This window comes from Heterodontus francisci, chromosome 41 (genome assembly GCF_036365525.1).
Source record: "Heterodontus francisci isolate sHetFra1 chromosome 41, sHetFra1.hap1, whole genome shotgun sequence".
NCBI classification, from domain to species: domain Eukaryota; kingdom Metazoa; phylum Chordata; class Chondrichthyes; order Heterodontiformes; family Heterodontidae; genus Heterodontus; species Heterodontus francisci.
Window position 1 is genome coordinate 37,509,924 of NC_090411.1, and position 71,028 is coordinate 37,580,951.

General features: G+C 49.9%; 1 protein-coding gene and 1 long non-coding RNA gene across 5 annotated transcripts in view; one reads left to right on the top strand and one right to left on the bottom strand.

Annotated features, from left to right (window-relative positions):
• LOC137353506 (uncharacterized) overlaps nucleotides 1-280 on the top strand; it is a 691,250-nt gene extending 690,970 nt beyond the window's left edge. Inside the window, exon 3 of the long non-coding RNA XR_010969855.1 lies at nucleotides 25-280. This is a non-coding gene — a long non-coding RNA (uncharacterized lncRNA). The remainder of the gene's footprint in view (nucleotides 1-24) is intronic.
• A 10,211-nt stretch (nucleotides 281-10,491) lies between these two features.
• On the bottom strand, nucleotides 10,492-60,132 carry LOC137353507 (sodium-dependent neutral amino acid transporter B(0)AT2-like). 4 transcript variants are annotated; one of them, XM_068019887.1, is made up of 12 exons: nucleotides 59,936-60,132; nucleotides 34,432-34,671; nucleotides 25,337-25,494; nucleotides 24,747-24,873; nucleotides 24,417-24,592; nucleotides 23,050-23,160; nucleotides 21,583-21,824; nucleotides 18,693-18,873; nucleotides 18,260-18,461; nucleotides 15,398-15,557; nucleotides 14,281-14,443; nucleotides 10,492-11,224 (listed from the first exon to the last, which is right to left on the bottom strand). In XM_068019887.1, exons 2-12 carry the CDS (start codon nucleotides 34,616-34,618, stop codon nucleotides 10,880-10,882), a joined length of 2,052 nt encoding a protein of 683 aa, XP_067875988.1. In that variant the 5' UTR covers nucleotides 34,619-34,671; nucleotides 59,936-60,132; the 3' UTR covers nucleotides 10,492-10,879. The 4 variants fall into 4 exon arrangements, with proteins under 4 accessions (XP_067875988.1, XP_067875989.1, XP_067875991.1 ...); XM_068019888.1 differs by lacking the exon at nucleotides 59,936-60,132 and adding an exon at nucleotides 39,594-39,671; XM_068019890.1 differs by lacking the exon at nucleotides 59,936-60,132 and adding an exon at nucleotides 39,540-39,603.
• Nucleotides 60,133-71,028: the final 10,896 nt, after the last annotated feature.

Below are 71,028 nucleotides of genomic sequence, written 5' to 3' on the forward strand. Positions count from 1 at the left end.
CCTTCCCATCTTTTTGTCATACAGGAAGGCCTCTCAGTTTTACAGAGGGAGATCAGCTCACATTTCCTATCTACCAGATGGCCCATCAGAGTCACCATTGTTATGGGGACCGTCACTGCATTCTTTGTGATACAATGGAAATCATGAAAGCATCAGACTTGGAATGAATGAAGCAGGCATTGAGCAGGGTATCATATACACAGGATCATGTAGGATATACACTAGCAGGTGTTGTGTATACTATAGATGGATTTGTTTATTAAAAGCTGCTCATACCTGGCCTTTCTATTTCTTGTCTTGGGATCCTGTTTGAAGTTTGCCGCAGGTTATGTTCTACAGTCACTTTCCACAGCCCAGATATCGACACAGTCCTTTCCCCTTGCTCATTAACATTCTATCTGTATAAATTTTAAAAGTGATGATCATCTTTTTGCTTCCTGCCATGTGACACCTTTCCTTCTTCACTCACTGAGCAATCACCCCTCCTCCTGAAAACTCAGCAATGAGATTCCTGTGCCAGGACAATAACTACCAGCAGTTTGAGGCAGTTAGCCAGCACTTCAAGCTTTCTACCCCAAACCAATTCAGACTAGTCCAATATTTGGATACTGTGCACGGGAAAACGGAACATCAGCTTGTCTCAGAGTCAGAAGGCTGCGAGTTCAAACCCATTCCACAACTGGAGTAGCCAATTGCTGCGCTGTCGCAGGGCCAGTACTGAGGGAGCGTCGCGCTGTCGGAGGGTCAGTACTGAGGGAGCGTCGCGCTGTCGGAGGGTCAGTACTGAGGGAGTGCCGCACTGTCGGAGGGTCAGTCCTGAGGGAGCGCCGCACTGTCGGAGGGTCAGTCCTGAGGGAGAGCCGCGCTGTCGGAGGGTCAGTCCTGAGGGAGCGCCGCGCTGTCGGAGGGTCAGTCCTGAGGGAGCGCCGCGCTGTCGGAGGGTCAGTCCTGAGGGAGCGCCGCGCTGTCGGAGGGTCAGTCCTGAGGGAGCGCCGTGTTGTCGGAGGGTCAGTACAGAGGGAGCGCCGCGCTGTCGGAGGGTCAGTACTGAGGGAGCGCCGCGTTGTCGGAGGGTCAGTACTGAGGGAGCGCCGCGCTGTCGGAGGGTCAGTACTGAGTGAGCGCCGCGTTGTCGGAGGGTCAGTACCGAGGGAGAGCCGCACTGTCGGAGGGCCAGTACTGAGGGAGAGCCGCGCTGTCGCAGGGTCAGTCCTGAGGGAGCGCCGCGCTGTCGGAGGGTCAGTACTGAGGGAGCGCCACGTTGTCGGAGGGTCAGTACTGAGGGAGCACCGCACTGTCAGAGGGTCAGTACTGAGGGAGTGCCGCACTGCCGGAGGGTCAGTACTGAGGGAGTGCCGCACTGTCGGAGGGTCAGTACTGAGGGAGTGCCGCACTGTCGGAGGGTCAGTACTGAGGGAGCGCCGCGCTGTCGGAGGGTCAGTACTGAGAGAGTGCCGCACTGTCGGAGGGTCAGTACTGAGGGAGTGCCGCACTGTCGGAGGGTCAGTACTGAGTGAGCGCCGCGTTGTCGGAGGGTCAGTACCGAGGGAGAGCCGCACTGTCGGAGGGCCAGTACTGAGGGAGAGCCGCGCTTGCGCAGGGTCAGTCCTGAGGGAGCGCCGCGCTGTCGGAGGGTCAGTACTGAGGGAGCGCCACGTTGTCGGAGGGTCAGTACTGAGGGAGCACCGCACTGTCAGAGGGTCAGTACTGAGGGAGTGCCGCACTGCCGGAGGGTCAGTACTGAGGGAGTGCCGCACTGTCGGAGGGTCAGTACTGAGGGAGTGCCGCACTGTCGGAGGGTCAGTACTGAGGGAGCGCCGCGCTGTCGGAGGGTCAGTACTGAGAGAGTGCCGCACTGTCGGAGGGTCAGTACTGAGGGAGCGCCGCGTTGTCGGAGGGTCAGTACTGAGGGAGCGCCGCGCTGTCGGAGGGTCAGTACTGAGTGAGCGCCGCGTTGTCGGAGGGTCAGTACCGAGGGAGAGCCGCACTGTCGGAGGGCCAGTACTGAGGGAGAGTCGCGCTGTCGCAGGGTCAGTCCTGAGGGAGCGCCGCGCTGTCGGAGGGTCAGTACTGAGGGAGCGCCGCGTTGTCGGAGGGTCAGTACTGAGGGAGCACCGCACTGTCAGAGGGTCAGTACTGAGGGAGTGCCGCACTGCCGGAGGGTCAGTACTGAGGGAGTGCCGCACTGCCGGAGGGTCAGTACTGAGGGAGTGCCGCACTGTCGGAGGGTCAGTACTGAGGGAGTGCCGCACTGTCGGAGGGTCAGTACTGAGGGAGTGCCGCACTGTCGGAGGGTCAGTACTGATGGAGTGCCGCACTGTCGGAGGGTCAGTACTGAGGGAGTGCCGCACTGTCGGAGGGTCAGTACTGAGAGAGTGCTGCACTGTCAGAGGGTCAGTACTGAGGGAGTGCCGCACTGTCGGAGGGTCAGTACCGAGGGAGCGCCGCGTTGTCGGAGGGTCAGTACTGAGGGAGTGCCGCACTGTCGGAGGGTCAGTACTGAGGGAGCGCCGCGTTGTCGGAGGGTCAGTACTGAGGGAGCACCGCACTGTCAGAGGGTCAGTACTGAGGGAGCGCCGCGCTGTCGGAGGGTCAGTACTGAGGGAGCGCCGCGTTGTCGGAGGGTCAGTACTGAGGGAGTGCAGCACTGTCGGAGGGTCAGTACCGAGGGAGAGCCGCACTGTCGGAGGGTCAGTACCGAGGGAGAGCCGCGTTGTCGGAGGGTCAGTACTGAGGGAGTGCCGCACCGTCGGAGGGTCAGTACCGAGGGAGAGCCGCACTGTCGGAGGGTCAGTACTGAGGGAGTGCCGCACTGTCAGAGGGTCAGTACTGAGGGAGTGCCGCACTGTCGGAGGGTCAGTACCGAGGGAGAGCCGCGTTGTCGGAGGGTCAGTACTGAGGGAGTGCCGCACTGTCGGAGGGTCAGTACTGAGGGAGCGCCGCGTTGTCGGAGGGTCAGTACTGAGGGAGCACCGCACTGTCAGAGGGTCAGTACTGAGGGAGTGCTGCACTGCCGGAGGGTCAGTACTGAGGGAGTGCCGCGCTGTCGCAGGGTCAGTACTGAGGGAGTGCCGCACTGTCGGAGGGTCAGTACTGAGGGAGCGCCGCGTTGTCGGAGGGTCAGTACTGAGGGAGTGCCGCACTGTCGGAGGGTCAGTACTGAGGGAGTGCAGCACTGTCGGAGGGTCAGTACCGAGGGAGAGCCGCGTTGTCGGAGGGTCAGTACTGAGGGAGTGCCGCACCGTCGGAGGGTCAGTACCGAGGGAGAGCCGCACTGTCGGAGGGTCAGTACTGAGGGAGTGCCGCACTGTCAGAGGGTCAGTACTGAGGGAGTGCCGCACTGTCGGAGGGTCAGTACCGAGGGAGAGCCGCGTTGTCGGAGGGTCAGTACTGAGGGAGTGCCGCACTGTCGGAGGGTCAGTACTGAGGGAGTGCCGCACTGTCGGAGGGTCAGTACCGAGGGAGAGCCGCACTGTCGGAGGGTCAGTACCGAGGGAGAGCCGCACTGTCGGAGGGTCAGTACTGAGGGAGTGCCGCACTGTCGGAGGGTCAGTACTGAGGGAGTGCCGCACTGTCGGAGGGTCAGTACCGAGGGAGAGCCGCACTGTCGGAGGGTCAGTACTGAGGGAGCGCCGCGCTGTCGGAGGGAGGTTCCTGCTCATCAAATGTAAACAGAGGTCACGCCTGCCTGTCCGGGTGGATATAACAGATTCTACGGCAAAGTCGGACGGTCAGAACCAGTAACCGGTTATTCACCAACATTTGGGTTTTCTCAGATCTTCTAGGTTGGATGTGAAGTTTTTCAGGAGGTTTCATCGCCATGAAGGTGTTATTATAAATGCAGGTTCTGTCCTTATGAGGCTAATATGGTTAATTACTAACAAATCATAACTTCTCAAATGTCTGTACATGTAATTGTTTTATTTTTCACTGCAATGCTCTTCAAAACTACTCAGCATTTTCTTATGAAATGTGCCAGTTGGCGCACAGATAACACTTCTGTCCAATGAATAGTTCATTTTAAAAGTTAACAGCTCCTTACATTAACTCTGTAAACAGCTGGATTGCCCACTCCCTTGTGGACAAGAGGTAAGAATTGCATCCATAATAGCAATAGGATAAATGTACACCTGTGTGGACACACCTACAGATATATACATGGATGTGTATACCACCATATCGGACATATACTTAAACACAATGCACACACACCCTCACATCAACACTGAAATATTGAAAATATGAGAAACTGTAACTAACCTGTCACAGAGAACAATATGAGTGAGTGGATAAATTGCTGTCAGTCTCCCGCTGAATATTTAGGTTTTCCAATTTTCAGAGGAAATTAAACCCCCACCACAGTAAAAGAGGGAAACAAGGCCAAACTATCTGTTCTTATTTGAACCATAACGGCCGGCTTTTCATCCTGCCTCATTTTATGATGCGGGGGTGGCAGTCACGGGTGAAGGGGGACATCCCCATCTGCCCCTTTGTTAAAAACCCATCTGGTTCACTTATGTCCTTTAGGGGAGGAAATCTGCCATCCTTACCCAGTCTGGCCTACATGTGACTCCAGACTCACACCAATGTGGCTGACTCCTAACTGCCCTCTGAAATGGCCGAGCAAACCTCTCTGTTGGATCAAATCACTACAGAGAAGTCACAGAAGAATAAAAGCAGACAGACCACCAGGCACCGGGAACGACAATGGCACACCCTGCCCAGTCAACCCTGCAAAGTCCTCCTCACTAACATCTGGGGACCTGGGCCAAAATTGGGAGAGCAACAGGCTTACAAAGTCATATTCACTGAATCATACCTTTCAGTCAATGTTCCAGACTCCTCCATCCCTGGGTATTTCCTAATTCAAAAGCAGGACACACCCACCAGAGGGGACAGCACAGTGGTATACAGTCATGAGGGAGTGTCCCGGGAGTCCTCAACATTGATTCCAGAGCTTAAAGTCTCCTTGCATCAGATCAAACATGGACAAAGAAAGCTCCTGCTGATTCCCACCTACCACCCTCCCTCAGCTGATGTTGAACATCACTTGGAAGAAGCACTGGCCACAGCAAGTGCACAGAATGTACTCTGGGTGAGGGACTTCAACGTGGCTCGGTAGCACCACTACTGACTGAGCTGGCCGAGTCCTGAAGGACATAACTGCCAGATTGGGTATGCTGTAGGTGGTGAGAGAACCAACAAGAGGGAAAAAAACTAGTTGACCTTGTCCTCACAAATCTACTTGTTGTAGATGCATCAGTCTAGGACAGTATTGGTCGGAATGACCACCACACAGTCCTTCTGTGGCATTACCACTGTACTCAGAACAGATCTGGCAGCTCAAAACTGGGCATCCATGAGGCGCTGTGGGCCATCACCAGCAGCAGAATTGTATTCAACCACAATTTGTAACTTCATGGCCCAGTATTTCCTCCACTCTACCATTACCATCAAGCTGGGGAACCAACCTCAATGAGGAGTGCAGGAGAGCATGCCAGAGCACCATGTGACAGACAGGGCTAAGCGATCCTAAAACCAAATCAAAGCTCTGCAGTCCTGCTGCATCAAGTTGTGAATGGAGGTGGACAATTAAACAACTAACTGGAGGAGGAGGCTCCACAAACATTCCCGTTCTCAAAGATAGAGGAGCCCAACATGTCAATGCAAAAGGCAAATCTGAAACATTTGCAGCCATCAGCAGAAGTGCCCAGTGTATGATCCATCTCAGCACCTCCTGAGGTCCCCAGCATCATTGATGCCAGTTTTTAGCCAATTCAATTCACTCCATGCGATAAAGAAACAGCGAAGGCACTGGATACAGAAAAGGCTAGGAGCCCTGACAACATCCCAGCTCCAGAGCAGCTACGCCCCTAGCCAAGCTATTCCAGTACAACTACAACACTGGCATGTACCCACAATGTGGAAAATTGCCCAGGAATGCCCTGTGCATAAAGAGCAGGACAAATCCATTCTGGCCAATTATTGACCCATCAGCCTACTCTCTGTCATCAGCAAAGTGATGGAAAGTGTCATTGACAGTGCTATCAAGCGCCACTTAACAGCAATAGCCTGTTCACTGATGCTCAGTTTGGGCTCCAGACCTCATTACAGCCTTGGTCCAAACATGGATAATTGAGCTCAATTCAAGAGGTGAGGTGAGAATGACTGCCTTTAACATCAAGGCAGCATTTGACCAAGTATGACATCAAGGAGCCCTAGCCAAATTGAAGTCAATGGGAATCTGGGGACAATTCTCCACTGGTTGGAGTTATATCTAGCACAAAGGAAGACAGTTGTGGTTGTTGCAAGCCCCAGGACATTACTGCAGGAGTTCCTGCAGGTGGTGTCCTAGGCCCAACCACCTTCAGCTGCTCCATCAATGACCTTCCCTCCTTCATAAGGTCAGAAGTGGGGATGTTTGCTGATAATTGCAGTGTTCAATACCATTTGCGACTCCTCAGATACATGTCCACATGTAGCAAGACCTGGACAACATTCAGGCTTGGGCTGATAAGTGGCAAGTAACATTTGCATCACACAAGTGCCAGGCAATGACCATCTCCAACAAGAGAGAATCTAACCATCTCCCCTTGACATTCAATGGCATTACCATCAGTGAATTCCCCCACCATCAACATCCTGGGGGTTACCACTGACCACAAACTTAAATGGACCAGCCCTATAAAAACTGTGGCTACAAGAACAGGTCAGACGCTGGGAATTCTGCGGCAACTCACCTCGTGACGCCCAAAGCCTGTCCACCATCTACAAGGACAAGTCAGGAGTGTGATGGAATACTCTCCACTTGCCTAGATGAGTGCAGCTCCAACAACACATTGGCGGCACAGTGGCGCAGTGGTTAGCACCGCAGCCTCACAGCTCCAGCGACACGGGTTCAATTCTGGGTACTGCCTGTGTGCAGTTTGCAAGTTCTCCCTGTGTCTGCGTGGGTTTCCTCCGGGTGCTCCGGTTTCCTCCCACAAGCCAAAAGACTTGCAGGTTGGTAGGTAAATTGGCCATTATAAATTGCCCCTAGTATAGGTAGGTGGTAGGGAAATATAGGGACAGGTGGGGATGTGGTAGGAATATGGGATTAGTGTAGGACTAGTATAAATGGGTGGTTGATGGTCGGCACAGACTCGGTGGGCCGAAGGGCCTGTTTCAGTGCTGTATCTCTAAACTAAAAAAAACTAACACTCAAGAGGCTCAACACCATCCAGGACAAAGCAGCAAGTTGATTGGCACCCCATCCACAAACATTCACTCCCTCCACCATACGCAGCAGTGTGTACCATCTACAAGATGCACTGCAGCAACTCACCAAAGCTCCTTCAATAGCACCTTCTAAACCCACGACCTCTACCAACTAGAAGGACTAAGGCAGCAGATGCATGGGAACACCTCCAAGCCACACACCATCTATCGCCGTTCCTTCACTGTCGCTGGGTCAAAATCCTGGAACTCCCTGTCTAACAGCATTGTGGGTGTACCTACCCCACATGGACAGTAGCAGTTCAAGAAGGCAGTTCACCACCACCTTCTCAAGGGCACTAAATACTGACCTTGTTTGCAATACTCACATCCCATGAACAAATAAAAAAAAATTAGAGGGGAGACCTCCCACCTGCCCCATTTTAGGGGGTGACATACCTCCCATGAGACACTCCCACCACCACCAACCCCCCTGCCCCCCAAACCCAGTCACAGCTGCAGGAAAGGCCATCAATATCCTAGTTATAGGGGAATGTGGCCAATTGGATTAAGAATTGGCTAACTGATAGAAGGCAGAGAGTGGTCTTAGATGGTAAATACTCAGCCTGGAGCCCAGTTACCAGTGGCGTGCCGCAGGGATCAGTTCTGGGTCCTCTCCTGTTTGTGATTTTTATTAACGACTTGGATGAGGAAGTCGAAGGGTGGGTCAGTAAATTTGCAGATGATACAAAGGTTGGTGGAGTTGTGGATACCGAGGAGGGCTATTGTCGTCTGCAAAGGGACTTGGATAGGTTGCAGTGCTGGGCTGAAAAGTGGCAGATGGAGTTTAACCCTGAAAAGTGTGAGGTCGTCCATTTTGGAAGGACAAACATGAATGCAAAATACTGGGTTAACGGTAGGGTTCTTGGGCATGTGGAGGAGCAGAGAGACCTTGGGGTCTATGTGCATAGATCATTGAAAGTTGCAACTCAAGTGGATAGGGCTGTGAAGAAGGCATATGGGGTGTTAGCGTTCATTAGCAGAGGGATTGAATTTAAGAGCCGTGAGGTGATGATGCAGCTGTACAGGACCTTGGTAAGGCCTCATTTGGAGTACTGTGTGCAGTTCTGGTCGCCTCATTTTAGGAAGGATGTGGAAGCCTTGGAGAGGGTGCAGAGGAGATTTACCAGGATGTTGCCTGGAATGGAGAATAAGTCTTACGAGGAAAGGCTGAACATTCTAGGCCTCTTCTCATTAGAAAGGAGAAGGATGAGGGGTGACATGATAGAGGTTTATAAGATGATCAGGGGAATAGATAGGGTAGACAGTCAGAAACTTTTTCCCCGGGTGGAGCAAAGCGTTACAAGGGGTCATAAATTTAAGGTGAAGGGTGGGAGATATAAGGGGGATGTCAGGGGAAGGTTCTTTACCCAGAGAGTGGTCGAGGCATGGAATGCCTTGCCCGGGGAAGTTGTTGAGTCAGAAACTTTAGGGACTTTCAAAAGGCTTTTGGATAGGTATATGGATAAAGGAGAATGATGGGGTATAGATTAAATTGTCCTTGACAGAGGACAAAGGATCGGCACAACATCGTGGGCCGAAGGGCCTGTTCTGTGCTGTATTTTTCTATGTTCTATGTTCTATGTACAACCACTACCTTCTGGAACCCCTGTCAAGTGACTCACTTGCTACCTGGAGGGGACCCTAGACAACACTCCTAGTTACTCTGCCTGGGTCCATTATTTGCAACCTTGAGATCTACGATTGTATACTTACTGCACAGTTCTAGAAGCTTGCTGCTCACTTTTACTCTCAATCTGCTATTTCTTCCTGTGGATGAGCCCCTGAACTCCTCCTGTATCCCATATGGTGGGTGAACATATGAACTAGGAGCAGGAGTAGGCCACTCGGCCCCTCGAGCCTGCTCTGCCATTCAATAAGATCATGGCTGATCTGATTGTAACCTCAACTCCACAGTTCCACCCCCTTGCTTATCAAGAATCTATCTACCTCTGCCTTAAAAATATTCAGACTCTGCTTCCACTGCCTTTTGAGGAAGAGAATTCCAAAGACTCACGACCCTCAGAGAAAAAATTTCTCCTCATCTCTGTCTTAACTGGGCGACCCCTTATTTTTAAACAGTGACCCCTAGTTCTAGATTCCCCCACAAGGGGAAACATCCTTTCCACATCCACCCTGTCAAGTCCCCTCAGGATCTTATATGTTTCAATCAAGTCGCCCCTTACTCTTCTAAACTCCAGTGGATACAAGCCTAGCCTGACCAATCTTTCCTCATAAGACAGCCCGCCCATTCCAAGTATTAGTCTAGTAAACCTTCTCTGTACTGCCTCCAACGCATTTACATCCTTCCTTATATAAAAAGGAGTCCAGTCCTGTACACAGTACTCCAGATGTGGTCTAACTAATGCCCTGTATAGCTGAAGCATAACCTCCCTACTTTTGTATTCAATTCCCTTTGCGATAAACAATAACATTCTATTAGCTTTCCTAATTACTTGCTGTATTTGCATACTAATCTTTTGCGATTCATGCACTAGGACACCCAGATCCCTCTGCATCTCAGAGCTCTGCAATCTCTCACCATTTAGATAATATGCTTCTTTTTTATTCTTCCTGCCAACTTTCCCGCCTTATACTCCATTTGCCAGGTCTTTGCCCACTCACTTAACCAAACTATATCCCTTTGTAGCCCCCTTATGTCCTCTTCACAAGTTACTTTCCTATCTATCTTTGTGTCATCAGCAAATTTAGCAACCATACCTTCGGTCCCTTCATCTAAGTCATTTATATAAATTGTAAAAAGTTGAGGCCCCAGCACAGATCCCTGTGACACACCACTCGTTACATCTTGCCAACCAGAAAATTACATTTATGCCTACTCGGTTTCCTGCCAATCTTCTATCCATGCCAATATGTTACCCCCTACACCATGAGCTTTTATTTCCTTCAATAACCTTTGATGTAGCACCTTATTAAATGCCTTCTGGAAATCTAAGTACAGTACATCCACCGGTTCCCCTTTATCCACAGCACATGCAACACCCTCAAAGAACTGAGGAAGTCGATTGTTAACTGAGCTAAACAACATTCTGCTGGAGTGTCACAATCAAATGTCACAGGTACTTGATCAGGATGGTTCTCATTTTAAAGGTGTTGGTATAACCCTCCCATCACTCCATCTGCACTCCTCACCCCTCCCCCTACTCCACACCCTTCCTCTTCTCCCCCCCCCCCCCCCTCCCCATATACCCCTCCCTCTTCTCCCCATCCCTCCCTTACTCCCCCACTGCAAATATGTCTCCCAACTGATTTGTTAATATTATTTCTTGGTTCCTGACCTCGCTCTGGTAACTTGTGAAATTGTTCACATTTTGCTGGGATTTTTTTTTGCATTGTCGGTGAATTTTCAAAAATACAAATCAATTTTGGTTTGCAGCATTTAAACTTTAGTAAAACCAGAGCCTGTTAAACAAATGAGTGTCCCGTTTGAGTAATGTTAGAAAGGTTAGTATGCTGTGAGATGGGTGAGTGTCTCATTTGAACCAGCAATGCTCATTCTCTGCTGAATTCATTGTTTAAACAATTTTTTTGCAGCATACTTTTAAATAATGTTGAAGACCCGAGGTAAATGTTTAAAATGGGCAAAGAAACTCCACAGGAGTTGCTAAACCTTGGCACTCAATTCATCTTTTTTGTTCTGTGACACGTCGTCCATTTCGAACACATCCTCCTCTTCGCCCAGCAGCTGTGCTCTTTCCAGACCCTCTTCATCCGTCTCAACCTTTAAGTAGCCATTTCTCCCAGGCGTCTCTTCCTCATTCTCATTCATGGGCAGCGAAGGCTCCTCGCCTTCATCACCCCTGATGTAGACACACTCAGAGTAGGCCGTGCGCCTGTCCAGGACCATGTGCTGCACATACATCAGGGGGATGGGCAGACTAGCAATGATGATCAGGAGGATCATCATGGCCAATGCCCAATCCGGATACTCCAGCAGCACCTCCTCTGCCTGAAAGAACAAGGGGGCAAAGATTTACACCAATCTCTCAGTAAACTTCCAGTGGAAGCAACACCAAACACATCCAATTTATATCTGGGGCCTGGGCACAAATACAGCCCCGCCTATCACCATGAGGCATCCGACTGCCAATATCCCATTTCCAGTGAGCACAATGCAAAACACCACCAACTGGCATCTTGTTCAGATAGGCCAAAGAGCCCAGGTGTGGCACACCACTGCAAGAGGCAGCACTCTTTTGGGGCAGTGTAGAGGCAGTTTTACTCTGTATCTAACCCCATTTTTTTTTTTCCCAAGGTGGCCTTTATACCCCAGGCCCCCTTTATATACACACTTATATTTTTAAAATAACTTTATTAAAAAACAGAAATAAACAAAAACTCAAATTAAAATGCCATTTTCGGCGTCAACAATGCACTCCAGTCCCTGCGGTGCCCACCGGTCGCGGAAGGTATCTAACCCCATTTTTTTTTTCTTTTTTTCTAACCCCTGTACTGTACCTGTCCTGGGAGTGTTTGATGGGGACAGTGTAGAGGGAGCTTTACTCTGTATCTAACCCCGTACTGAACCTGTCCTGGGAGTGTTTGATTGGGACAGTGTAGAGGGAGTTTTACTCTGTATCTAACCGGTGCTGTATCTGCACTGGGAGTGTTTGATGTGACAGTGTAGAGGGAGTTTTACTCTGTATCTAACCCCCTGCTGTACCTGTCCTGGGAGTGTTTGATTGGGACAGTGTAGAGGGAGTTTTACTCTGTATCTAACCAGTGCTGTATCTGCACTGGGAGTGTTTGATTGGGACAGTGCAGAGGGAGTTTTACTCTGTATCTAACCAGTGCTGTATTTGCACTGGGAGTGTTTGATGGGGACAGTGTAGAAGGAGTTTTACTCTGTATCTAACCAGTGCTGTATTTGCACTGGGAGTGTTTGGGGACAGTGTAGAAGGAGCTTTACTCTGTATCTAACCAGTGCTGTATCTGCACTGGGAGTGTTTGATGGGGACAGTGTAGAAGGAGCTTTACTCTGTATCTAACCAGTGCTGTATCTGCACTGGGAGTGTTTGATGTGACAGTGTAGAAGGAGTTTTACTCTGTATCTAACTAATGCTGTATCTGCACTGGGAGTGTTTGATGTGACAGTGTAGAAGGAGTTTTACTCTGTATCTAACCAGTGCTGTATCTGCACTGGGAGTGTTTGATGTGACAGTGTAGAGGCAGTTTTACTCTGTATCTAACCCCCTGCTGTACCTGTCCTGGGAGTGTTTGATTGGGACAGTGTAGAGGGAGTTTTACTCTGTATCTAACCAGTGCTGTATTTGCACTGGGAGTGTTTGATGGGGACAGTGTAGAAGGAGTTTTACTCTGTATCTAACCAGTGCTGTATCTGTCCTGGGAGTGTTTGATTGGGACAGTGTAGAGGGAGTTTTACTCTGTATCTAACCAGTGCTGTATCTGCACTGGGAGTGTTTGATGGGGACAGTGTAGAGGGAGTTTTACTCTGTATCTAACCAGTGCTGTATCTGTCCTGGGAGTGTTTGATTGGGACAGTATAGAGGGAGTTTTACTCTGTATCTAACCAGTGCTGTATCTGCACTGGGAGTGTTTGATGGGGACAGTGTAGAAGGAGCTTTACTCTGTATCTAACCAGTGCTGTATTTGCATTGGGAGTGTTTGGGGACAGTGTAGAGGGAGCTTTACTCTGTATCTAACCAGTGCTGTATCTGCTCTGGGAGTGTTTGATTGGGACAGTGTAGAGGGAGTTTTACTCTGTATCTAACCAGTGCTGTATCTGTCCTGGGAGTGTTTGATTGGGACAGTGTAGAGGGAGTTTTACTCTGGATCTAACCAGTGCTGTATTTGCACTGGGAGTGTTTGATGGGGACAGTGTAGAAGGAGCTTTACTCTGTATCTAACCAGTGCTGTATCTGCACTGGGAGTGTTTGATGTGACAGTGTAGAAGGAGTTTTACTCTGTATCTAACCAGTGCTGTATCTGCACTGGGAGTGTTTGATGTGACAGTGTAGAGGCAGTTTTACTCTGTATCTAACCCCCTGCTGTACCTGTCCTGGGAGTGTTTGATTGGGACAGTGTAGAAGGAGCTTTACTCTGTATCTAACCAGTGCTGTATTTGCATTGGGAGTGTTTGGGGACAGTGTAGAGGGAGCTTTACTCTGTATCTAACCAGTGCTGTATCTGCTCTGGGAGTGCTCTAGGTACCTTCAATGAGAGAAATCTTGAGATTTTTGTCAATAATATTGATATAGATTTGTATAGATTTTAATTTATGGTAATAGGCAGTGCAACATTCAATTCACCACCTTGATCCAGGGGTCAAGTATTAGATTTAACCTCATGCCTGCACACTGGGTTTCCTAGACCTGGCCTGCAAGGCCATGACATGTCTTTTGTACCTCTGGTACCTTTGTAAAGGCAGCAAGAATTTCTGCTTCTACCCAACAACCCACACCCTCCCCCCAAACCGTGGCCACATCCTTGTAAATTTTACCAGCATAGCAATTTTGCAGTTTCACCCCTACGCAATTTGGCAAACTCCATGTGCATCAGCAAAGCTGCTCTGTGAGCTGTGAAGAGTAATAGAAACCAGCTATGAAGGGATAATCCGCACTCTCAGCTCTATCTGCATTAAAGCAAATCCACTCTTGTCCAGTAATCTAGATGGTACAGTGGCGCAGTGGTTAGCACCGCAGCCTCACAGCTCCAGCGACCCAGATTTGGTTCTGGGTCCTGCCTGTGCAGAGTTTGCAAGTTCTCCCTGTGACTGTGTGGGTTTCCGCCGGGTGCTCCGGTTTCCTCCCACAGCCAAAGACTTGCAGGTTAATAGGTAAATTGGCCATTGTAAATTGCCCCTAGTGTAGGTAGGTGGTAGGAGATTTGAGGGAAGGTGGGGATGTGAGAGGGAAATGGGATTAATGTAGGATTAGTATAAATGGGTGGTTGATAGTCAGCACAGATTCCGTGGGCCGAAGGGCCTGTTTCAGTGCTGCATCTCTCTATGACTCTATTTTTAAAATAAGCTACAAGCGGTCTTACCTTCTCTCGGTTCCAAGCTCGATATTGTGGATGCTTGATGCACATGTGGATCAGACTGGCCAGGAGCAGAGCCAGCATCAGGCTGGGACAGAGAAACTTCCATAAGTACTTGTACAGAACAACAGGACGACGACCAATCATAACCTGGATATCATCCATAAACCTGCAAAAAACCAACCTCAGTTACAACTCACCCAATACGTCAATCCAGAGACTGGATAGTGGCTGCAGCAAAAAAAAAACAGCCACTATCCAGTCACAGCTCCCTGGGAGTGTTTGATGGGGACAGTGTAGAGGGAGCTTTACTCTGTACCTAACCCCGTTTTTTTTCCTTTTCTTTTTCCCTGTGCTGTACCTGTTCTGGGAGTGTTTGATTGAACAGTGTGGATGAAAATATTGAGTTTGCCACAAAAAACTAATTTTGTTCCAATCTTTCTTTGCCAGGATCTTCATTTAGGGACCTTGTCCTCATGAGCAGCCCTCCTACCCCCTCCCCCAAAAGATGGCATTAGGTTGTTGGTTGGTACCAGGAGTTGATAAGAGGCACAGTGAGCCAGACAACTCACCATGAAATGTGCACAGGCCTGATCACAGCAGCAACACACACCATGTCCCAACAGGCTGCTTCTCCCAGTAGCAACCTGATCCCATCCCATGTTCAGAACATTCCAGCTGCTGTCCCAAGTGCCAGAGTTTCCTCACCACAGACACTGACCTGTAGTGTGGTGCAAGGCCTGACTCAGGACCACTTTCACTGTGCTCACAAACTTGACCTTCTAAACGTCAAAAGGTCCAACAGAGATAAAAAGAGAAAAAGAGAGAGGAAGAGAGCTAAAATGGACAGCGGGAGTGAGACACCCAGACATGATGAGTAAACAGATTACAAAAGCAGCAGAGTGACACTGAAGAGTCAGCATGTGGATAGAGAAGAGATGGTGAAAAAGATAATGAACAATCGGGCGGATGTTTCGTGTTTAATAATTGCAGTTAACACAAAAAAAAATGAAAAGAGGAAAGGAAAATAGGGAGAAATATAAAAGAATAAAAGAGATGACAAAGATTAACAGAGTGAATGAATACTGAAAATGGAGCCTGAGCTCTAAAATTATGAGCCTACCTGTCCGCGCCATAGATCCACGCCACTGCGATCAACTCAAACAGAACCACCAAGATCAGAGGCAATGTTGCAGAGTAATCATCAAACATAGTGACAAAGTAGTTTCCAGACCGTTGTGTAAAAATCATTCCAATAACAAATGCCAGCATGCAGCAGACCACTGGAACAAGAGGACAAGTGAGGCGTTACACGGGGGTCGAGGGGACAAGTGAGGCGTTACACGGGGGTCGAGGGGACAAGTGAGGCGTTACACGGGGGTCGAGGGGACAAGTGAGGCGTTACACGGGGGTCGAGGGGACAAGTGAGGCGTTACACGGGGGTCGAGGGGACAAGTGAGGTGCTTAGCATGTTTGAGGGGTTGTTTGGCCTCCTGCTATTTATATAACAGAGGAAGGGCAAAAGCAGAGCAGAACATAGATTGTATTACATCATTTACCAAAGCTGTCAGAGAGATGAAGTTCGAGAAGAATTCAGATAGGGAGAAGCTGGATCTGAGCCCAACAACAGCCACAACAATTTATATTTATACAGTGCCTTTGAAGTAAGAAAACATCCTAAGGTACTTCACACGAGCATTATCAAACAAAAATTTGACAGTGAGTCACATAAGGAAACATAAGAGGTGACCAAAAGCTTGGTGAAAGAGGTCGGTTTTAAGAAGTGCCTTAAAGGAGGAGAGAGAGGCAAAGAGGTTTATGGAGGGAATTCCAGAGCTTGGGGCCCAGGCAGCTGAAGGCAAGACCACCAATGGTGGAGCGATTAAAATCAGGGAGGCTTAAGAGGCCAGAATTGGAGGATTCGCAGAAGGTTACAGGAATAGGGAGGGATGAAGCCATGCAGGGATTTGAAAACAAGAATGAGAATTTTTAAATTGTGGCGTTACTGGTCCAGGATCCAATTAGGTCAGTGAGCATAGGCGTGATGGGTGAATGGAACTGGGGGCACATTAGGACACAGACAGCAGAGTTTTGGATGACTCCAAGTTTATGGAGAGTAGAATGTGGGAGAGCAGCCAGGAGTGCATTAGAATAGTCAAGTCTAGAGGTAACAAAAGCATGGATGAGGGTTTCAGCGGCAGATGAGCTGAAGGGCAGAGCTGGGTGATGTTACGGAGTTGGAAATAGGTGATCTGAGTGATGGTGTAGATATATGGTTGGAAGCTCATCTCGGATCAAATGTGACACCAAGGTTGCGAACTGACTGGTTTAATCTCAGACTGTTATAGAGTCAGAGTGATAAAGCACAAACAGGTCCTTTGGCCCATCATGTCCGTGCTGGTCATCAAGCACCTAACTATTCTAATCCCATTTTTCAGCACTTGGCCCGTAGCCTTGTATGCTATGGCATTTCAAGTGCTCATCTAAATACTTCTTAAATGTTATGAGGGTTCCTGCCTCTACCACCTCTTCAGGCAGTGTGTTCCAGATTCCAACCACCCTCTGGGTGAAATTTCTTTCCCTCAAATCCCCTCTAAACCTCCTGCCCCTTACCTTAAATCTATGCCCCCTGGTTATTGACCCCTCCTGTTGCCAGGGAGAGTGATGGAGTTGGTAGCCAGGGAACGGAGTTTGTGGCAGGGACTGAAGACAATGGCTTCAGCCTTCTGAATATTTAGCTGGAGGAAATTTCTGCTCATCCAGTACTGGATGTCTGACAAGCAGTCTGACAGTTTAGAGAGAACTTAGGGGTTCAGACAAGTGGTGATGAGGTAGAGTTGAGTGTCATCAATGCACATGTGGAACCTGACATTATGTTTTCAGATGATATCATCCGGGGCTGCATATAGATGAGAAATCGGAGGAGGCCAAGGATAAATCCTTAGGGAACACGAGAGGTAACGGTGCAGGAGTGGGAAGAGAAGCCATTGCAGGCGATACTCTGGATATGATTAGATAAGAATGAACCAGGTGAGAGCAGTCCCACGCAGCTGCACAAACAGTAGAGAGGTATTGGACGAGGATGGTGTGGTCAACCATGTCAATGGTTGCAGACAGGGTGAGAAGGACAATTGAAATGGGGACAGAGGTTTGCTGCGTCCACAATTTTTAAAGCTGGTTGGTTTGAATCAAACTGTAACAGTAACTTTAATAAAAGCAAAATGCTGCAGATGCTGGAAATCTGAAATAAAATCAGGAAGTCCGAGAAATACTCAGCAGGTCTGGCAGCATCTGTGAAGAGAGAAACAGAGTTAACATTTCAGATTTGTGAACTTTTATCAGAACGGTTCTGAGTGCAGCTCCAACAACACTCAAGAAGCTCGACACCATCCAGGTTAAAGCAGCCCATCCACAAACATTCACTCCCTCCACCACCGATGCACAGTGGCAGCAGTGTGTACCATCTACAAGATGCACTGCAGCAACGCACCAAGGCTCCTTAGACAGCACCTTCCAAACCCTCGACCTCTACCACCTAGAAGGACAAGGGCAGCAAATACATGGGAACATCACCACCTGCAAGTTCCTCTCCAAGTCACACATCATCCTGACTTGGAACTATATTGCCGTTCCTTCACTGTCACTGGGTCAAAATCCTGGAACTCCCTTCCCAACAGCACTGTGGGTGTACCTACACCAGATGGACTACAGCGGTTCAAGAAGGCAGCTCACTACCACCTTCTCAAGGGCAATTAGGGATGGGTAATAAATGCTGGCCTAGCCAGTGACGCCCACATCCCATGAATGAATAAAAAAGGCAGCGACCTGAAATGTCAACTCTGTTTCTCTCTCCACAGATGCTGCCAGACCTGTTGAGTATTTCCAGCACTTTCTGCTTTTATTTGCAACGGTAGCTTTGTTTGTCAAGTACCAGTGAGAATTCAGCCACTGCCAGTCTTGATTCAATCACTCCAGTACACATTACCTGTGAAAATGGACTTCCTCCTAGACAGGCAGGGGAAGTTGTCGAGGAGAGGAGTGAGAATCCCCTGCATGTTCCCAAACATTGTGCTCAATCCCAAGTTCAGCAGCATCAGAAAAAACAGGATAGACCAAAATGGTGAGGCAGGGAAGTGTGTAATGGCTTCTGTGAAGGCGATGAAGGCGAGCCCTGTACCTTCAACACCCTGGGCAAAGAGAAAATTAACATATCACCCAAACTTCATTAAGCAAAATTTATTTTCCAAGCAAAATTAATTAGGGCTGTGATTGTCAATAAAACCCCTCCCATTCATTCCCAATGGATCAAATCCCTTCCCATTCATTTCCATTTTAAAGAATCCCAATGGATCAAACCCTTTCCCATTCATTCCCATTATATTGAATACCAGCTTGATAAACTGGCAGGAGCAAATTACCTTTTGCATTTCTTGCTCGAGATTGCATGGCTGGATATGGTGTGGGATTAGCTCCGATCTCGCAGAGTCAAACCATTCTCTGTAGTGCATGTTCGACATAATTGAAAAGTTTAGGGATTCTGGGATTAAACTTCTGTTTAAAACTCCATTATCAATCAGATGAATCACTCTGAGGCTGTTCCTGAAACAGAGCACAATCTACTAATCAATAAATACACCCAACACAAACCAGGAACCCATTCACAAACAATCAACTTCCATCAGCAAACTCAGTATTGTCCAGAGTTTGAACTGGATCATTCTTGGGTCTGTGGGTCCCAGCATTAAACCTCTCCCATAACAGGCAGTGCATTAACCCACTGACTGTACAATAACTTAAAGGCTGCATTTGCTGACAACGCAATCACTAGGTGGCACAGCACTGGCACATGCGCAAATGCAGACTGGGCCACTTAAACGTCACAGTCTGCGACGTCACGGGAGCTGCCAGGACTAAAGATGGCGCTGCTCCAATAATCACACAAAGGCAATGTAAACACATGGCAGCACACAATGGCCGGAGGGAGCGAGCAGGCCGGGGAGGGAGGACAGCGCACCCGCCACCACCAAGGTCTTCGGCCGCGCTCTCCCTGCTTCCCCCACCCCAGCTCTCTCCTTGCTCCCCCCAACCCGCACCCGCACCCTCTCCCCACTTCCCCCACCCGTGTTCTCTCGCTGCGTTACGTGATGACATCATCTGCACATGTGTCAACCAGTCCTGGCAACGCGGAATGCAGCACATGCAGAGAGCAGGAGCCCGTCTGCGCACGTGCGCAGATTGACACAGTCTGATGACATCAGCTGCCAGCTGCGTTGTCAAGAATCACTTGGTAACTTAAACAGCATTCGTACTTTTATATTCGTTCATAGAACCGATTATTTAATCCTTCGATAACCCTTTAGGAACCCAATTATACTCCCATATGTAACCTATGTAGCCCCATATTTAGCTGTTTTTTTAACAGAATAACATATTGTAAAGGAGGTGACATTGCTCGAAGTTCTCACTATTACATATGAACATACGAATTAGGAGCAGGAGTAGGCCACTCGGCCCCTCGAGCCTGCTCCGCCATTCAATAAGATCATGGCCGATCCGATTGTAACCTCAATTCCACAGTCCCACCTACCCCCAATAATCTTTCACCCCCTTGCTCATCAAGAATCTATCTATCTCTGCCTTAAAAATATTCAAAGACTCTGCTTCCACCGCCTTTTGAGGAAGAGAATTCCAAAGACTCACGACCCTCTGAGAGAAAAAATTTCTCCTCATCTCTGTCTTAAATGGGCGACCTCTTATTTTTAAACAGTGATCCCTAGTTCTAGATTCTCCCACAAGAGGAAACATCTTTTCCACATCCACCCTGTCAAGACTCCTCAGGATCTTATATCTTTCAATCAAGTCGCCTCTTACTCTTCTAAACTCCAGTGGATACAAGCCTAGCCTGCCCAACCTTTCATCATAAGACAACCCACCCATTCCAGGTATTAGTCCAGTAAACATTCTCTGAACTGCTTCCAATGAGTTTACATCCTTCCTTAAATAGGGAGACCTGTAAACCGTGGCGCGGAGTCAACTCCCCCTTGGCCCCTTTATTCCCTTCACCCACTTGATCCTGACCGTCACGTGAGACTAAGTCCTCTTAATTCAGGCTCAGGCTGGGTGTTTGGGATATCGGGGTTACAGGAGAGCCACCCTCCACCTAATCCACCGGTTACGGTTAATGGCTTAGTACAAAGAGGAGGAAACTCAGTCCTTTCTTTAACTATCAATTTACTTTATTCACGTTGTTGTACAATGTAAGAATAAGGCTTATACACTTGGTTAGACAAAAGCATGCAACTCAAACTGGGTTATACAGTTAATAACAAAGCTAACTAGAATCGATAAGCACACCCACTAGGTTCCTCTGACCTTTCCCTACCTAGTCACAGAAAACAAAGGATAATACCCGAAAAAGGGGAGAGCTGACGCTGGCCAGGCGTTCCGTTCTCTCTCTCTTTTACGTCGTCGCTGCGTTGCTCACTCAGGGTCTTCCACTTCCGCGATGGTTGGTCTCCGGAGTTTTCTCGCTGGCTCTATGCTTGAGATTCTCCATACTTATTCTCTTTCTTATCTCTTCGAACTGTGCTGTCTCTTTCCTGTTGGTTTAGGCCTGCTCACCTCGTTCGTATCTTCTCCTTATTGGCCCAGGCCCAAAGACTCCGGTATCACTCCGTGTCCAAATAAGGCTCTATTCCTGTGATTTCTCCCTTGTCTTTCACATAAATTAATTAGTTCAAACTGGTTTTTACCAGCACAGGCCAGTGTCTGAGCTCAGGTTACTTCAGTTCATAAGCTAAACACCAGTTTGTAACAGACTCTGTACTTCTTGCAGCCCCTGGCCAACAGACCAGTACTGTACACAGTACTCCAGATGTGGTCTCACCAATGCCCTGTATAGCTGAAGCATAACTTCCCTACTTTTGTATTCAATTCCCTTCGCAATAAACAATAACATTCTATTAGCTTTCCTAATTACTTGCTGTACCTGCATATTAACCTTTTGTGATTCATGCACTAGGACACCCAGATCCCTCTGCATCTCAGAGTTCTGCAATCTCTCGCCATTTAGATAATATGCTTCTTTTTTATTCTTCTTGCCAAAGTGGACAATTTCCCACTTTCCCACCTTATACTCCATTTGGCAGGTCTTTGCCCTCTCACTTAACCTATCTATATCCCTTTCTAGCCTCCTTATGTCCTCTTCACAGGTTACTTTCCTACCTATCAGCAAATTTAGCAACCATACCTTGGGTCCCTTCATCCAAGTCATTTATATTTATTACTGAAAGTAAACACGTGCCATACCTTTCCACACATTTCTGAGTGAGTACGTTTGCTCGGAATCCCAGCACTGCGAAGACAACCAACGTTGCAAACACAGATGTCAAGAAGTTGATGAAGGAGACAAGGAAAGCATCAAAATGACAATTATTGGTGCGGGTATTGTAGCTGGAATATGCAATGACACTCCCAAAGCCCAGGCCCAGGGCAAAGAACACTTGTGTGGCAGCCTGTCGCCATACTTGGGTGTTAACCAAACTCTCAAGCTGCAAAATATATGAATAGATCTTAAATCAGGATATTTCTCTCATTCTAAATATACAGCAATCATTGGAAATGGAGACAGGATTTTATCCTAATTATCCCTTCCCCTGGGAGCACATAATCACTGAATTTACCCTTTAATGTCAGTGTACCACAAGGCCACAGCACTCCCAGTACAGGTACAGCACGGGTTAGATACATAGCAAAGATGTGTGACACTGACCTCTATGAATCAATAGACTCAGGGCCAAATCAGCTGACGATGCTGACATGTTAATGTTAAAAAAAGGGGCGAGAACGACAAACTATTTTCACTTTGGAATCTTCCAGTTTCGAGACAAAAGTGAGTTTCCTCCATCGGTCTTACCAGTTGGTTCAGACTCTCACAGAAGACCCTTCCCTGATTGTATGGAGCCCTCCAGGGGCACTGTCTCAGCACCAACCTCTCTACACCATACAAACAACTGAACCTAACTTAGGTGGGATACTGACGGGTCAGTGAGAAAGTGGGCAATGATTCTGGGGTGAGATCAAATTCGATAGAGAGAATGATTGTATGTAACTCCTTAGCAGGGTGAGGCTCTGCCTGCTGTGGGACTTGGCTGCAGAGGCCAGCGGGCTCTTGGTTTTGATCCCCAGAGTGTGTGGGATAGCAGCAGGGACCTTATTACTGGCCTGAATAACCTTGGACAAGAGGGAAATATTCAGCCTGGGCTCCTGCTACACAGCACATGCAGTGACCTCTACTGGAGAGTCATGTGGGAAAGTGGAAGAGTCCCCCAGGATAGGAGTAGCAAAGTGTGGATGAGAAACAGTGACTCAAACCTTGTCACAGCCATTCCCCCGGACACTATTACTGAGCGTTACCCCTTTCCAGGGTACTATTACGTCCAAAGCCCCTCTCCCAGACAGTGTCACCAACTAAAGACCTTCCCCTAGGTCAGTGCCACTGAACGAAGCCCCACCCCTGGTCTGTGTCACTGGTCAGAAACCCTTCCCCCTCGGTCAGTGTCACCGGTCAGGGCCCCTCCCCCCCGGTCAGTGTCACTGGTCAGAAACCCTCACCCGGTCAGAGCCCCTCCCCCCTCGGTCAGTGTCAGCGGTCAGAGCCCCTCCCCCGATCAGTGTCACCAGTCAGAGCCCCTACCCCTGGTCACTGTCACTGTTAAGAGACCGCCCCCCACTTCTCCGGTCCGTGTTACACCCTCACCACCTTCCATGCCTTACCTTAGGAGTGAACATGTAGCGAATTCCATCGAAAGAACCTTCCAGAAGGAGGCCTCGAATGAGAAAGCAGAAAAGCACCAGGTAAGGGAAGATGGAACTGAAGTACATGACCTGCAGATTAAATGGTGAAGCCCATGTTATTACAACTGTCTATTCACTCGTGCAACACATGAACTTTCAGTAACCGTGTGCAAGGAAAACACCACTCCTGGAAACAATATAACAGAGCAGAGGGAACAGAAAGAGGCCATTCAGCCCATCGGCGAACTCCCCTCATTCACACCCATAGGAAACCAAATCTCCAGTGCTTTCACTCCATCCTGTCACCCTACCACTCCCCCCTCCGCCGTCCCCGATGCCCACTCCCCACTCATCTATGACCTGATCTATACGTCAAACCCCATATTCTGTCCAACACCAAGACTGCTTAGTTCCACCTCTGCAACATTGTCCACCTCTGTCCCTTGAGGCCCTCTACTACCAAAACCCTATATTGTCATCATCAGTCTCTTATTCCAGTGCTCCCTTAGCCTTTCTTCTGCACCACACTCCATAAACTTTGTGTCCAGTCTTGACCTGCTCATATCCTGACCTGCATTAAGCCTCACCCATGAAATCACTCGTCTTCTTGGGCTGCACTGTGCCCCAACACATTCAATTCTAAATCCTCCTCCTCGTCTTCAAGGCTTTGCTGCATCCTACTTCTGCAACCAGCTCCAGACTTCACATTCCCTTGTGCAGCCTTTGGTTTTCCCACTCTGACCTGTGTATTCCATCCTCCCCCATCCCACTATTGGCAGAGATGTGTCCTTCCCTAGGCTCTGCATTCTGACCCTGGTATATACCTTTCGCTCCTTCTCCTTGAAAAGCTTCTCAAATTCCATCTTTTCTCCCAAGCCTTCAAACATGTCCCTAAACCCTCCCTCCTAGCTCAGGGTTTCCATTCCTCTTGCTAAGCTCTCCCTCCCAGCTCTCCAAAAACCCCTGGGACATGTTCTAAAGTAAAGGAGCTGTTTCAGCCAGATTTTTTGTTGTTCTCATCTCCATGTAAACCCGGCAATATACTCATTCTAAAATGCCCTGCTCTTTTTTGAAGGGCTGACTCCCTGTGGGGAATCCCAGGGGCACCAGGTACAGGGATCAGCAGCTACATAATGCCAGACAGAGCTTTAGTCCAGTGATGTAGAATCCACCCCCATTCCAGTTAGCGGACAGAGCAAAGCCCGAGGATCAAATCTGGGACCCTTTGATAGTTGGGGCTTCGAGGCAGACTGGCAGTCCCCTTTCACCAGGAGGGCCGTCACTGGGAGCCCGCATGTCACTCGTTCTGAAAGCAACATATTAACGGTCTCAGGATCATCCATTACCTTCCCCGAAGACTTTATTCCTTTGATCATGGCGAGGCAAACAATGACCCAGGCAGCAAACAGGCAGCCAGTCATGGTGGGGTCCAGGCCTCCACTCTCACTGATGGAGTCAGTGATGTTCAAGGCTTCACGGTACCAGAAGTAGGTGGTGGCAGAACTCTCCATGCACTCGGTGACTGCAGCAGAGAAAGGACAAAACATCAGGACAATGGTGAAAGTGAACAGAACCAGGGAGGGTGTGTGGTAGTTGGGGGAGACAGAAAATTATGTGAAGAGATAATAATATAGGAGATTGACTGTAACTGTAGCTGAAACACAACAAACACCTACCTGCTGCTGTCTGGTTGGGCAGAGAGGGACAGGATTCCCAGGGAAGCGGATACTGGAAGGAGTGACCGAAGTAAAAGAGACTCCACCCGATGATGACATTGTAATAGAGTGAGACAAGGGAACAGACCTGCGGGAGCCGGAGACAAGGAGGGAAACAGCATGTCAATGACATTACCTTGAAAACCAAAGCTTCAGGCCTCATACACAGCAACACCAGAGAGCCCACCTACTGTCCCACCACAGTCCTGACATGCTGCTCTGTCACAGAGTCCATTAATCTATATTCCTGGAAAGATGCAGCAGTGACTCCCTCCACCAGTTATTGATCCATCCTGCTGTGTCTCAATGTCTGACACAGCCCCCCGCTCACCCCATAACACAGACCCCTGCCCGGTTGGCACAACCACCTCCCCTCCTACAACCCTGCTCCTGACCCAGCTCTTCCTGTTTAATCAGTGTTCAGCCCAATTACAGAGCTGTACCTTATTCACAAAGTAAAGAAACAGAAAGTGTCACAATTACATCCTCTCTCTCCATCTGCCATTACCCCTCGCCTTACCCCCATCTACTCTCCCCACCCCCACACTCACCAAACAGCTGGCAAATCCTATTCCAGCAAGCCGTGGGTTGATGTGTTTCCAAACTCCAATGCTGCCCTGCCGGATACTTTGGCCAGCTGCCAATTCCAGAAAAAACAGCGGGATTCCCATCACCACCAGCAGAATTAGGTAGAGAAAAAGGAAAGCTCCTGGAACAGTAAAAGAACAGAAGAATTATTAAAGGATTTGATACAGTAGATCAAGAGAAACTATTTCCTCTGCTGGGGAGTCCTGACAGAACAATAAAATTAGAGCCAGGCCATTCAGGGAGATGTCAGGAACCAATTCTTCACACAAAGGGAAGGGGGTCAGTTGGAGCTTTCAAGACTGATAAATTTTTGTTGGGTAAGAATATTAAGGAAATGGAACAAAGATGGCTAAATGAAATTAGGAGATCAGTCATGACCTAACTAAAAGATGGGACAGACGTAAGGAGACACAAACTCTACCATCTAAGAGGACGAGGGCAGCAGAGACATGGGAACACCACCTGAAAGTTTCCCTTCAAGTCACACACCATCCTGATTTGCAACTATATCACCGTTCTTTCACTGTCATTGGGTCAAAAACTCTCCCGAACAGCACTGTAGCCATACGTACACCATACGGACTGCAGCGACTCAAGGCAGCTCACCACCACCTTCTCAAGGGCAATTAAGGATGGGCAACAAATGCTGGCCTAGCCAGCGATGCTCACATCCCATGAATGAATGAAAAAAAGGTCCCCCTTGCTGCAACAAGCTCAAGGTCTGATGGTACAAATTTAGGCTTTGTACAATTGTTACCTCACAGCTAGTAACCCGGGAATGCCCCCAGCTCAGGGAGTAAATGAATCATCTTGTGGGATACACAGCACCATAACCCCATTGTGTTTTCAGTTTAGTTTCTGCTCAGTGCTGAGTTAGCTGCTCTCAGCTAAAAGGATGAACTCAGCTAGCAAGAGAAATCAGTAGGTCAGCACCTTCAGGAACTGTCCCCCAGAGGTTGATAGGTAAATTGGCCATTGTAAATTGCCCCTAGTGTAGGTAGGTGGCAGGAGAATGGTGGGGATGTGGTAGGGAATATGGGATTAATGTAGGATTAGTATAAATGGGTGGTTGTTGGTCGGCACAAACTCGGTGGTCCGAAGGGCCTGTTTCAGTGCTGTATCTCTCCATGACTCTGAGAGTCAACACCTTCAGGAACTGACCCCCAGTGAGTCAGCATCTTCAGGAGTTGTATCCCATTGAGAGTCAGCACCTTCAGGAACTGTATCCCTGTGAGAGTCAGCACCTTCAGGAACTGTACCCCAGTGAGAGTCAGCACCTTCAGGAACTGTTCCCCAGTGAGAGTCAGCACGTTCAGGAACTGTATCCCAGTGAGAGTCAGCACCTTCAGGAACTGTATCCCAGTGAGAGTCAGCACCTTCAGGAACTGTATCCCAGTGAGAGTCAGCACCTTCAGGAACTGTATCCCAGTGAGAGTCAGCACCTTCAGGAACTGTATCCCAGTGAGAATCAGCACCTTCAGGAACTGTATCTCAGTGAGAGTCAGCACCTTCAGAACTGTATCCCAGTGAGAATCAGCACCTTCAGGAACTGTATCTCAGTGAGAGTCAGCACCTTCAGGAACTGTCCCCCAGTGAGAGTCAGCACCTTCAGAACTGTATCCCAGTGAGAATCAGCACCTTCAGGAACTGTCCCCCAGTGAGAGTCAGCACCTTCAGAACTGTATCCCAGTGAGAATCAGCACCTTCAGGAACTGTATCTCAGTGAGAGTCAGCACCTTCAGGAACTGTATCTCAGTGAGAGTCAGCACCTTCAGGAACTGTATCCCAGTGAGAGTCAGCACCTTCAGGAACTGTATCCCAGTGAGAGTCAGCACCTTCAGGAACTGTACCCCAGTGAGAGTCAGCACCTTCAGGAACTGCATCCCGGTGAGAGTCAGCACCTTCAGGAACTGTATCCCTGTGAGAGTCAGCACCTTCAGGAACTGTATCCCTGTGAGAGTCAGCACCTTCAGGAACTGTATCCCAGTGAGAGTCAGCACCTTCAGTAACTGTTCCCCAGTGAGAGTCAGCACCTTCAGTAACTGTATCCCAGTGAGAGTCAGCACCTTCAGGAACTGTATCCCTGTGAGAGTCAGCACCTTCAGGAACTGTATCCCAGTGAGAGTCAGCACCTTCAGTAACTGTTCCCCAGTGAGAGTCAGCACCTTCAGTAACTGTATCCCAGTGAGAGTCAGCACCTTCAGGAACTGTATCCCAGTGAGAGTCAGCACCTTCAGGAACTGTATCCCTGTGAGAGTCAGAACCTTCAGGAACTGTATCCCTGTGAGAGTCAGCACCTTCAGGAACTGTATCCCTGTGAGAGTCAGCACCTTCAGGAACTGTATGCCAGTGAGAGTCAGCACCTTCAGGAACTGTATGCCAGTGAGAGTCAGAACCTTCAGGAACTGTATCCCTGTGAGAGTCAGAACCTTCAGGAACTGTATCCCAGTGAGAGTCAGCACCTTCAGGAACTGTATCCCTGTGAGAGTCAGCACCTTCAGGAACTGTATCCCTGTGAGAGTCAGCCCCTTCAGGAACTGTATCCCAGTGAGAGTCAGCACCTTCAGCAACTGTATCCCAGTGAGAGTCAGCCCCTTCAGGAACTGTATCCCAGTGAGAGTCAGCACCTTCAGGAACTGTATCCCTGTGAGAGTCAGAACCTTCAGGAACTGTATCCCTGTGAGAGTCAGCACCTTCAGGAACTGTATCCCTGTGAGAGTCAGCACCTTCAGGAACTGTATGCCAGTGAGAGTCAGCACCTTCAGGAACTGTATGCCAGTGAGAGTCAGAACCTTCAGGAACTGTATGCCAGTGAGAGTCAGCACCTTCAGGAACTGTATGCCAGTGAGAGTCAGAACCTTCAGGAACTGTATCCCTGTGAGAGTCAGCACCTTCAGGAACTGTATCCCTGTGAGAGTCAGCACCTTCAGGAACTGTATGCCAGTGAGAGTCAGCACCTTCAGGAACTGTATCCCTGTGAGAGTCAGCACCTTCAGGAACTGTATGCCAGTGAGAGTCAGCACCTTCAGGAACTGTATGCCAGTGAGAGTCAGAACCTTCAGGAACTGTATCCCTGTGAGAGTCAGAACCTTCAGGAACTGTATCCCTGTGAGAGTCAGCACCTTCAGGAACTGTATCTCAGTGAGAGTCAGCACCTTCAGGAACTGTATCCCAGTGAGAGTCAGCACCTTCAGGAACTGTACCCCAGTGAGAGTCAGCACCTTCAGGAACTGTATCCCGGTGAGAGTCAGCACCTTCAGGAACTGTATCCCTGTGAGAGTCAGCACCTTCAGGAACTGTATCTCAGTGAGAGTCAGCACCTTCAGGAACTGTATCTCAGTGAGAGTCAGCACCTTCAGGAACTGTATCTCAGTGAGAGTCAGCACCTTCAGGAACTGTATCTCAGTGAGAGTCAGCACCTTCAGGAACTGTATCTCAGTGAGAGTCAGCACCTTCAGGAACTGTACCCCAGTGAGAGTCAGCACCTTCAGGAACTGTATCCCGGTGAGAGTCAGCACCTTCAGGAACTGTATCCCTGTGAGAGTCAGCACCTTCAGGAACTGTATCCCTGTGAGAGTCAGCACCTTCAGGAACTGTATCCCAGTGAGAGTCAGCACCTTCAGGAACTGTATCCCAGTGAGAGTCAGCACCTTCAGGAACTGTTCCCCAGTGAGAGTCAGCACCTTCAGGAACTGTATCTCAGTGAGAGTCAGCACCTTCAGGAACTGTATCTCAGTGAGAGTCAGCACCTTCAGGAACTGTATCTCAGTGAGAGTCAGCACCTTCAGGAACTGTACCCCAGTGAGAGTCAGCACCTTCAGGAACTGTATCCCGGTGAGAGTCAGCACCTTCAGGAACTGTATCCCTGTGAGAGTCAGCACCTTCAGGAACTGTATCCCTGTGAGAGTCAGCACCTTCAGGAACTGTATCCCAGTGAGAGTCAGCACCTTCAGGAACTGTATCCCAGTGAGAGTCAGCACCTTCAGGAACTATATCCCTGTGAGAGTCAGCACCTTCAGGAACTGTATCCCTGTGAGAGTCAGCACCTTCAGGAACTGTATCCCTGTGAGAGTCAGCACCTTCAGGAACTGTATTCCAGTGAGAGTCAGCACCTTCAGGAACTGTATCCCTGTGAGAGTCAGCACCTTCAGGAACTGTATCCCAGTGAGAGTCAGAACCTTCAGGAACTGTATCCCTGTGAGAGTCAGCACCTTCAGGAACTGTATGCCAGTGAGAGTCAGAACCTTCAGGAACTGTATCCCTGTGAGAGTCAGAACCTTCAGGAACTGTATCCCTGTGAGAGTCAGCACCTTCAGGAACTGTATCCCTGTGAGAGTCAGCACCTTCAGGAACTGTATCCCGGTGAGAGTCAGCACCTTCAGGAACTGTATCCCTGTGAGAGTCAGAACCTTCAGGAACTGTATCCCTGTGAGAGTCAGCACCTTCAGGAACTGTATCCCTGTGAGAGTCAGCACCTTCAGGAACTGTATGCCAGTGAGAGTCAGCACCTTCAGGAACTGTATCCCTGTGAGAGTCAGCACCTTCAGGAACTGTATCCCAGTGAGAGTCAGCACCTTCAGGAACTGTATCGCAGTGAGAGTCAGCACCTTCAGGAACTGTTCCCCTGTGAGAGTCAGCACCTTCAGGAACTGTATCCCAGTGAGAGTCATCACCTTCAGGAACTGTATCCCAGTGAGAGTCAGCACCTTCAGGAACTGTATCCCAGTGAGAGTCAGCACCTTCAGTAACTGTTCCCCAGTGAGAGTCAGCACCTTCAGGAACTGTATCTCACTGAGAGTCAGCACCTTCAGTCACTGTTCCCCAGTGAGAGTCAGCACCTTCAGGAACTGTATCCCAGTGAGAGTCAGCACCTTCAGTAACTGTTCCCCTGTGAGAGTCAGCACCTTCAGGAACTGTAGCCCAGTGAGAGTCAGCACCTTCAGGAACTGTATCCCAGTGAGAGTCAGCACCTTCAGGAACTGTATCCCAGTGAGAGTCAGCACCTTCAGGAACTGTATCTCAGTGAGAGTCAGCACCTTCAGGAACTGTATCTCAGTGAGAGTCAGCACCTTCAGGAACTGTATCTCAGTGAGAGTCAGCACCTTCAGGAACTGTATCCCACTGAGAATCAGCACCTTCAGGAACTGTATCTCAGTGAGAGTCAGCACCTTCAGGAACTGTTCCCCTGTGAGAGTCAGCACCTTCAGGAACTGTTCCCCTGTGAGAGTCAGCACCTTCAGGAACTGTATCCCAGTGAGAGTCAGCACCTTCAGGAACTGTTCCCCTGTGAGAGTCAGCACCTTCAGAAACTGTATCCCAGTGAGAGTCAGCACCTTCAGGAACTGTATCCCAGTGAGAGTCAGCACCTTCAGGAACTGTTCCCCTGTGAGAGTCAGCACCTTCAGGAACTGTATCCCTGTGAGAGTCAGCACCTTCAGGAACTGTATCCCTGTGAGAGTCAGCACCTTCAGGAACTGTTCCCCTGTGAGAGTCAGCACCTTCAGGAACTGTATCCCTGTGAGAGTCAGCACCTTCAGGAACTGTATCCCTGTGAGAGTCAGCACCTTCAGGAACTGTATCCCTGTGAGAGTCAGCACCTTCAGGAACTGTTCCCCTGTGAGAGTCAGCACCTTCAGGAACTGTACCCCAGTGAGAGTCAGCACCTTCAGGAACTGTTCCCCAGTGAGAGTCAGCACCTTCAGGAACTGTATCCCTGTGAGAGTCAGCACCTTCAGGAACTGTATCCCTGTGAGAGTCAGCACCTTCAGGAACTGTCCCCCAGTGAGAGTCAGCACCTTCAGGAACTGTTCCCCTGTGAGAGTCAGCACCTTCAGGAACTGTCCCCCAGTGAGAGTCAGCACCTTCAGGAACTGTCCCCCAGTGAGAGTCAGCACCTTCAGGAACTGTTCCCCTGTGAGAGTCAGCACCTTCAGGAACTGTCCCCCAGTGAGAGTCAGCACCTTCAGGAACTGTATCCCAGTGAGAGTCAGCACCTTCAGGAACTGTTCCCCTGTGAGAGTCAGCACCTTCAGGAACTGTTCCCCTGTGAGAGTCAGCACCTTCAGCAACTGTATCCCAGTGAGAGTCAGCACCTTCAGGAACTGTCCCCCAGTGAGAGTCAGCACCTTCAGGAACTGTTCCCCTGTGAGAGTCAGCACCTTCAGGAACTGTCCCCCAGTGAGAGTCAGCACCTTCAGGAACTGTATCCCTGTGAGAGTCAGCACCTTCAGGAACTGTATCCCAGTGAGAGTCAGCACCTTCAGGAACTGTCCCCCAGTGAGAGTCAGCACGTTCAGGAACTGTATCCCAGTGAGAGTCAGCACGTTCAGGAACTGTATCCCAGTGAGAGTCAGCACCTTCAGGAACTGTATCCCAGTGAGAGTCAGCACGTTCAGGAACTGTATCCCAGTGAGAGTCAGCACCTTCAGGAACTGTTCCCCTGTGAGAGTCAGCACCTTCAGGAACTGTATCCCAGTGAGAGTCATCACGTTCAGGAACTGTATCCCAGTGAGAGTCAGCACCTTCAGGAACTGTATCCCTGTGAGAGTCAGCACCTTCAGGAACTGTATCCCAGTGAGAGTCAGCACCTTCAGGAACTGTTCCCCTGTGAGAGTCAGCACCTTCAGGAACTGTATCCCAGTGAGAGTCATCACGTTCAGGAACTGTATCCCAGTGAGAGTCAGCACCTTCAGGAACTGTATCCCTGTGAGAGTCAGCACCTTCAGGAACTGTATCCCAGTGAGAGTCATCACGTTCAGGAACTGTATCCCAGTGAGAGTCAGCACCTTCAGGAACTGTATCCCAGTGAGAGTCAGCACCTTCAGGAACTGTATCGCAGTGAGAGTCAGCACCTTCAGGAACTGTTCCCCTGTGAGAGTCAGCACCTTCAGGAACTGTATCCCAGTGAGAGTCAGCACCTTCAGGAACTGTATCCCAGTGAGAGTCAGCACCTTCAGGAACTGTATCCCAGTGAGAGTCAGCACCTTCAGCAACTGTATCCCAGTGAGAGTCAGCACCTTCAGGAACTGTTCCCCTGTGAGAGTCAGCACCTTCAGGAACTGTTCCCCTGTGAGAGTCAGCACGTTCAGGAACTGTATCCCAGTGAGAGTCAGCACCTTCAGGAACTGTATCGCAGTGAGAGTCAGCACCTTCAGGAACTGTTCCCCTGTGAGAGTCAGCACCTTCAGGAACTGTATCCCTGTGAGAGTCAGCACCTTCAGGAACTGTATCCCTGTGAGAGTCAGCACGTTCAGGAACTGTATCCCAGTGAGAGTCATCACGTTCAGGAACTGTATCCCAGTGAGAGTCAGCACCTTCAGGAACTGTTCCCCTGTGAGAGTCAGCACCTTCAGGAACTGTTCCCCTGTGAGAGTCAGCACCTTCAGGAACTGTATCCCTGTGAGAGTCAGCACGTTCAGGAACTGTATCCCAGTGAGAGTCATCACGTTCAGGAACTGTATCCCAGTGAGAGTCAGCACCTTCAGGAACTGTTCCCCTGTGAGAGTCAGCACCTTCAGGAACTGTTCCCCTGTGAGAGTCAGCACCTTCAGGAACTGTATCCCAGTGAGAGTCAGCACCTTCAGGAACTGTTCCCCAGTGAGAGTCAGCACCTTCAGGAACTGTTCCCCTGTGAGAGTCAGCACCTTCAGGAACTGTTCCCCTGTGAGAGTCAGCACCTTCAGGAACTGTATCCCAGTGAGAGTCAGCACCTTCAGGAACTGTACCCCAGTGAGAGTCAGCACCTTCAGGAACTGTATCCCAGTGAGAGTCAGCACCTTCAGCAACTGTATCCCAGTGACAGTCAGCACCTTCAGGAATTGTATCCCAGTGAGAGTCAGCACCTTCAGGAACTGTATCCCAGTGAGAGTCAGCACCTTCAGGAACTGTATCCCAGTGAGAGTCAGCACCTTCAGGAACTGTTCCCCTGTGAGAGTCAGCACCTTCAGGAACTGTTCCCCTGTGAGAGTCAGCACCTTCAGGAACTGTCCCCCAGTGAGAGTCAGGAGCTTCAGGAACTGTATCCCAGTGAGAGTCAGCACCTTCAGGAACTGTCCCCCAGTGAGAGTCAGGAGCTTCAGGAACTGTGTCGCAGTGAGAGTCAGCACCTTCAGGAACTGTATCCCACTGAGAGTCAGCACCTTCAGGAACTGTCCCCCAGTGAGAGTCAGCACCTTCAGGAACTGTATCCCACTGAGAGTCAGCACCTTCAGGAACTGTCCCCCAGTGAGAGTCAGCACCTTCAGGAACTGTCCCCCAGTGAGAGTCAGCACCTTCAGGAACTGTATCCCACTGAGAGTCAGCACCTTCAGGAACTGTCCCCCACTGAGAGTCAGCACCTTCAGGAACTGTTCCCCTGTGAGAGTCTGCACCAGGTGCAGCTGTCCGCATTTTCTGAGGTTCAGTCCCGACTGGTGATCGATGGATTCAATGTTCCACCCTATCTTTTCTTATCTAGCCTGTTCTTAGTTTAGCACAAGAGTCCACACAAGCACCACTACTTTATTTCTGCAGAGTGGTGAACACTTCAGGTTTTTAGTCTCTAGATTTGAGGAGTTCTATGCAGTGTCCTGGACAATATTTATCCCTCAATCATCATTAAAACAGATGATCTGATTTTTATCTCAGTTCAGTTTGTCAGAGCTTGCTGTATTGTAACCTGACTGTCACATTTCCTACATTGCAACTGTGACTGCACCTTATAAGTCCTTCATTGGCTTAAAAGTTTTGGGATACCCCGAGGTTGTGAAAGGTGCTATAGAAATGCATGTCTTTTTACTGGGTTTGTGTCTCAGGTTCGGCTGTGTGACTGCCTCTGGTTCCTGTCCTGCCTTGCTCGACCTGAGTTTAGCCAGGGTATCACTGGCCACTGAGCCTAGTACGTGTGTGCAGGCCGGGTGAGGACAGGAACAGGCTGTGCTGTGCTGCCTTCCACAGGTGAATGGCCCACACAGGTTCTCTATCATGCAGTCATTTTGATGAGGTGCTGGGGCCACCAAGCAAGCCAGCATTTTCAGGGCAGGAGTGTGGAATAAACCAGTAATATAATGTAGAACCTTACCGCCCCCATTCTGGTGACAGAGATACGGGAATCTCCAGACATTGCCAAGACCCACGGAGAATCCCACCTGGGCAAGGATATACTGTAATTTGCTTCCCCAGGCGGGTCGGGGAGACTCATCCAGTACAAGTTCCGTGCCGGACTCGGTCACGTCTACACTCTGCGAGTCCGTCTTGTTCTTTTCCATCGAAGTACAGCATGCAGGAGGTGTAGTCTAGAGCCGTGTCCTCACAGAACAAGCTGAGGAGGTAAAATTTAACATGTGATCTGGGAAACTCAACATTTAAACTGCCTGATTACAGGAGTGGAAATTTCCACAAGTACCAGTCCCTCATTCAAACAGGCTAATCATTGGAAATGTCACTGTACCAGTCAGACAGACACACCAGGAATAGTTCAGGTCATTGATAAGACATGTGATCCAAACTGATAGTTAGAGATTAAAAAGTATAATAATTTAAATTATGACTGTGGAAGCAAGGATATCAAAATCACACCAGAGTTGCAGAAAGCATTAAAACCCCCAATAAATGGCAGATATCTACACTGCAGTGTAGGATTACCAGACAAACACACACAGACTGACCAGGACATGAGGAGCCAGTAACTCAGTGTCAGCCTGAGACTGCACTGCAGTCCACAGACACCAGAGGCCACTCACAGCCAGCTCCAAACCATCCTCCTCCAACACCTCTCCTCCATAGTCCAGCTGGTGGGACTGCACTCGCCTGGTTCCATTTTTATCCATCTAATCTTGGCCAGAGAATCAATGGCTTCTCCTCCCATTGTCACACAGTTACCTCCCCCGAGGATCTATCCTTGACCCCCTCCTCTTTCTCATCTACATGCTGCCCCTTGGCGACACCATCCAAAAGCACAGCATCAGTTTCCACATGTACACTAATGACACTCACCTCCACCTCTCTCGACCCCTCCACAGTCTCTGATTTGTCACACTGCTTGACTGACATCCAGTACTGGATGAGCAGAAATTTTCCCAACTAAATTTTGGGAAGGCCAAAGCCAAAGCCGTTCCCTGAACATCAACTCCATCCCTCTACCTTGCCACTGTCTGAGACTAAACCAGTCAGTTCGCAATATTGGTGCCATACTTAGCTCTAAGATAGAAACATAGAAAATAGGAGGAGTAGGCCATTTGGCCCTTCAAGCCTGCTCCGCCATTCATTATGATCATGGTTGATCATCCAACTCAATAACCTGTTCCCGCTTTCCCCCCATATCCTTTGATCTCTTTAAACCCAAGAGCTATATCTAACTCCTTCTTGAAAACATACCATGTTTTGGCCTCAACTGCTTTCTGTGGTAGCGAATTCCACAGGCTCACCACTCTCTGGGTGAAGAAATTTCTCCTCATCTCAGTCCTGAAAGGTTTGCCCCGCATCCTCAGACTATGACCCCTGGTTCTGGACTCCCCCACCAATGGGAACATCCTTCCTGCATCTACCCTGTCAAGTCCTGTTTGAATTTTATAGGTTTGTATGAGATTCCCCCTCACTCTTCTGAACTCCAGCGAATATAAACCTAACCGACTCAATCTCTCCTCATATGTCAGTCCCGCTATCCCAGGAATCAGTCTGGTAAACCTTCGCTGCACTCCCTCTATAGCAAGAACATCCTTCCTCAGATAAGGAGACCAAAACGGCATACAATATTCCAGGTGTGGCCTCACCAAGGCCCTGTATAATTGCAGCAAGACATCCCTGCTCCTGTACTCGAATCCTCTCACTATGAAGGCCAACATACCATTTGCCTTTTTTACCGCCTGTTGCACCTGCATGCTTACCTTCAGCGACTGGTGTACGAGAACACCCAGGTCTCGTTGCATATTCCCATCTCAGTTTATAGCCGTTCAGATAATAATCTGCCTTCCTGTTTTTGCTACCAAAGTGGATAACCTCACATCTATCCACGTTATACTGCATCTGCCATGTATTAGGCCACTCACTTAACTTGTCCAAATCACCCTGAAGCCTCTCTGCATCCTCCTCACAACTCGCCCTCCCACCCAGTTTTGTCTCATCTGCAAATTTGGAGATATTACATTTAGTTCCCTCATCTAAATCATTAATATATATTGTGAATAGCTGGGGTCCTAGCACCACTCCCTGTGGTACCCCATTCGGCATTGCCTGGCATTCGGAAAAAAGACACATTTATCCCTACTCTTTGTTTCCTGTCTGCCAACCAATTTTCTATCCATCGCAATACACTACACCCCCAATCCCATGTGCTTTAATTTTACACGCTAATCTCTTATGTGGGACTTTGTCGAAAGCCTTCTGAAAGTCCAAATAAACCACATCCACTGGCTCCCCCTCATCAACTCTACTAGTTACATCCTCGAAGAATTCTAGTAGATTTGTCAAGCATGATTTCCCTTTCATAAATCCATGCTGACTCTGTCCGATTCTACCATTGTTCTCTCAGTGCTCTGCTATAAAATCTTTGATAATGGACTCTAGAATTCTTCCCACTACTGACGTCAGGCTGACTGGTCTATCATTCCCCGTTTTCTCTCGACCTCCCTTTTTAAATAGTGGGGTTACATTAGCTACCCTCCAATCTTCAGAACTGTTCCAGAGTCTGTAGAATCCTGGAAGATGACCACCAATGCATCCACTATTTCTAGGGCCACTTCCTTAAGTACTCTGGGATGCATACGATCAGGCCCTAGGGATTTATCGGCCTTCAATCCCATCAATTTCCCCAACGCTGTTTCTCTACTAATACTGAATTCCTTCAGTTCCTCTCTCTCACTAAGCCTTGTGTTCCCCAACATTTCTGGTATGATATTAAAGATGAGCTTTATGACTTCATATCTGCTCTATCACTAAGGCTACCTATTTCCACCTCCGTAACATCGCCCTTCTTCACCCCTGTCTCAGCTCATCTGCTGCTGTTATCACGAGACTTCACTATTTTAATGGTCTCCTGGGCAGCCTCCCAGCTCCCAACCTACATAAACATAAGCTCATCCTAAACTCTACTGCCCAACTCACACCAAGTCCCATCTCTCCCTGACTCCCGTGCTCACGGACCTACATTGGTTCCTGGTCCAGCAAAAATTCTCATCCTTGTTTTCAAATCCCTCCATGGCCTCCCCCCTCCCTATCTCTATAATCTCCTCCAGCCCAACAGCCCTCTTGAAATCTCTGCACTCCTCCAATTCTGGCCTCTTGTGCATCCCAATTTTAATCGCTCCACCATTGGTCATCTGCCTTGCCTCCAACTGCCTGGACCCTAAACCTCTCTCCCTCGCTTTTCTCCTTTAAGATGCTCCTTAAAACCTACATCTTTAACCAAGCTTTTGATCATCTGCCCTAATATCTCATGTGACTCGGTGTCAAATTTTGGCTTTTGAAATGCTCCTGTGAAGCCCCTGAGGATGTTTTACTGTTAAAGATGCTATGTTAATGTGAATTGCTGTTGTCGTTGCTGAGGGCCTCTAGTGACAGAAATCCAGTACAGCAGCTTTACAATCCCGAGTCAGAGAGGGGACTGAGAGACACCAGTCAGTGTACAGATATCTCCCTGAGAGACACCAGTCAGTGTACAGATATCTCCCTGAGAGAGAGGGACTGAGAGAAACCAGTGTACAAATATCTCCCTGAGAGGGACTGAGAGACACCAGTCAGTGTACAGATATCTCCCTGAGAGACACCAGTCAGTGTACAGATATCTCCCTGAGAGAGAGGGACCGAGAGACACCAGTCAGTGTACAGATATCTCCCTGAGAGACACCAGTCAGTGTACAGATATCTCCCTGAGAGAGAGGGACTGAGAGACACCAGTCAGTGAACAGATATCTCCCTGAGAGACACCAGTCAGTGTACAGATATCTCCCTGAGAGAGAGGGACTGAGAGACACGAGTCAGTGTACAGATATCACCCTGAGAGAGAGGGACTGAGAGACACCAGTCAGTGTACAGATATCTCCGAGAGAGGGGGACTGAGAGAAACCAGTCAGTGTACAGATATCTCCCTGAGAGAGAGGGACTGAGAGAAACCAGTGTACAAATATCTCCCTGAGAGGGACTGAGACACACCAGTCAGTGTACAGATATCTCCCAGAGAGAGAGGGACTGATGCACACCAGTCAGTGTACAGATATCTCCCTGAAAGGGACTGAGAGACAGACGCCAGTCAGTGTATTGATATCACCCTGAGAGAATGTGAGAGTGAGAGAGAGAATGTGAGAGTGAGAGAGAGAATGTGAGAGTGAGAGAGAGAATGTGAGAGAGAAAGAATGTGAGAGAGAGAGAATGTGAGAGAGAGAGAGTGAGTGTGAGAGAGAGTGAGTGAGTGTGTGAGAGAGAGAGTGTGAGAGTGAGTGTGAGAGAGAGTGAGTGAGTGTGAGAGTGAGTGAGTGTGAGAGAGAGTGAGAGAGAGTGAGTGAGAGAGAGTGAGAGTGAGTGAGAGAGAGTGAGAGTGAGAGAGAGTGAGAGAGAGTGAGAGAGAGTGAGAGAGAGTGAGAGAGAGTGAGAGAGTGAGAGAGAGTGAGAGAGAGTGAGAGAGAGTGAGAGAGTGAGAGAGAGTGAGAGAGTGAGAGAGTGAGAGAGAGTGAGAGAGTGTGTGAGAGTGAGTGAGAGAGAGTGTGAGAGAGAGAGAGAGTGTGTGAGAGAGAGTGAGTGTGAGAGAGAGAGTGAGTGTGAGAGAGAGTGAGTGAGTGTGAGAGAGAGTGAGTGTGAGAGAGAGTGAGAGAGAGTGTGAGAGAGAGTGAGAGAGAGAGTGAGTGAGAGAGAGAGTGAGAGTGTGAGAGAGAGAGTGTGAGAGAGAGAGTGAGAGTGTGAGACAGAGAGTGAGAGTGTGAGAGAGAGAGAGAGAGAGACTGAGACACAGCAGTCAGTGTACAGATATCTCCCAAAGAGAGAAAGAGGGAGAGAGACACCAGTCGGTGTACAAATATCTCCCTGAAAGGGACTGAGAGACACCAGTCAGCGTACTGATGTCACCCTGAGAGAGAGGAACTGAGAGACAGACGCCAGTCAGTACAGATATCAGACAGAGAAGATGTACATTCTCACACACATCCACACTCACTCACCCTCAAACATTCTCACACACGCTCCCAACACACCTATACTCACTGCTCTGTCATATTATTTCAGCTGTGAAGTTCGAATGTTTCCGGTGATTCTTACCCGAGGACTCCTGTTTAGAGTCTCTGAATGTACTTGTACCCAGCACCCAGGATCAGCTGTTCGCACTTTCGCACAAGCTAATCTCCAACAGAGTCACATTCAATCACCTCCCCTACCATCTCGTCCAATCACACACTGCCCCACTCTGAGCACATAGGGCATGCAGCCAAGTCCCTGAGAGTTCTGGGAGGCTGCTGGGCACACACAGTTCTAGAATGAAACCAAATTAAAGGTTAGCTGCCCCATGACAGAGACCTTCACACTTGGTGAAAGGGGAAAACTGATCTGTAACCCGTCAAACGGCACCTTCTCACATAATCAAAGAATGGTTACAGCACAGAAGGAGGTCATTTGGCCCATTGTGTCCATGCCAGCCCTCTGCAAGAGCAACTTACCTAGTCCCACTCACTCACCTTTTCTCCAGCCAGCGGGAGGTAGAGGAGCAGATATGTAGACAGATTTTGGAAAGATGTAAAGGTAACAGGGTTGTAGTGGTGGGTGATTTTAACGTCCCCAATATTGACTGGGACTCACTTAGTGCTAAGGGCTTCGATGGGACAGAATTTGTAAGGAGCATCCAGGAGGGCTTCTTGAAACAATACGTAGATAGTCCAACTAGGGATGGGGTCGTACTGGACCTGGTATTGGGGAATGAGCCCGGCCAGGTGGTCGAAGTTTCAGTAGGGGAGCATTTCGGGAACAGTGACCATAATTCCATAAGTTTTAAGGTACTTGTGGATAAGGATAAGAGTAGTCCTCGAGTGAAGGTGCCAAATTGGGGGAAGGCTAATTATAACAATATTAGGCAGGAACTGAAGAATTTAGATTGGGGGGCAGCTGTTTGAGGGTAAATCAATATCTGACATGTGGGAGTATTTCAAATGTCAGTTGATTAGAATTCAGGACCAGCATGTTCCTGTGAGGAAGAAGGATAAGTTTGGCAAGTTTCGGGAACCTTGGATAACGCGGGATATTGTGAGCCTAGTCAAAAAGAAAAAGGAAGCATTTGTAAGGGCTGGAAGGCTAGGAACAGACGAATCCCTTGAGGAATATAAAGACAGTAGGAAGGAACTTAAGCAAGGAGTCAGGAGGGCTAAAAGGGGTCATGAAAAGTCACTGGCAAACAGGATTAAGGATAATCCCAAGGCTTTTTATACATATATAAAGAGCAAGAGGGTAACTCGGGGAAGGGTTGGCCCACTCAAGGACAGAGAAGGGAATCTATGTGTGGAGCCAGAGGAAATGGGCAAGGTACTAAATGAGTACTTTGCATCAGTATTCACCAAAGACAAGGACTTGGTGGATGGTGAGCCTAGGGAAGAGAGTGTAGATAGTCTCAGTCATCTCATTATCAAAAAGGAGGAGGTGTCGGGTGTCTTGCAAAGCATTAAGGTAGATAAGTCCCCAGGGCCTGATGGGATCTACCCCAGAATACTAAGGGAGGCAAGGGAAGAAATTGCTGGGGCCTTGACAGAAATCTTTGCATCCTCATTGGCTACAGGTGAGGTCCCAGAGGACTGGAGAATAGCCAATGTTGTTCCTTTGTTTAAGAAGGGTAGCAAGGATAATCAAGGAAATTATAGGCCGGTGAGCCTTTCGTCAGTGGTAGGGAAATTATTAGAGAGGATTCTTCGGGACAGGATTTACTCCCATTTGGAAACAAATGGACTTATTAGCGAGAGGCAGCATGGTTTTGTAAAGGGGAGGTCGTGTCTCACTAATTTGATTGAGTTTTTTGAGGAAGTGACGAAGATGATTGATGAAGGAAGGGCAGTGGATGGTGTCTATATGAACTTCAGTAAAGCCTTTGACAAGGTCCCTCATGGCAGACTGATACAAAAGGTGAAGTCACACGGGATCAGAGGGGAGCTGGCAAGGTGGATACAGAACTGGCTCGGTCATAGAAGACAGAGGGTAGCAGTGGAAGGGTGCTTTTCTGAATGGAGGGATGTGACTAGTGGTGTTCCGCAGGGATCAGTGCTGGGACCTTTGCTCTTTGTAGTATATATAAATGATTTGGAGGAAAATGTAGCTGGTCTGATTAGTAAGTTTGCGGACGACACAAAGGTTGGTGGAGTTGCGGATAGTGATGAGGATTGTCAGAGGATACAGCAGGATATAGATCGGTTGGAGACTTGGGCAGAGAATTGGCAGATGGAGTTTAATCCGCACAAATGTGAGGTAATGCATTTTGGAAGGTCTAATGCAGGTGGGAGGTATACAGTAAATGGCAGAACCCTTAGGAGTATTGACAAGCAGAGAGATCTGGGCGTACAGGTCCACAGGTCACTGAAAGTGGCAACGCAGGTGGATAAGGTAGTCAAGAAGGCATACGGCATGCTTGCCTTCATCGGTCGGGGCATAGAGTATAAAAATTGCCAAGTCATGCTGCAGCTGTACAGAACTTTAGTTAGGCCACACTTAGAATATTGTGTGCAATTCTGGTCGCCACACTACCCGAAGGACGTGGAGGCTTTGGAGAGGGTACAGAAGAGGTTTACCAGGATGTTGCCTGGTCTGGAGGGCATTAGCTATGAGGAGAGGTTGGATAAACTCGGATTGTTTTCACTGGAACGACGGAGGTGGAGGGGTGACATAATAGAGGTTTACAAAGTTATGAGCGGCATGGACAGAGTGGATAGTCAGAAGCTTTTTCCCAGGGTGGAAGAGTCAGTTACTAGGGGACATAGGTTTAAGGTGAGAGGGGCAAAGTTTAGAGGGGATGTGCGAGGCAAGTTCTTTACACAGAGGGTGGTGAGTGCCTGGAACTTGCTGCCAGGGGAGATGGTGGAAGCAGGTACAATAATGACGTTTAAGAGGCATCTTGACAAATACATGAATAGGATGGGAATAGAGAGATACGGTCCCCGGAAGTGCAGAAGGTTTTAGTTTCGGCAGCATCAAGATCGGCGCAGGCTTGGAGGGCTGAATGGCCTGTTCCTGTGCTGTACTGTTCTTTGTTCTGTAGCCCTACAATTTTTTCCTCTTCAGGTACTAATCCAATTCCCTTTTGAAAGCCATGATTGAATTTGCCTCCACCACACTCTCAGATAATACATTCCAGATCCTAACCACTCCCTGCGTAAAAAAACTTTCCCCTCATATCACTGCTGATTCTTTTGCCAGTCACCTTAAATCTGTGCCCTCTGGTTCTCCCTATTTACTCTGTCCAGACCTCTCATCAGTTTGAACACCTCTATCAAATCTCCTCTCAACCGTCTCTTCTCCAAGGAAAACAGTCCCAACTTCTCCAATCTATCCATGTAACTAAAGTTCCTCATCCCTGGAACCATTCTCGAGAATCTTTTCTGCATTCTCTCTAATGCCTTCACATCTTTCCTAAAGTGTGCTGCCCAGAACTGGACACAATACAATAACATAAAACCAAAATACTGCAGATGCTGGAAATCTGAAATAAAAATAAGAAATGCTGCAAATACTCAGCAGGTCTGGCAGCATCTGTGGAGAGAGAAGCAAAGTTAACGTTTCAGGTCAGTGACCCTTCTTCAGAACTGACAGAACCAGAAATGTAATAGGTTTTAAGCAAGTAAAGCGGGGGTGGGGCAACAGATAACAAAAGAGAAGGTGTTGATAGGACAAGGTCACAGAGAATAACTGACCAGAAGGTCATGGAGCAAAGGCAAACAGTATGTTAATGGTGTGCTGAAAGACAAAGCATTAGTACAGAGATACTGAAAAGCACAAAACACTCCAAGTACAAACATTTAAAAAAAACACAATGCTCCAGTTGAAATCGAACCAGTATTTTGTACAGATTTATCATAATTTCCTTGCTTTTGTACTCTAAGCCCCTATTTATAAAGCCCAGGATCCCATATGCTTTATTAACAACTCTCTGAACCTGTCCTGCCACCTTTAACGATTTGTGCACAGATACGTCCCCAGGTCCCTCTGCTCCTGCACCCTCTTTAGAATTGTATCCTTCATTTTATATTGTCTCTCCTCATTCTTCCCACCAAAATAAATCACTTCACTGCATTAAATTTAATCTGCCACGCGTCCAACTATTGCACCAGCTTGTCTATGTCCTCTAGAGGTTTATCACGATCCTCCTCACAGTTCACAATACTACGCCAGCTCAGTGTTAAAACAGAGCTAGGGATACAGGGCAGGTCTCCACCCTGGAGTGGGACCACACTTGGAATATTGCATGCAGTTCTGGTCACCACACTACCAGAAGGATGTGGAGGCTTTGGAGAGGGTACAGAGGAGGTTTACCAGGATGTTGCCTGGTCTGGAGGGCATTAGCTATGAGGAGAGGTTGGATAAACTCGGATTGTTTTCACTGGAACGACGGAGGTGGAGGGGCGACATGATAGAGGTTTCCAAAGTTATAAGTGGCATGGACAGAGTGGATAGTCAGAAGCTTTTTCCCAGGGTGGAAGAGTCAGTTACTAGGAGACATAGGTTTAAGGTGAGAGGGGCAAAGTTTAGAGGGGATGTGTGAGGCAAGTGTTTTTTACACAGAGGGTGGTGAGTGCCTGGAACTTGCTGCCGGGGGAGGTGGTGGAAGCAGGTACGATAGCGACGTTTAAGAGACATCTTGACAAATACATGAATAGGATGGGAATAGAGGGATATGGGCCCCGGAAGTGCAGAAGGTGTTAGTTTAGACAGGCATCATGATCGGCGCAGGCTTGGAGGGCCGAATGGCCTGTTCCTGTGCTGTCCTGTTCTTTGAGATACAGAATAAAGCTCCCTCTGCACTGTCCCCATCAAACAGTCTCAAGACAAGTACAGCACGGGTTAGAGTAAAGCTCCCTCAACATTTTCCCCATCAAACGCTCCCAGAGCAGGTACATCACGGGGTTAGATAAAGTACCCTCTACACTGTCCCCATCAAATACTCCCAGACAGGTACAGCACAGGGTTAAATACAGAGTAAAGCTCCCTCTACACTTTCCCCTTCAAACACTCCCAGGACAGGTACAGCACAGGGTTAAAAAAAAACGGGCTTAGATACAGAGTAAAGCTCCCTCTACACTGTCCCATCAAAAGAAAAAAAAAGAAAAAAGAAAAAAAAAAACCGGGGTTAAATACAGAGTAAAGCTCCCTCTACACTGTCCCCATCAAACACTCCCAGGACAGGTACAGCATGGGGTTAGATACAGAGTAAAGCTCCCTAAAAAAGAAGAAAAAAAAACAGGGTTAGATAGAGTTCAAAAAAAAGAAAAATAAAAAAAAACTGGGGTTGGCTACTGCCTAATTGGAGCTGCTGAGTGCATCAACGAGGTGCAGTTGACTGTTGCTGTGTGCTGGAGGCTGCAGGCTGGAAGCTGCATGACTGCTGCAAGGAAGGTTTTAGAAGAACTGACAGCTCTTGTGAGTTTGGGTTTGAAGCCCTTTCATTGATTGTTGTGGGGAGGGGGAATGGATGAGACCGGAAGACCTTGGGTGGGGTTGTTTGTTTGAACAGGGAGCTCCTGTGTTTAACAGCATTGAATAGGAGCTCCCTCCCCACCCCAACGAGCTAGCCTGGGATAGCTGGAGCTGCCCAGGTGAAGAGACTTTCTCTTAACTGTTATAAACCACACCAGAAGCAGAGTGTGTCTGGGCAGCTACAGTTGTCCCAGGTGAAGACATCGCAACCCCTCCCACCACCAACTGGAAGACCAGCAAAAGGACTGTCTGCATTAACACCTGCAAAGAGACTGACTCCTCCTGACCCTCCTCTCGTTCAGCCTCTCTCCCTAGCCATACCCTCCAGTCTGTGCTTTTTAGGGCAATTTGTTGCTGTTATTTGTTATTCCTTTCTCTCGATTTCTAGTTGTATTTATTCTTTTCTCAACTGTGGGTGTGACTCTTCTACCCCATGGCTTCACAGTCCTGTCCGGTGGCGGGGCCTTCCCATGCTGCAGCAGCTGCTCCTGTGGCCCCGTCACCATTTAAAACATTGACATCAAAGCATGGGGTGAAGAGTTACCCCACCCTACCATGACTATTCAGGCTTGCGTTAAGGCAATGGCCAAGGCTTTCGGTCCCTCGGCCATTGTGGCAGCCTCAATGATGTACGGGAAGGCTGTGTTCTTCCTGAAGACTGAGCGGGCCGTGTCCTCACCCTGAATAAAGGGCTCACTGTGGGTGGGACTTTCCTGCCGGTGGACCCTCTGGGGGCCACTGCAAGGCGGATAATGTTGTAAAACGTCCCGCCCTTCTTTCTTGATGAGCTCCCCCTCCCCCACCTGCACCATCTGGGGGAGGTGAGGTCAGGGATCACCCCAGTTCCGCTCGGTCTTCGGGAGCACAGCCTCCGACATGTCTACTCCTTCCGTCGCCAGCTATTCATGCAGCTGGCACGGGAGGTGGTCTTGGGGGGCCACTTCAGTGAGGAGTTCCAGGGGACAGCCTACAGTGTCTTCTGGACATCAGATGGGGCGTGCTGCCATGTCTGCAAAGGGGGTGGGGCATGTTCGTAAAAACTGCCCCAACCTCCCAGTCGCCAACTCCACCTCGGCGGCGCAGGGTGGCGCCACTGCACCTCCTCCCACTTTCCCTCCTATAGACACCGCTCAGTCGGTTCCGGATTTTCATGGCCTCCAGTGGGGAGGGGGGTGCCCGTCCGGGTGGAAGGAAGGCGCGGAGGAAAAATAAACATCAAGAGGTGCGGCCCCTGGACACATTGACACAACCCAAGCCTGACCTCAGCCCATGGCCCGATGTCGGGGAGCCCACTTGCCTCAGGGCTGGGCGCAGGCCCAGGGTGAATAGAAAAAAAGGAGGGTGTGGAGACTGAGGCCTCTGATGGCATGGAGGTCTCTGAGCCTCCGCGCCCAACTGGGAAAAAGAGAAGGCACCCCTCCACAGAGGTAACACAGGGCCCTGAGGTGCAGGGCCCATCTGTTGGAGGGGAGCTGTCCCCAGGTTCCCCCTGCCACCACCAACATCAAGGCTTTGACATGCAGGAGCTCCCGACCCCTCAGGGTGGAGGAGAGGGGGCGGGACCAGCTGGCGCGGCTGGGACCGCTGCCCCACAGTGTGTGGTGGGTGTATCGGCCGCTGGCGGTGATGACCCGGAGGAGGATGAGAACTCGGTATGGGGCACGGAGGACGATCTTGATTCCATCGCCAGTGAGGTGGTGGAGTCTCTCGTGCCTCCCACCGAGTCTCCTCTCATCTCCACGGCGGAACTCCGGGATTTCCGCACGGCTTTCAGGGGTTGCCGCAATAAAGGTCAGCTGGCCCTCGGCCGTTGGTCGGGTCTGGCGCTGATCATCCGGTCCGTCCGCGCTGCCTTCAAGAAAGCGGCCAATGGCGCGTGCGTGAAACTGATTGAGAGGCGCCGATTTAACGCGTTCCTCAATGGGTTGTTGGGGGAGAAGGCCAGGTGCACTTCCGCTCCCTCCTCACAGTGAGGTGTTGGTGACGGTTTGCAAGTACCTTTGACATGAAGGTAACTATAGCCAGCCTCAACATCAACGGCAGCAAGGGGTCTCACCGCAGATTTCACAATCTCTCAGTCCTCAGGGAAGGGAGATACGCGGTGAGCTTTCTGCAGGAAACCCACACTGTTCCGCGAGATGAAGCCACCTGGCTCCTGGAGTGGCAGGGTGGGGTCTACATGAGTCACCTCACCCCTATTTCTAGTGGGTTGGCAATCTTGTTGGCCCCGACTTTTCAGCCGGAGATCTTGGGGGTCAAGGAGCTAGTGCCGGGCCGCTTTCTCCACCTTGCCGTGCACCTGGGTAGCGTGCCGCTCCACTTTGTGAACCTGTATGCGCCCGGACCCGGCGCGTTGCAAGCGCGCTTCTTTGAAGTAGTGTCCGGTCTCTTGAGCTCCATCAATAGCGGTGAGTGCATCATCCTCAGGGGGGGATTTTAACTGTACCCTCGAGGTGGGGGATCGCTCCGGTCTCCAGCGCGGCCAAGCGTCGGTGGAGAAGTTGAGGGGACTGATCAGCTCCCTCAACTTGGTGGACGTCTGGCGGAATCTCCATCCCGACTCCAGCACCTTCACGTGGAGGTCTGGAGGAGGGGGGTCCCGAATCGACCGCCTCTACTTTTCACAGGCATACGTCTCCCGCGTCTCAGCGGCCTCCATGCGGCTGGTGCCGTGCTCGGACCACCACCTGGTGTGGGCGGAGTTCACTCCGCACCGCACACGGGCGGGGTCCGCATACTGGCACTTTAACAACTGGCTGCTGGAGGACGAGCCATTCTGGGACTCTTTCCGTCGATTCTGGGCCGACTGGAGAAGGAAGCAGGGGGGCTTCCCCTCCTTGAGGCTTTGGTGGGATGTGGGCAAGACTCACGGATAATCTGTGTCTTCTGTCAGGAGTACGTGAAGGGGTCGACCAAGAGGCGGGAAGCCAAGATCGGGCACCAAGAGAGGGAGGTGCTCAACTTGGAGTCCCGCCTCGGTCATGCCGTCGCAGACCCGGCCCTGTGGCAGGCGTACAAAGAGAAGGGCACGCTGAGGGACCTGCAGCTCATCAGGGTCCCGAGGCGCATACGTGAGGTCGCAGATCCAGATCCTGGAAGATTTGGACCGCGCCCCACCCTTCTTTTACTTGCTGGAAAAATGGGGGGGGGTCCGTAAGCAGCTCGTTGCACTGCTGGCCGACGACGGATCCGGAGGGAATGGGCCTCCTGGTCCGTACTTATTACAGTGCGTTGTTCTCTCCAGATCCGTCCAACGAGAACAAGCGCAGAGTTTTGAGAGAGGACCTGCCGAAGGTCAGCTCGGAGGGCGTTGAAGGATTGGAGGCTCCGCTCACGTTGGCAGAGCTGACCAGCGCCCGCGGGGCAAATCCCCGGGGCTGGTAGGGCTGACCATGGAGTTCCTCAGGGCATTCTGGGAAGCCTTGGGGGACAATTACGCGCGGGTCCTGGGGAAAAGCCTGGCGACCGGGGAGATGCCCCTCTCGTGGAGCAGGGTGGTCATCATCCTGCTGCCGAAGAGGGGCGATCTCCGCCTGCTTAAAAACTGGCGTCCGGTCTCCCTCCTCAGCACAGATTACAAGATCTTTGCCTGGGTATGTCTACCCACCTGGGCTCCGTGCTGGCCCACATGAGCCAACCCGACCAGTCCTACATGGTCCCGGGCCGGTCCATCCAGGACAACGTCCACCTGGTTCGAGACCTGATCCATCTTTCCCAGAGGACTGGTCAGTCGGTCGCCTTTCTCTCCCTCGATCAGAAGGCGTTCGACAGGGTGGATCATTGACACCTTTTCGGTGTGCCGCATTTCGTGGCCCGGGTCCGACTTTTATACACCGCCGCAGAGTGTCTGGTCAAAGTTAACGGGTCTTTGACGGTGCCCCTTCGTTTTGGGAGAGGTGTGCGTCAGGGATGCCCCACGTCCAGCCAATTATACACCATCTGTGTGGAGCCGTTCCTGTGCCTGCTTTGCAGGAGGTTGACAGGATTGACTCTGCTCGAGCCGGTCAAGCAGGTCGTCCTCTCGGCTTACGCTGATGACGTGCTCCTCGCGGTCACAGATCCCGTTGACTTGCGGAGGATGCGCGACTGCCAGCAGACCTTTTCTGCTGCGTCCTCCACGAGAATCAATTGGGAGAATTGTTCTGGTCTCCTGGTGGGTCAGTGGCGGGTGGACTCCCTGCCGGAGGAGTTGACACCTTTTGCGTGGAGCACCACACACCTCCTCTATCTGGGAGTCCACCTTAGCCCCGCTGAGGAAGCCTGGCCGGCAAACTGGCAGGAGTTGGAGTCAAAAGTCACCTCTCGGCTGGGGCGCTGGATAGGACTGCTCCGAGTGCTTTCCTATAGGGGCCGAGCGCTGGCCATAAACCAACTGGTGGCCTCAATGCTGTGGTACCGGTTGGTCTCTTTGGCCCCGCCCCCTATATTCGCCACCAAGATCCAGAAGAAACTCGTAGATTTCTTCTGGGACAAGAGGAAACACTGGGTCTCTGCCGCGGTCCTGAGTCTCCCGATCGAGGAGGGCGGCCAGTCGCTGGCGTGCGTCCGCACCCAGGCTGCGACTCTCCGCCTTCGGACCCTGCAGAAATACCTGTACGTCGAGCGTCCTCCCAGATGGTGTGCACTGGCGACGTATTTCTTCCACAAGTGTGACTGCCTTCAAGACCACACACAGCTCCCGGCGGAGACCATTAGCCGCTCCTCTCTGAGGGAATTGCCAGTCTTTTACCGGGATCTATTCAGAGTCTGGAACATGATCGCCTCCAGTCAAGGTGCTCCCCCGATGGCGGAGGAGAGCGCCTCGGCTGTCCGGGCGGCCGACTCCAGGGGAGAGCAGAGCGCTCCTGGCCGAGCTGACCCCTGCTCAGCCGGAACAGCTCATTGGACCCAGGCCCCGAAACCCTCCTCAGGAGCCGGTCACGCACAACCCGAGCCGCCTCTCGGAAATGCCCTCTGTGCCATTCCAATCAGCGCGGAGGGGTTTCCTGTATGGGCTGCTCCTGCACACTCTCCACTTCCTCGCCCTCGTCAGCCGGCCGGACATGCCCTGGCGGTCTACATTGCCATCTGGCGGCGAGGGGAAACCCCGATGGAGGTCTCTCTATACAGGAGTCCTCCCCCTTTACATCGGGGACCTGGGGTGGAGGGTGTTGCACAGGGCAGTCCCGTGCAATTAACTTTTACGCAGATTCACGGATTCCCATCCTGCCTGTACTTTCTGCAGCCTGGACGAGTCCGTGTTCCACGTATATATGGAGTGTGCGAGGTTGCAGCCCCTGTTTGAGTATTTGAAGGGGCTGCTCCTCATGTTTTGGCTGCACTTCAGTCCCACGTTCCTGATCTTTAGGCACCCGGAGCGGAGGGGCATGGGCCGGGAGGAGGATCTCCTCATTGGTCTGCTCCTGGGCCTGGCCACTGTGGCAATTCACAGATCCAGGCTGCGGGCCGTCGGGGGAGTCCGTCCTTCCCGATTGCCTGCCCCTCTTCCACGGTTACGTTCGCGCCCGGGTGTCCCTGGAGAAGGAGCATGTGGTGTCCGCCGGTACGCTTGAGGCCTTCCGCGACCAGTGGGCACCGCAGTGACTGGAGTGCATCAGTGACACCGAGAATGGCATTTTAATTTGAGTTTTTTGTTTATTTATCTGTTTTTAATAAAGTTATTTTTAAAAATATAAATATGTATATAAATGGGGCCTGAGGAATAAAGGCCCCCTCGACATAAAATATATAAAAGGGGCCTGGGGTATAAAGGCCACCTTATAAAAAAGGCGGGGCTAAAGTGTGGCGAGTCGAAGAGACTTAGCAGTTGGCAGGAAAAAAGACAAGCGCAAGGAGAGAGCCAACTGTGTAACAGCCCCGACAACCAATTTTATCTGCAGCACCTGTGGAAGAGTCTGTCACTCTAGAATTGGCCTTTATAGCCACTCCAGGCGCTGCTTCACAAACCACTGACCACCTCCAGGCGCGTATCCATTGTCTCTCGAGACATGGAGGCCAAAGATGATTTTTAAAAAGTTTGAAAAAATAGAATAAAAAACAAAGGGGTTAGACACAAAGTAAAGCTCCCTCTACACTGTCCCCATCAAACACTCCCAGGACAGCTACAGCAACTGGGGCGGCACAGTGGTCAGCACCGCCGCCTCTCCGCTCCAGCGACCCGGGTTCTATTCTGGGTACTGCCTGTGCGGAGTTTGCAAGTTCTCCCTGTGTCTGCGTGGGTTTCCGCCGGGTGCTCCGGTTTCCTCCCGCAGCCAAAGACTTGTAGGTGATAGGTAAATTGGCCATTGTAAATTGCCCCTAGTGTAGGTAGGTGGTAGGGAATATGGGATTACTGTCGGGTTAGTATAAATGGGTGGTTGTTGGTCGGCACAGACTCAGTGGGCCAAAGGGCCTGTTTCAGTGCTGTATCTCTAAATAGAGAGAGTGTTGACTCTCTCTGGGTATCAGTTCCTCAGTTGCTGGGCTCCCTCTTGAGTTTTTCCACACAGGACAGTATACACAGTAAGCATTGGTAGATTAATCGAACTATGTTCCGGGACTTAAAAACCAATATAACTTCTACACTTCCAGCTGAAAAGTTGAAGGTTAAAGGATTCATTGAGCTCCAACTGCAGCAGATGTTACAATATTTACACAATATAGGGATAATTGATACAAACTGTGAGGCACATGCACCGGGCCTCACTAGCTGTGACTGTTTTCCAGTCCTGGATCAGCCACTGCAGCTCCTTCACAATGGTCCTGAGCTCCCTGGTGTTTCACCTGGTTGCAGCAAATGCTTCATGAGCTGCCCCAGTTCCACCCTACCGAAGAAGGGTCACTGACCCGAAACGTTAACTCTGCTTCTCTTTCCACAGATGCTGCCAGACCTGCTGAGTGAATCCAGCATTTCTTGTTTTGGTCCACCCTACCAGGTTGGGCTGCACTGGGCTGGGCCTGAGCTTTCCGCTTTGCTGATTACCGGCACTGTGAATGTTTCACGTTAACATCATCACCTAAGAAGATGAAGACTTGTTCTCCTGAACTAGCTATGCCCAGGCTGTTCCAATGCAGCTACAACACTGGCATCTACCCAACAATTGGGAAAATTGTCCATAAAAAGTAGGATAAATCCAATCCAACCAATTACTGCCCCATCAGTCTACATTCAATGGTCAGCAAAGATATCCAGCTATATCTACTTAGCAACAACCTGCTCACTGATGCTCAGTTTGGGTTCCACACGATCTACATGGACAAGTGAGCTGAATTCCAGAGGTGAGGTGAGAGTGACTGCCCTTGACATCAAGGCAGCATTTCATAGAATCATAGAAAGTTTACGGCACAGGAAGAGGCCTCTTGACCCATTGTGTCTGTGCCAGCTGAAAAACAAGCCACCCAGCCTAATCCCACCTTCCAGCGTTTGGTCCACAGCCCTGCAAGTTACAGCACTTGAGCTGCATATCCAGAAACCTTTTAAAATGAGTTGAGGGTTTCTGCCTCTACGACCCTTTCAGGCAGTGAGTTCAGACACCCACCACCCTCCGGGTGAAAAACATTTTCCTCATCTTCCCTCTAATTGCTTATGCCCTTTAGTCACTGACCTCTCTGCTAAAGTAAATAGGCCCTTCACCTCCACTCTATCCAGGCCCCTCAAAATTTCAATCAGATCTCCCCTCAGTCTTCTCTGTTCCAAGGAGAACAACCCCAGCCTATCCAATCTTTCCTCATAACTGCATTTTTCCAATCCTGGCAACATCCTCATAAATCTCCTCTGTACCCTCTCTAGTGCAATTACATCCTTTCTGTAATGAGGTGACTGAGTATGGCATCAAGCAGCCCTAGCCAAATTGAAGTCAATGGGAATCAGGGGGGAAAACTCTCCATTGGTTGGTGTCATACCACAAGGAAGATGGTTGTGGTTGTTGGAAGGCAATCATCTCAGTCCCAAGACATCACTGCAGGAGCTCCTCAGTGTTAAACAGGCAGATGTCCAGTCACCAAAACGAGGAAGCTGACAACAGTCTCTGATCCACTACTGTTTTATTGACAATTCATAGTTCAGTCCAAACATCACTTCCAACTCTTTCCTTGTGGACTAAGTCTCTGTCCAAAGGCAACTCCCCCAACTGGGCAAAAATCCAGCCCTTAAATACAAAACTATAATGAGCATCACCTGCTCTCTATTAACACTGAAATGAGTCCTGTTTAATAAAAAGGAATCAGCATTGTCAATATTGTGACTCAGGGTAGTGTCCTACACCCAACCATCTTCAGCTGCTTCATCAATGACATTCCTTGAATAATAATGTCAGAAGTGGGGATGTTCGCTAAAGGCTTGCTACACAACCCGAAGCCGACAACATGTATCGGGTTTGGGTCGCACTTCCGGGTCCGGCATTCGGGGTCGGGCCGGATCGGACATGCTCTATCACCACCTCAGGTAAGTGACTCTAATGTTAATTTACTTTTTGGACTTTAAAGGTGGTTTTGTTAGTTATTTTAAGCTTGTGCAGGTAAGGAACAAAGTGAAAAACGGAAGGTAGGCTAACTGATGGTCGGGTCGGGCGCGGGAAAAAATGGAAGGATTCGGGCTGGCTCGGGCTCGGATGGGGTTCTGTCGGATCGGGTCGGGTCTCATTTGTAGACCTGAGGAGGCCTTTAATGTTCACTGATGATTGCACAATGTTCAGCACTATTTGCAACTCCTCAGATACTGAAGCAGTCTGTGCCCGCATAAGGCAAGAGCTGGATAACATTCAGGCTTGGGCTGATAAGTGGCAAGTAACATTCATGATACACAAAATCCAACCACCTCCTCGTGACTCCCAATGGCATTACCACCGCTGAATCCCCCACCATCAACATCCTGGGAGTTATCATTGACCAAAAACTGAACTGCAGCAGTCAAATAAATACTGTGGATACTAGCAAGGCTGGGAATTCTGCAACGAGTAACTCACCTCCTGACTCCAAAGCCTGGTCACCATCTACAAGGCACAAGTCAGAGGTGTGATGGAATACTCTCTACTTGACGGAACGGGTGCAGCTCCAACAACACTCAAGAAGCTCGACACCATCCAGGACAAAGCAGCCCACTTGATTGGCACCCCATCCACCACCTTCAACATTCACTCCCTGCACCACCGATGCAGTGTCAGCAGTGTTTACCATCTATAAGACGCACTGCAGCAATTCACCAAGGCTCCTTCAACAGCACCTTCCAAACCCGCGACCTCTACCAACTAGAAGGACAAGGGCAGCAAATACATGGGAACACCAGCACCTGCAAGTTCCCCTCCAAGTCACACATCATCCTGACTTGGAACTATATCGCCGTTCCTTCACTGTCACTGGGTCAAAATCCTGGAACTCCCTTCCTAACAGCACTGTGGGTGTACCTACCCCAAATGGACTGCAGCGGTTCAAGAAGGCAGCTCACCACCACCTGGCCAGCAACACTCACATCCCATGAATGAATTATAAAAAAGGATGTCGAAAGCTTGTTCAGTTTCTCAGCATCCAAATTGGTTAATGATTATTCAGTCCAGTTCTTATCAGCGTTAGGGTTTCCGAGTGCTCCTGATATTTGTTCAGTAGAGTGGAATTTATCACAATTTGGAGTCATTCAAACCATCGACCGGCAACCAGCCAGAGTCAGGGCTGGGTCACTGGGGCAAGTGAGAGGGGAGAGTGGGCAGCAGCTGGGGCAAGAATAGGAGGTAAAATCCAAGAACAGGGAGAGGTGAAACCAGGGTTGTAGGCAGGAGACTGGGGGAGGCGAGGATTTCCACAGATTGCTGGAGCGTAGTTTAATCCAATTCCAAGCACATCCGACTGCAAAGGTTCCAACTTGGCAGCTGCCGCTTGAGTCATTGCTTGGAACTTTACAGAGTTTTTGGTTAAACTTTGCGAATTGGGGAAGTGGGTTTGATGAAAACCACATCATCGGTGAGAATGGTGATTAAAAACCTCTACCTACCCATAGTGTGAATTAAAAAGTGCAAAGAACATCTTAAAACTATGTACAGCAGCACGAATGTCGTTATTTCAGTCCAGTTTCTAAACCATAAATCCACACCCTCCAGCTCCTATAGGTGGGTGGCCCAAAGTCTTGCTTCCACAGAACCAGCAACAGTTTGACAGCAATTTGCAGCTCAGGCTGGAGCTGGAGAAAGGGAAATATTCAGATTGCTGCAGCTTCATTCGCACTAAACAAACCTCAGGCGGCACAGAAACATCATAAATCAGAAATTACAGAAAAGGATGGGGTTACTCAGCTGCACTTAATGCTTTTTGAGTGCTACAAATATTTATAGTGTCAGCTGTGGCTCAGTTGATAGCACTCTAACCTCGAAATCACAAGGTTCTGGGTTCAAGTCCCACTGCAGGGCTTAAGCACAAAAATCAAGGCTGACATTCCAGTGCAGTACTGCGAGAGTGCAAGACTGTTGGAGGTGTTGTCTTTCAGATGAGATGTTAAATCAAGGCCTCATTCTGCCCTGTCTGGTGGATGTAAAAGATCCCATTGCACTACTTTGAATAAGAGCAGGGGAGTTTTCCCCAGTGTTCCCCCAATATTTATCGCTCAATCTCGCTTGTAAGTGGCAATATCTTCTCTATAACTACCTTATCAAACCTTTTTCATAATCTTGAGGACTTCTATCAGATCATCCCTCAGTCTTCTCTTTTCTACAATAAAGAGCCCCAGGTCTATTCAGTCAAATGAAATGACATCACAACTTTTAGTGATAGAATCATAAAGTTGAAGGCACAGAAAGAGGCCACTTGGCCCATTGTGTCTGTGCCAGCTGAAAAACAAGCCACCCAGTCTACTCCTACCTTCCAGCATTTGGTCTACAGCCCTGCAGATTACGGCAGTTGAGGTGCATATCCAGACTTCTTTTAAACGAGTTGAGGATCTCTGCCTCAACTACCCTTTCAGGCAGTGAGTTCCAGACCATCACGACCGTCTGGGTGAAAATTCTTTCTTCATCTCCCCTCTAATTTTTCTACCAATCACTTTAAATCTTTGCCCCTGAGTCAATGACCTCTCTGCTAAGGTAAATAGGCTCTTCACCTCCACTTTATCTAAGCCTCTCAAAATTTCAGTCAGATCTCCCCTCAGCCTTCTGAGGGGAGACATGTTCCTGTGAAAATGAGGAAGAGAAATGGCAAGATTAGGGAACCATGGATGACAGGTGAAATTGTGAGACTAGCTAAGAGGAAAAAGGAAGCATACATAAGGTCTAGGAGGCTGAAGAAAGACGAAGCTTTGAAAGAATATCGGGAATGTAGGACCAATCTGAAACGAGGAATTAAGAGGGCTAAAAGGGGTCATGAAATATCTTTAGCAAACAGGATTAAGGAAAATCCCAAAGCCTTTTATTCATATATAAGGAGCAAGAGGGTAACTAGAGAAAGGATTGGCCCACTCAAGGACAAAGGAGGAAAGTTATGCGTGGAGTTAGAGAAAATGGGTGAGATTCTAAACGAGTACTTTGCATCGGTATTCACCGAGGAGAGGGACATGACGGATGTTGAGGTTAGGAATAGATATTTGATTACTCTAGGTCAAGTAGGCATAAGGAGGGAGGAAGTGTTGGGTATTCTAAAGGGCATTAAGGTGGACAAGTCCCCCAGGTCCGGATGGGATCTATCCCAGGTTACTGAGGGAAGCGAGAGAGGAAATAGCTGGCGCCTTAACAGATATCTTTGCAGCATCCTTAAACACGGGTGAGGTCCCGGAGGACTGGAGAATTGCTAATGTTGTCCCCTTGTTTAAGAAGGGTAGCAGGGATAATCCAGGTAATTATAGACCAGTGAGCCTGACGTCAGTGGTAGGGAAGCTGCTGGAGAAGTTACTGAGGGATAGGATCTATTCCCATTTGGAAGAAAATGGGCTTATCAGTGATAGGCAACATGGTTTTGTGCAGGGAAGGTCATGTCTTACCAACTTAATAGAATTCTTTGAGGAAGTGACAAAGTTGATTGATGAGGGAAGGGCTGTAGATGTCATATACATGGACTTCAGTAAGGCGTTTGATAAGGTTCCCCATGGTAGGCTGATGGAGAAAGTGAAGGCGCATGGGGTCCAAGGTGTACTAGCTAGATGGACAAAGAACTGGCTGGGCAACAGGAGACAGAGAGTAGCAGTGGAAGGGAGTTTCTCAAAATGGAGACGTGTGACCAGTGGTGTTCCACAGGGATCCGTGCTGGGACCACTGTTGTTTGTGATATACATTAATGATTTGGAGGAAAGTATAGGTGGTCTGATTAGCAAGTTTGCAGACGACACTAAGATTGGTGGAGTAGCAGATAGTGAAGGGGACTGTCAGAGAATACAGCAGAATATAGATAGATTGGAGAGTTGGGCAGAGAAATGGCAGATGGAGTTCAATCAGTGCAAATGCGAGGTGATGCATTTTGGAAGATCCAATTCAAGAGTGAACTATACAGTAAATGGAAAAGTCCTGGGGAAAATTGATGTACAGAGAGATTTGGGTGTTCAGATCCATTGTTCCCTGAAGGTGGCAACGCAGGTCAATAGAGTGGTCAAGAAGGCATACGGCATGCTTTCCTTCATCGGACGGGGTATTGAGTACAAGAGTTGGCAGGTCATGTTACAGTTGTATAGGACTTTGGTTCGGCCACATTTGGAATACTGCGTGCAGTTCTGGTCGCCACATTACCAAAAGGATGTGGATGCTTTGGAGAGGGTGCAGAGGAGGTTCACCAGGATGTTGCCTGGTATGGAGGGCGCTAGCTATGAAGAGAGGTTGAGTAGATTAGGATTATTTTCATTAGAAAGACGGAGGTTGAGGGGGGACCTGATTGAGGTGTACAAAATCATGAGAGGCATAGACAGGGTGGATAGCAAGAAGCTTTTTTCCAGAGTGGGGGATTCAATTACTAGGGGTCATGAGTTCAAAGTGAAAGGGGAAAAGTTTAGGGGGGATATGCGTGGAAAGTTCTTTACGCAGAGGGTGGTGGGTGCCTGGAACGCGTTGCCAGCGGAGGTGGTAGACGCGGGCACGATAGCGTCTTTTAAGATGTATCTAGACAGATACATGTATGGGCAGGAAGTAAAGAGATACAGACCCTTAGAAAATAGGCGTCATGTTTAGATAGAGGATCGGGATCGGCGCAGGCTTAGAGGGCCGAAGGGCCTGTTCCTGTGCTGTAATTTTCTTTGTTCTTTGTTCTCTGCTCCAAGGAGAACAACTCCAGCCTATCCAATCTTTCCTCATAGCTTCATTTTTCCAGTCCTGGCAACATCCTCGTAAATCTCCTCTGTACCCTCTCTAGGGCAATTACATCCTTTCTGTAATGAGGTGACCAGAACTGCACACAGTACTCAAGTTGTGGCCTATGCAATGATTTGTACAGTTCCAGCATAACTTCCCTGCTCTTATATTCTATACCTCGGCTAATAAAGGAAAGGATTCCATATGCCTTCTTAACCACCTTATCGACCTGTCCTGTTACCTTCAGGGATCTGTGGACATTCACTCCAAGGTCCCTGACTTCCTCTACACTTCTCTATTCTCCCATTAATCATGTATTCCTTTGCCTTGTTTGACCTCCCCAAACGCATCACCTCACACTTCTGCAGGTTGAATTCCATTTGTGTATCTGTATCCTCCTATACCCCATTTAAACACATTTTCCAGGGGTCTGTGGTCTCCTTATTCTTTCTACCAAATGTACCACCTCACACTTATCTATATTGAAATTCGTTTGCCAATTCTGTGCGTGCTCACTATACTACTGTTTTAGTATGCACCCTTCATCAGAAGTGAAGCTGGCAGTTGAATGATGCAGGGAAGGAGGGGCAGAAATGCCACCCATTGATCATTCACCAGAGGAGTTAACGGGTTAAACGACTAACAAACTGTTCAGTGAGAAACTGTCCAATGAAATAAACAATAATATGACCTATTATTATTAATAATATGGAGTTGTACCAATAGGTGTTTCGGAGTCCGGGGTAGGGGTGGCTCAGAGTTACAGGTGCCAGGTGTTCAGGGTTTGGGGGCGGCCAGGGGGGGTAAGGGTCAGGATTGAGGGTTTTGGGGGGGGGGGGGGTCAGGATTGAGGGTTTGGGGGGGGGGGTCAGGATTGAGGGTTTGGCGGGGGGGTCAGGATTGAGGGTTTGGAGGGGGGGTCAGGATTGAGGGTTGGGGGGGGGAATCAGGATTGAGGGTTTGGAGGGGGATCAGGATTGAGGGTTTGGAGGGATCAGGATTGAGGGTTTGGCGGGGGGGGGGGTCAGGATTGAGGGTTTGGCGGGGGGGGGTCAGGATTGAGGGTTTGGCGGGGGGGGTCAGGATTGAGGGTTTGGAGGGGGGGTCAGGATTGAGGGTTGGGGGGGGAAATCAGGATTGAGGGTTTGGAGGGGGATCAGGATTGAGGGTTTGGAGGGATCAGGATTGAGGGTTTGGAGGGGGGATCGGGATTGAGGGTTTGGAGGGGGGGTCGGGATTGAGGGTTTGGAGGGGGGGGGGTCAGGATTGAGGGTTTGGAGGGGGGGGTCAGGATTGAGGGTTTGGAGGGGGGGGTCAGGATTGAGGGTTTGGAGGGGGATCAGGATTGAGGGTTTGGAGGGTTCAGGATTGAGGGTTTGGAGGGTTCAGGATTGAGGGTTTGGAGGGGGATCAGGATTGAGGGTTTGGAGGGGGATCAGGATTGAGGGTTTGGAGGGTTCAGGATTGAGGGTTTGGAGGGATCAGGATTGAGGGTTTGGAGGGATCAGGATTGAGGGTTTGGAGGGGGGGATCAGGATTGAGGGTTTGGAGGGGGATCAGGATTGAGGGTTTGGAGGGATCAGGATTGAGGGTTTGGAGGGATCAGGATTGAGGGTTTGGAGGGATCAGGATTGAGGGTTTGGAGGGGGGGGGCAGGATTGAGGGTTTGGAGGGTCTCCCCCCGCCCGAGGCCGCGATCCCCGGCCCACGTTTTACCTCAAGCCGAAGCCGATCGCGATGCCGCCGCCTCCCGGTGTCGCTGTCCGGCCTCCAGTGCAAACAGCTCCCAACACATGGCAGCAGCTTCCGGCCACGAAGCATTGCATCAGCCGGAGCCGGGAGGAGGGAGAGGGGAGGGCGGAGGAGGGCGGAGGAGGAGGAGCTGAGGTTGAGGCTGAGCCCAAGGCCCCAGGCCCGGAGCGGGGAGTGAGGAGCGGGAAGCCCGCCCCCTTCACCCGCCAAAATATAAACCCCAGGAATAAAAAAAACCTAAAATAAAAACATCTAAAATATAAACACCCAGAATATATAAACACCCAAAACAAAAACACCCTAAAATATAAACCCCCGAGAAATAAACTCCCAAAATATAAATCCAACCCGGCCAATTATCGCCCCATCAGCCGACTCTCAATCATCAGTAAAGTGATGGAAGGTGTCATCAACAGTGCCATAAAGCGGTGCTTGCTTAGCAATAACCTGCTCAGTGACGCTCAGTTTGGGTTCCGCCAGGGCCACTCAGCTCCTGACCTCATTACAGCCTTGGTTCAAACATGGACAAAAGAGCTGAACTCAAGAGGTGAGGTGAGAGTAACTGCCCTTGACATCAAGGCAGCATTTGACCGAGTATGGCATCAAGGAGCCCTAGCAAAACTGAAGTCAATGGGAATCAGGGAAAACCCTCCACTGGCTGGAGTCATACCTAGCACAAAGGAAGATGGTTGTGGTTGTTGGAGCTCAATCATCTGAGCTCCAGGACATCACTGCAGGAGTTCCTCAGGGAAGTGTCCTTGGCCGAACCATCTTCAGCTTCTTCATCAATGATCTTCCTTCAATCATAAGGTCAGAAGTGGGGATGTTCACTGATGATTGCACAATGTTCAGCACCATTCGCGACCACTCAGATACTGAAGCAGTCCATGTAGAAATGCAGCAAGACCTGGACAATATCCAGGCTTGGGCTGATAAGTGGCAAGTAACATTCGCGCCACACAAGTGCCAAGCAATGACCATCTCCAACAAGAGAGAATCTAACCATCTCCTCTTGACATTCAATGGCATTACCATCACTGAATCCCCCACTATCAACATCCGAGGGGTTACCATTGACCAGAAACTGAACTGGAGTAGCCATATAAACACTGTGGCTACAAGAGCAGGTCAGAGGCTGGGAATTCTGCAGCGAGTAACTCACCTCCTGACTCCCCAAAGCCTGTCCACCATCTACAAGTCACAAGTCAGGAGTGTGATGGAATACTAACATAAAAGCAAAATACTGCAGATGCTGGAAATCTGAAATAAAAACAGAAAGTGCTGGAAATACTCAGCAGGTCTGGCAGCATCTATGGAGAGAAAAGCGGAGTTAACGTTTCAGGTCAGTGACCCTTCAGAACTGACAAATAATAGAAATGTAAAAGATTTTGAGCAAGTAAAGCGGGGGTGGGGCAACAGATAACAAAAGAGAAGGTGTTGATAGGACAAGGTCACAGAGAATAACTGACCAGAAGGTCATGGAGCAAAGACGAACGGTATGTTAATGGTGTGCTGAAAGACAAAGCATTAGTACAGATAGGGTGTTAATGGACTGAAAACTAAACAACCACAAGCACAAACATGAAAAAAACAGTGGGTAGGCACAGTAGAAACAAACTGAACAAACTAAAATAAAATAAACACAAAAAAAATTTAAAAAGAAGAAAAAATAACTAAAGATAAAAGTAAAATGGGGGGGCCCGTCATGCTCTGAAAGTATTGAACTCAATGTTCAGGTTGGCAGGCTGTAGTGCACCTAATCGGTAAATGAGGTGTTGTTCCTCGAGCTTGCGTTGATGTTCACTAGAACACTGCAGCAATCCCAGGACAGAGATGTGAGCATGAGAGCGGGGCGGGGGGGGGTGTTGAAATGGCAAGCAACCGGAAGCTCGGGGTCGTGCTTTCGGACTGAGTGGAGGTGTTCCACAAAGCGGTCACCCAGTCTGCGTTTGGTCTCCCCAATGTAGAGGAGACCACATTGTGAGCAGCGAATACAGTATACTACATTGAAAGAAGTACAAGTAAATCGCTGCTTCACCTGAAAGGAGTGTTTGGACCCTTGGATAGTGAGGAGAGAAGAGGTAAATGGACAGGTATTACACCTCCTGCGATTGCAGGGGAAGGTGCCGTGGGAAGGGGACGAGGTGGTGGGGGTAATGGAGGAGTGGACCAGGGTGTCACGGAGAGAACAATCCCTTCGGAATGCTGACGGGAGGGGAGGGGAAGATGCCTTTGGTGGTGGCATCACGCTGGAGGTGGCGGAAATGGCGGAGGATGATCCTTTGGATATGGAAGCTGATGGGGTGGAAAGTGAGGACAAGAGGAACCCTGTCACAGTTCTGGGAGGGAGGGGAAGGGGTGAGGGTAGAGGTGTGGAAAATGAACCAGACACGGTTCAGGGCCCTGTCAACCACAGTGAGAGGTGGGGGGGAATCCTCGGTTGAGGAAAAAGGAAGACATATCAGAAGGTAGCATCAGAGCAGATGCGTCGGAGACGGAGAAAATGGGAGAATGGAATGGAGTCCTTACAGGAGGTAGGGTGTGAAGAAGTGTAGTCGAGGCAGCTGTGGGAGTCAGTGGGCTTATAATGAATATCAGTAGACAGCCTATCCCCAGAGATGGAGACAGAGAAGTCGAGGAAGGGAAGGGAAGTATCAGAGATGGACCATGTAAAGGTGAGAGAAGGGTGGAAATTAGAAGCAAAGTTGATAAAGTTTTCCAGTTCGGGGCGGGAGCAGGAAACGGCACCGATACAGTCATCAATGTACTGGAAAAAGAGTTGGGGGAGGGGGCCTGAGTAGGACTGGAACAAGGAATGTTCGACATATCCCACAAAAAGACAGGCATAACTAGGACCCATGCAGGTACCCATAGCAACACCTTTTACTTGAAGTAAGTGAGTGGAGTTGAAGGAGAAGTTGTTCAATGTGAGAACTAGTTCAGCCAGGCGGAGGAGGGTGGCGGTGGATGGGGACTGGTTGGGCCTCTGTTGAAGGAAGAAGCGGAGAGCCCTCAAACCGTCCTGGTGGGGGATGGAGGTGTGGAGAGATTGGACGTCCATAGTGAAGAGGAGGCGGTTGGGGCCAGGAAACTGGAAATTGTCAAATTGACGTAGGGTGTCAGAAGAGTCATGGATGTAAGTGGGAAGAGACTGGACCAGGGGAGAAAAGATAGAGTCAAGATAGGAAGAAATAAGTTCAGTGGGGCAGGAGCAGACTGACACAATGGGTCTGCCGGGACAGTCCTGTTTGTGGATTTTGGGAAGGAGGTAGAAGCAGGCTGTCGGGGGTTGCGGGACTATGAGGTTGGAAGCAGTAGAAGGAAGATCTCCAGAGGAGATGAGGTCAGTGACAGTCCGCTGGACAGTCGCTGATGTTTGGTGGTGGGGTCATGGTCCACTTGCCTGGATGGGTGCTCCAACAACACTCAAGAAGCTCGACACCATCCAGGACAAAGCAGCCCGCTTGATTGGCACCCCATCCACAAACATTCACTCCCTCCACCACTGACACAGTGGCAGCAATGTGTACCATCTACAAGATGCACTGCAGCAGCGCACCAAGGCTCCTTAGACAGCACCTTCCAAATCCACGACCTCTACCACGTAGAAGGACAAGGGCAGCAAATGCATGGGAACACCAGCACCTGCAAGTTCCCCTTCAAGCTACACACCATCCTGACTTGAAACTATATCGCCGTTCCTTCACTGTCGCTGGGTCAAAATCCTGGAACTCCCTTCCTAACAGCACTGTGGGTGTACCTACCCCACATGGACTGCAGCGGTTCAAGAAGGCAGCTCACCACCACCTTCTCAAGGACAATTAGGGATGGGCAATAAATGCTGGCCTGGCCAGTGACGCCCACATCCCATGAATGAATTTTAAAAACCTCCAAACTCTAAACACCCCAAAATATAAACCCCACAAAACATGAACCCCACAAACTATAAACACCCAAAATATAAACCCCCCAAACTATAAACAGACCAAAAAATAAACTCCTCAAACTATAACCACCTCAAAATATAAACCCTCAAACGATAAACAGCCCAAAATATAAACCCCTCAAACTGTAAACACTGCTAAATATAAACCTCCCAAAATATAAACCCCCCAAACTATAAACCATCCAAAACATAAACCCCACAAACTATAAACATCCCCAAACTATGAGCACCCCATAAATACAAACACCCCATAAATATAAACCCCACAAACTATAAACCCCCCAAACTATAAACAGACCAAAAAATAAACTCCTCAAACTATAACCACCTCAAAATATAAACCCTCAAACGATAAACAGCCCAAAATATAAACCCCCCGAATGATAAACCCCCCAAAATATAAACCCCCCGAATGATAAACACACCAAAATATAAACCACCCCAAGCTATAACCCCCCCAATATAACACCCCAAAATATAAACCCACAAACTATAGACATCCCAAAATATAAAACAAATAAACTATAACCCCTCCCCCAAACTATAAACACTCCAAAATTTAAGCTCACAAACTGTAAACCCCCCAGACTGTAAAGACCCCAGACTATAAAGACCCCACAATAGAAACCCCAAACTATAAACGCTGCAAATTATAAACCCCCTAAACTATAAAGAGCCCAAAATATAACATAGAAACATAGAAAACAGGAGCAGGAGTAGGCCATTTGACCCTTCGAGCCTGCTCTGCCATTCATTATGATCATGGCTGATCATCCAACTCAGTAGCCTAGTCCCCGCTTTCGCCCCATACCCTTTGATCCCTTTAGACCCAAGAGCTATATCTAACCCCTCAACTGCTTTCTGTGGTAGTGAATTCCACAGGCTCACCACTCTCTGGGTGAAGAAATTCCTCCTCATCTCAGTCCTGAAAGGTTTACCCCGTATCCTTAGATGATGACTCCTGGTTCTGGACTCTCCCACCATCGGGAACATCCTTCCTGCATCTACCCTGTCAAGTCCTGTTAGAATTTTATAGGTTTCTATGAGATCCCCCCTCACTCTTCTGAACTCCAGCGAATATAATCCTAACCGACTTAATCTCTCCTCATACGTCAGTCCCGCTATCCCAGGAATCAGTCTGGTAAACCTTCGCTGCACTCCCTCTATAGCAAGAACATCCTTCCTCAGATAAGGAGACCAAAACTGCACACAATATTCCAGCTGTGGCCTCACCAAGGCCCTGTATAATTGCAGCAAGACATCCCTGCTCCTGTACTCGAATCCTCTCGCTATGAAGGCCAACATACCATTTGCCTTTTTTACCGCCTGTTGCACCTGCATGCTTACCTTCAGCGACTGGTGTACGAGTCTCGCTGCATATTCCCCTCTCTCAGTTGAGAGCCGTTCAGATAATAATCTGCCTTCCTGTTTTAGCTACCAAAGTGGATAACCTCACATTTATCCACATTATACTGCATCTGCCATGCATTTGCCCACTCACTCAACTTGTCCAAATCACCCTGAAGCCTCTCTGCATCCTCCTCACAACTCACCCTCCCACCCAGTTTTGTCTCATCTGCAAATCTGGAGATATTACATTTTGTTCTCTCATCTAAATCGTTAATATATATTGTGAATAGCTGGGGTCCTAGCACCGATCCCTGCGGTACCCCACTAGTCACTGCCTGCTATTCAGAAAAGATCCATTTATCCCTACTCTTTGTTTCCTGTGCCAACCAATTTACTATCCATCACAATACACTACCCCCAATCCCATGTGCTTTTATTTTACACGCGAATCTCTCATGTGGGATTTTGTTGAAAGCCTTCTGAAAGTCCAAATAAACCACATCCACTGGCTCCCCCTCATCAACTCTACTAGTTAAATCCTCGAAGAATTCTAGTAGATTTGTCAAGCATGATTTCCCTTTCGTTATTCCATGCTGACTCTGTCCGTTTCTAACACTGTTCTCCAAGTGCTCTGCTATAAAATCTTTGAGAATGGACTCTAGAATTTTCCCCACTACCGACGTCAGGCTGACTGGTCTATAATTCCCTGCTTTCTCTCTACCTCCCTTTTTAAATAGTGGGGTTACATTAGCTACCCTCCAATCTGTAGGAACTGTTCCAGAGTCTATAGAATCTTGGAAGATGACCACCAATGCATCCACTATTTCAAGGGCCACTTCCTTAATTACTCTGGGATGCAGACCATCAGACCCTGAGGATTTCTCGGCCTTCAATCCCATCATTTCCCCAACATATGCTGCCGCGGCTGCTGCAGCTGCACCTGTTGCCCCGTCACCGTTTGCACTAATAACATCTAAGCTTGGGGTCAAGAGCTACGTCCACCCGAACATGGTGATAGAGGGATGCACGAAAGCAATGGCCGAGGTTGTCGGCCCTTCGCCCATTATTGCTGCCTCTAAAATGTACAGGAAGGCTGTTTTATTCCTGAAGACCGAGCGGGCGATGTCCCTGGCTCTGAGCAAGGGGCTCACTGTGGGCGGGACCTTTCTGCCAGTGGACCCCCTGGAGGCCACTGCGCAACGAGTCATTTTGTCAAATGTCCTGCCCTTCGTTCCTGGTGAGCTCCTCCTCACCAACCTGCACCATCTGGGGGAAGTAAAAGCAGGGCTCACCCCAGTCCCACTCAGTCTTCGGGAGAACAGCCTCCGGCACATGTACTCCTTCTGCCGCCAGTAATTTATGCAGCTGGCTCGGAAGGAGGTCATGGATGGCCTTTTTTAAAATTCATTCTTGGGATGTGGGCGTCGCTGGCTAGGCCAGCATTTATTGCCCATCCCTAATTGCCCTTGAGAAGGTGGTGGTGAGCTGCTTTCTTGAACCGCTGCAGTCCATGTGAGGTAGGTACACCCACAGTGCTGTTAGGAAGGGAGTTCAAGGATTTTGACCCAGTGACAGTGAAGGAACGGCAATATAGTTCCAAGTTATGATGGTGTGTGACTTGGACGAGAACTTGCAGGTGGTGGTGTTCCCATGCATTTGCTGCCCTTGTCCTTCTAGTTGGTAGAGGTCGCGGGTTTGGAAGGTGCTGTCTAAGGAGCCTTGGTGCGTTGCTGCAGTGAATCTTGTAGATGGTACACACTCCTGCCACTGTACGTTAGTGGTGGAGGGAGTGAATGTTTGTAGATGGGGTGCCAAACAAGCGGGCTGCTTTGTCCTGGATGGTGTCGAGCTTCTTGAGTGTTGTTGGAGCTGCACCCATCCAGGCAAGTGGAGAGTATTCCATCACACTCCTGACTTGTGCCTTGTAGATGGTGGACAGGCATTGGGTGTCAGAAGGTGAGTTACTCACCACAAGATTCCTAGCCTCTGACCTGCTCTTGTAGCCATGGTATTAATATGGTTACTCCAGTTCAGTTTCTGGTCAATGGTAGCCCCTAGGATGTTGATAGTGGGGGGTTCAGCGATGGTAATGCCATTGAATGTCAAGGGGAGATGGTTAGATTCTCTCTTGTTGGAGATGGTCATTGCCTCCACATTTCAATGTGAAGTTCCAGGGGACGGCCTACCGCGTCTTCCGGACCTTGGACGGGGCGCGGCGCCTTGTCTGCTAGGCTGTGGGGCATGTTCGTAGGAACTGCCCCAATCTCCTGGCTGCCAACTTCACCTCGGCGGCCCAGGGTGGCACCACAGCACCTCCTTCCACTCCCCCATACCTCCGAAAGACACCGCTCAGTCGGTTCCGGAGGCTGTGGTTTTCAGGGCCTCCAGTGGGGAGGGGAGTGCCCGTCCGGGTGGAAGGAAGGCGTGGAGGAAAATAAACACCGAGAGGCGCGTGCCCTGGACACCATGGCACAACCTGAGCCTGAGCTCAGCCCAAGGCCCATTCCCACGGAATCCACCTGTCCCAGGGCTGGGCTCTGGCCCAGGGTAACTAAAAAAAAGGATGGTGTGGAGGCGGAGGCCTCTGATGACATGGAGGTCTCTGAGCCTCCGCACCAGTCGGAAAAAGAGGAGAAGGCACCCCTCCACAGAGGCAACACAGTGACCATCTGTTGGAGGGGAGCTGCCTCCTGGTTCGGGTCCCCAGGTTCCCCATGCCACTACCACCATCAAGGCTGCAAAGCCTGAGCAGGAGCTCCCTATCCCTCAGGATGGAGGGGAGGGGGAGGCCACTGTACATGCAGCCCCTCCTGAAGGAGCATGTGGAGCCCTGCTTGTGGATGAGCCTGGGGATGTTCCTGGAGAAGCCTCCCTTTCTGTCACTGGGTCGGGTGCCCTGAGTGGAGGGGAGGGCGAGGCCCCAAAGGGTCGGTCCTCCCAGCCAAAATCCACTCTTGACCAGGACAAACTCAATCCAGTTATAGTTGAAAATGCTGCCCCATCTGCTGGGTCTGTGGACACTGGTGGGGCAGGAGATGGCTTCCTCTCTCCGCCTCCAGTCTCGGCTCCAGCTGGATATCCAGAGTTGGGAACTACCGTCTCCCCTGGACCGCTCATTGGCCTGGGGACGGAGGTGGAGGGGGTTCCTGAACCGCTGGCACCCATAGGCTCCAGTTCCACAGGAGAACCCAGAGAGGACTCCTCCGCCATCGATCCTGGGGGTGGGATCATGACGGAGGCAGGACCAGTTGGTGCGGCCGGGACGTCCGCCCCACAGTGTGTGGTGTGTGTATCGGCCGCTGGCGGTGACGACCCGGAGGAGGATGAGGACTCGGTGTGGGGCACGGAGGACGGCCTTGATTCCATCGCCAGTGAGGTGGTGGAGTCCCTCGTGCCTTCCACCGAGTCTCCTCTCATCCCCACGGCGGAACTCCGGGATTTCCTCGCGTGAAACTGGTTGAGAGGCGCCGTTTTAATGCGTTCCTCCATGGGTTGCTGGGGGAGTGGAAAACGAGGTGCACTTCCACTCCCTCCTCACAGTGAGGTGTTGGTGACGGTTTTTAAGTACTTTTGACATGAAGATAACCATCGCCAGCCTCAACATCAACGGCATCAGGGGGTCTCACTGCAGATTTCACAATCTCTCAGTCCTCAGGGAAGGGAGATGCGCGGTGAGCTTTCTGCAGGAAACCCACACCGTTCCGGGAGACAAAGCCACCGGGCTCCTGGAGTGGCAGGATGGGGTCTACATGAGTCACCTCACCCCTATTTCTAGTGGGGTGGCTATCTTGTTTGCCCCGACTCTTCAGCCAGAGATCTTGGGGGTCAAGGAGCTCGTGCCGGGCCGCTTGCTCCACTCGCTGTTTGCCTGGGTAGCGTGCCGCTCCACTTTGTGAACGTGTACGCGCCCAGGTGGCCAAGCGTCAGTGGAGAAGTTGAGGGGACTGATCAGCTCCCTCAACCTGGTGGACATCTGGCAGAATCTCCATCCGGACTCCAGCGCCTTCACGTGGAGGTCTGGAAGAGGAGGGTCCCGAATCGACCGCCTCTACTTTTCGCAGGCGTACGTCTCCCGCGTTTCGGCGGCCTCCATGCGGCTGGTGCCGTGCTCGGACCACCGTCTGGTGTAGACGGAGTTCACTCCACTCCGCACACGGGCGGGGTACACGTACTGGCACTTTAACAACCGGCTGCTGGAGGACGAGTGATTCCGGTACTCGTTCTGTCGATTCTGGGCCGACTGGAGAAGGATGCGGGGGGGGCTTCCCCTCCTTGAGGCTATGGTGGGATGTGGGCAAGACTCACATCCGTGTCTTCTGTCAGGCGTACGCGAAGGGGTCAACCAATAGGCGTGAAGCCGAGATCGGGCACCTAGAGTGGGAGGTGCTCGACCTGGTGTCCCGCCTCAGTCATGCTGTCGCGGACCCGGCCCTGTGGCAGGCATACAAAGAGAAGAAGGGTGCGCTGAGGGACCTGCAGCTCATAGGGTCCCGAGGTGCGTCCGTGAGGTTGCGGATCCAGATCCTGCAAGATTTGGACCACGCCTCACCCTTCTTCTACTCGCTGGAAAAATTGCGGGGGGGTCCGTAAGCAGCTTGTTGAGCTGCTGGCCGACGACGGATCCTCCATCACAGATCCGGAGGGAATGGGCCTCCTGGTCTGTACCTATTACAGTGTGTTGTTCTCTCCGGATCCATCCAGTGAGGACGCATGCAGAGTTTTGTGGGAGGACCTGCCGAAGGTCAGCCCGGTGGGCGCCAAGCGATTGGAGGCTTCGCTCATGTTGGCGGAGCTGACCAGCGCCCTCCACCAGCTCTCGAGGGGCAAATACCTGGGGCTGGACGGGTTGACCGTGGCGTTCCTCAGGGCATTCTGGGATGTCCTGAGGGACAATTACGCGCGGGTCCTGGGGGAAAGCCTGGTGACTAGGGAGCTGCCCCTCTCGTGGCGCAGGGCGGTCAACGTCCTGCTGCCGAAGAGGGGCGATCTCTGTTTGCTTAGAAACTGGCGTCTGGTCTCCCTCCTCAGCACGGATTATAAGATCTTTGCCCGGGCTATGTCTACCCGCCTAGGCTCCATGCTGGTCCACATGATCCACCCCGACCAGTCCTACATGGTCCCGGGCCGGTCCATCTAGGACAACATCCACCTGGTCCAGGACCTGATCCATCTTTCCCAGAGGACTGGTCAGTCGGTCGCCTTTCTCTCCCTCGATCAGGAGAAGGCGTTCGACAGAGTGGATCACGAATATCTTTTCCGGATTCTGCATGCATTCGGACTCGGGCCGCATTTTGTGGCCCAGGTTCGACTATTATATGCCACTGCAGAATGTCTAGTCAAGGTTAACGGGTCCTTGACGGCGCCCCTTCACTTTGGGAGAGGAGTGTGTCAGGGATGCCCCATGTCCGGCCAATTGTACACCATCTGCGTGGAGCCGTTGCTGTGCCTGCTTCGCAGGAGGTTGACAGGATTGGCTCTGCGCGAGCTGTCCATGCGGGTTGTCCTTTCGGCTTACGCCGACGACGTGCTCCTCGCAATCACAGATCCAGTTGACTTGCGGAGGATGCGCGACTGCCAGCAGACCTTTTCTGCCGCGTCCTCTGCGAGGATCAATTGGGAGAAATGTTCTGGTCTCCTGGTGGGTCAGTGGCGGGTGGACTCCCTACCAGAGGAGTTAAGACCTTTTGCGTGGAGCACCACGCACCTCCTCTATCTGGGAGTCCACCTTAGCCCCGCTGAGGAAGCCTGGCCGACAAACTGG

Excerpts from the sequence above, each read along its gene's own strand:
- LOC137353507 (XM_068019887.1), bottom strand. The coding sequence starts at position 34,618 with ATGGAAAAGAACAAGACGGACTCGCAGAGTGTAGACGTGACCGAGTCC. Across the intron at positions 24,593-24,746 it reads GCCCAACCAGACAGCAGCAG|TCACCGAGTGCATGGAGAGT; the intron begins GTAGGTGTTTGT and ends TCTCTGCTGCAG. Across the intron at positions 23,161-24,416 it reads GAATAAAGTCTTCGGGGAAG|GTCATGTACTTCAGTTCCAT; the intron begins GTAATGGATGAT and ends TTTAATCTGCAG.